The 72,089-nt window shown below is 40.6% G+C and overlaps 2 protein-coding genes and 1 long non-coding RNA gene across 7 annotated transcripts in view; 2 read left to right on the top strand and 1 right to left on the bottom strand.

Annotated features, from left to right (window-relative positions):
* Nucleotides 1-5,094: 5,094 nt before the first annotated feature.
* Nucleotides 5,095-21,843, top strand: LOC123775170 (ras-related protein Rab-33B). The gene is made up of 6 exons (XM_045770115.2): nucleotides 5,095-5,254; nucleotides 7,688-7,827; nucleotides 11,955-12,048; nucleotides 13,024-13,143; nucleotides 15,466-15,615; nucleotides 19,837-21,843. Exons 2-6 carry the CDS (start codon nucleotides 7,703-7,705, stop codon nucleotides 20,047-20,049), a joined length of 702 nt encoding a protein of 233 aa, XP_045626071.1. The 5' UTR covers nucleotides 5,095-5,254; nucleotides 7,688-7,702; the 3' UTR covers nucleotides 20,050-21,843.
* A 7,037-nt stretch (nucleotides 21,844-28,880) lies between these two features.
* dos (daughter of sevenless) lies at nucleotides 28,881-60,144 on the bottom strand. 4 transcript variants are annotated; one of them, XM_069319136.1, is made up of 4 exons: nucleotides 59,926-60,144; nucleotides 53,503-53,628; nucleotides 47,152-48,870; nucleotides 28,881-29,018 (listed from the first exon to the last, which is right to left on the bottom strand). In XM_069319136.1, exons 1-4 carry the CDS (start codon nucleotides 60,001-60,003, stop codon nucleotides 28,983-28,985), a joined length of 1,959 nt encoding a protein of 652 aa, XP_069175237.1. In that variant the 5' UTR covers nucleotides 60,004-60,144; the 3' UTR covers nucleotides 28,881-28,982. The 4 variants fall into 4 exon arrangements, with proteins under 4 accessions (XP_069175237.1, XP_045626073.1, XP_045626074.1 ...); XM_045770117.2 differs by lacking the exon at nucleotides 28,881-29,018 and adding an exon at nucleotides 29,560-41,284; XM_045770118.2 differs by lacking the exon at nucleotides 28,881-29,018 and adding an exon at nucleotides 29,560-41,266.
* Nucleotides 60,145-68,219: 8,075 nt separating this feature from the next.
* Nucleotides 68,220-72,089, top strand: part of LOC123775174 (uncharacterized) — a 32,928-nt gene continuing 29,058 nt past the window's right edge. Inside the window, exon 1 of one of the 2 annotated variants that reach the window (XR_011225993.1) lies at nucleotides 68,220-68,236. This is a non-coding gene — a long non-coding RNA (uncharacterized lncRNA). Of the gene's footprint in view, nucleotides 68,237-68,276; nucleotides 68,317-72,089 lie in introns of those variants that run through there. The other variant, XR_011225994.1, reaches the window with a different exon arrangement.

The following is a 72,089-nucleotide window of genomic DNA, read 5'->3' as shown; positions in this document are numbered from 1 at the left end:
ACGCAACAGTAAAATGTGTACTTGGATGAAAAAACGATTCTTCGCGGCAGGGGATCGTATTCCAGGGACCATAGGATTAAGGACTTGCCCGAAACGCTACGCGTACTAGTGGCTGTACAAGAATGTAACAACTCTTGTATATATCTCAAAAAAAAAAAAAAAACAGCAGATGAATGGCCCAGCCCGTCCGCTGAAGTGTAGGATTACTCTTAGATAGTTATGGACAGATTATTTATATTGTAAATATAATTTCAAAAGGGATTTGAATTCCAGGCTTTTCCAGCGAGAGGTGGAGTACTTATCCACTCTGCCAAGGGATCGCTCATGAACAATATGATCGATGAAGATGAAGATTAAGCCACCCAAGAGGTGGCACGGGCATGAATAGCCCGTAAGTTATGGCCCTTTTGAGCCATTACCAGTATCAAAAGATGATACTGGAGATCTGTGGACATATAGATAGGAGCTGCCTCGTATGGGCCAAAAGGCCTTCTGCAGTTGACTTTGTTCTTATGAGTCCCACGATCAACAGTGGTGCGCTGGCGATAAAATTCCGTAGAAATTGCGTCTTCTTAAAATAGGAACGAACATTCCAAACCACCACAGTATTCTCAGGATGGGACGCCATCATCCCTGAAATACAACTGACTTTCTGATCACCTGTGCACAGACGTCTCCAAAGGAGGAACCACCAGAACAATTCATAAAACCCTCATACAAAGTAAGTAAAATGTGTGGTATCAATGACAGCCAGTCCGAAGGCTGTTAAGTTAGTTTAGTTCATTTATTATGCACCCTATACCCATCATGTGGTGGTAGTGGAAAGGGTTACAGAGGCACATAATGGGCTCAGGGACTGAACCCCACAATTCATTTAGCTAAGCAACTTACAATCTTGATGAGCTAGTTACAAAATTCAGTATAAGTCGTCACATCAACAATGGGTTCGAGATCGACCTCAAGTACAGGTTCTAAATTAAGCAACTGACATATGTCAGTACAACCACGTACAAAACTCAGGCAAATCATAACATAGAACGAAAAGGCAATGTAAAGGATCTGGGTGTACTCATGTCGGAAGACCTTACCTTTAAAGAACACGATAAAGTAGCCGTCACAACTGCAAGAAAAATGACAGGTTGGATAACAAGAACTTTTCACACTAGAGATGCTATACCGATGATGATACTTTTCAAAACGCTTGTGCTCTCTAGAGTGGAGTACTGCTGCACAATGACAGCACCTTTCAAAGCTGGAGAAATTACTGACCTGGAGAGCGTGCAGAGATCCTTTACTGCTAGAATCCACTCAGTAAAACATCTAAACTATTGGGACCGACTAAAGAGCCTAAAACTGTACTCCCTTGAGCGCAGGCGGGAGAGGTACATAATAATTTACACGTGGAAAATATTAGAGGGGCTGGTCCCAAACCTGCACACAGAAATAACATCACATGAGACCAGAAGACATGGCAGGATGTGCAGAATACCTCCGTTAAAGAGCAGAGGTGCAACAGGTACTCTGAGAGAGAACTCTATCAACATCAGAGGCCCGAGACTGTTCAACACGCTTCCACTACACATAAGGGGCATAACTGGCCGACCCCTCACAGTGTTCAAGAGAGAACTATCAACATCAGAGGCCCGAGACTGTTCAACACGCTTCCACTACACATAAGGGGCATAACTGGCCGACCCCTCACAGTGTTCAAGAGAGAACTATCAACATCAGAGGTCCGAGACTGTTCAACACGCTTCCACTACACATAAGGGGCATAACTGGCCGACCCCTCACAGTGTTCAAGAGAGAACTGGATAAGCACCTCCAAAGGATACCTGATCAACCAGGCTGTGACTCGTACGTCAGGCTGCGAGCAGCCGCGTCCAACAGCCTGGTTGATCAGTCCGGCAACCAGGAGGCCTGGTCGACGACCGGGTCGCGGGGACGCTAAGCCCCGGAAGCACCTCAAGGTAACCTCAAGGTATGTGGAGAGCTAGTGTCACAATTGATATGTTTGTCCTGCACACCGCCCCCCATCCAGTGGGCAGCGGTGGATAGGTTACAATCACTCAGTTACTACCTACAGTTAGCAAACTGGGGATATTTGGCTAAAATTTCTGGTAGCAGATCATTTTGAATGAAATATTTACACATTGTTGGAACATTGGTTATAGAATTGTCTCTAAATTCACGTATCTTTACGTTGATCAATGCTTCTCTCTGCCTGACGGAAGCGGAGATCGGCTCATGAACTCTCTTGACGGCGCCTACGACTAGTGGGTGCTTCACTTGGCCTCATGTTCTACCGGTATCACAATCCCGCCGAGCGGACAGCACGCTGGACTTGTGATCCTGAGGTCCTGGGTTCGATCCCAGGCGCCGGCGAGAAACAATGGGCAGAGTTTCTTTCACCCTATGCCCCTGTTACCCAGCAGTAAAATAGGTACCTGGGTACCTAGTCAGCTGTCACGGGCTGCTTTCTGGGGGTGGAGGCCTGGTCGAGGACCGGGCCGCGGGGACACTAAAAAAAAAGCCCCGAAATCATCTCAAGATAACCTCAAGATAGATCCCCTGGGAAAGCGCCTGGGGGACCAGACGACCATCAGGGCTATCTGATGGAGCAGAACCTCCTGATTCTGGGGAGAACCTGGATCTCAGACGCGCTTCAATCGACTGAGCTACGACATGGTCAAAAGAATTGCAACCGGGAAATCAATTTGACCTACCATGGATCCTGCAGTCTCTCCGAGACACAAACCAGTTTTTTTTAGCTTATTGGCAAAGTTCGGATGCATGGGGGAATTGTGTAAAAACCTAGTTTGTGTCTCGAAGAGGCTGCAGGATCCGTGGTAGGTCAAGTTGATTTCCCGATTGCAATTCTTTTGACCATGTTGTAGCTCAGTCGATTAAGGCGCGTCTGGGATCCTCTTGGACGTAGGTTCGAACCCTCGTGGATTTGTTCATTTGATGCATCACGCTATTGTGATTTCTGTGTGTAAGGGTTAGCATGTTTAGGGTTAATAACCCTGTGGGTGAAAAAGCATCTCCTGTTCTCAGTCCTACACTGTGGCTTGTTGAACTTGAAACCGTTGCTACTTGTTTGTATAACATCTGACCTTTTGAAGACATTTTCTGGACCAACATCCTCCAAATTGTTCAGTATTTTACAAATTTCTATGAGATCCGCCCTGTCATGCCTGGATTGTAGTGTTGTTTGCCCTGTGTCCTCAACCGTCCGTGAGTTGACTTAGCTCTGGAATGATTTTTGTTGCCCGGTGTTGCACTTTCTCCAGAGCATCTCTGTCCTTCTGAAAATGAGGTCTCCTCATCTTCATAGTTATTTATTAAGCACTTCATGTACCGATCGTGCGGATGTTAGTGGACTCCATACATATCTCGTGGGTGGTAGTGGACCCCATACCCATCCCGTGGGTGGTAGTGGACCCCATACCCATCCCGTGGGTGGTAGTGGACCCCATACCCATCCCGTGGGTGGTAGTGGACCCCATACCCATCCCGTGGGTGTGGACCCCATACCCATCCCGTGGGTGGTAGTGGACCCCATACCCATCCCGTGGGTGTGGACCCCATATCCATCCCGTGGGTGGTAGTGGACTCCATACATATCTCGTGGGTGGTAGTGGACCCCATATCCATCCCGTGGGTGGTAGTGGACTCCATACATATCTCGTGGGTGGTAGTGGACCCCATACCCATCCCGTGGGTGGTAGTGGACTCCATACCCATCCCGTGGGTGGTAGTGGACCCCATACCCATCCCGTGGGTGGTAGTGGACCCCATACCCATCCCGTGGGTGGTAGTGGACCCCATACCCATCCCGTGGGTGGTAGTGGACCCCATACCCATCCCGTGGGTGGTAGTGGACCCCATACCCATCCCGTGGGTGGTAGTGGACCCCATACCCATCCCGTGGGTGGTAGTGGACCCCATACCCATCCCGTGGGTGGTAGTGGACCCCATACCCATCCCGTGGGTGGTAGTGGACCCCATACCCATCCCGTGGGTGGTAGTGGACCCCATACCCATCCCGTGGGTGGTAGTGGACCCCATACCCATCCCGTGGGTGGTAGTGGACCCCATACCCATCCCGTGGGTGGTAGTGGACCCCATACCCATCCCGTGGGTGGTAGTGGACCCCATACCCATCCCGTGGGTGGTAGTGGACCCCATACCCATCCCGTGGGTGGTAGTGGACTCCATACCCATCCCGTGGGTGGTAGTGGACCCCATACCCATCCCGTGGGTGGTAGTGGACCCCATACCCATCCCGTGGGTGGTAGTGGACCCCATACCCATCCCGTGGGTGGTAGTGGACCCCATACCCATCCCGTGGGTGGTAGTGGACCCCATGCCCATCCCGTGGGTGGTAGTGGACCCCATACCCATCCCGTGGGTAGTGCTCAGTCAGAAAATCGTGAAGTTGCTGTTTAGTCACAGTTGATTTTTTTTTTGTATTGAAGCAGGTATTTCCTCCCCTGATTCCATGTATGACTAATCATCCTGGGAGATGGGAACATTAGATGAACATTAGAATTAGATATAGCTAGCTTTTGATCTATACTGTGTAATCTTGCATATATAATAGGGTGGCAAAACTTGTGTATACCTAAGCTTGTTAATAAAAAAATTAGTAGTAATCGTAAAGATTAATCAGACGCGCATATAAAGGGCTATCAATTAACGACTTTTAATTATAAATGTTTGAACAATATTTAGGAAATTTATATAAAAACTAAACAAATTACACCACATAATTTGACACATAAATGTTTGTTAGTAAGCCAAAAAATAAATAATATATATAAGAAAGAGGGAATTAAGAGTGGAAGTGTTATTGCCTATCTTATTATTATTATAATATGAATTTATATATGAATTATTTTATTGTAATATTTTTTTATGAATTACTATATATGAATGATGAGAAACGCTTTGCGTAATAGTGGCTTTAGGCATTGTATGTACTAGCTCTATCTATAAATCCATCAATCTTTGTAAAATCTCTTGTATGTATGTACAAGAAATAAACATTTATTTATTTATTTATTAGAAGAGGGTTCCGTGGGTGGTTGAATGCGCCTCACACCAGCTGATGGTGAACGTCAACACTGGAGGAGGCGAGGCTGACTGTACCAGGCCAAGGTGCGTCATTATTTCCCTTCTCTCACCACACCTGCAGCCCATACTAGGCATTATACCAGCTGGGTTCATGGACCATTTCGCGTTTTGTCAGGTCAGTGGCCAATGCGATCAATTATATACACTATATATATAAGTTTTGTTATTCTAAGCGTAGTAGTTTTTACTTCTATATACGATTTTCTTGTTCTGGAGGCTCGTCCTTGTCACAGTCTGATTGGAATGTTATAACTCTTTGTGTGTTGTATTGTTGTGACTTATATTTCACACTTTTAAGGCAGTAAGGAAGCACCGTTCTTAAGTCTGTAAAGGGATAGCATCACTAAGAAACTAGACAAGGCAGTGCGGATTGTTTTTTGTGTCCAAAAAGATCCTTGAGTGCAACCTTATTATGGCCGTGTGACGCCATACACCTCAGAGTTTATAGTTTTGTATAATCATACTGGCTTAGCACTTTCTCTTGATAATTATAAAAGACACAACATAAGAATTAAGGAAATGGAAGAAGAACTACTGGCCCATACAAGACAGCTATTTATATTCACCCAAACGCATAAAATAGAACACGAAACAATGGAAATAAATTTGATAAGTTTAGATTTAGCAATCCCCGTGGTGTAATGGTAAGACACTCGTGTGCGATTGCCGCATAACGCGGAGATTGTTTATCACCCACTTCATACACTTCACCTGATCTTTCAGGCATCCCTGTGTACAGGAATCGTAGCAGACGTGTGGAAACAGGCTAACATAGTTCCAATCTACAAAAGTGGCAGCAGGGAAGACCCCCTCAATTATAGACCTGTATCATTGACAAGTGTAATAGTGAAAGTATTGGAAAAACTAATCAAAACTAAATGGGTAGAACACCTAGAGAGAAATGATATAATATCAGACAGACAGTATGGTTTTCGATCTGGAAGATCCTGTGTATCGAATTTACTCAGTTTCTATGATCGAGCCACAGAGATATTACAGGAAAGAGATGGTTGGGTTGACTGCATCTATCTGGACCTAAAAAAGGCTTTCGACAGAGTTCCACATAAGAGGTTGTTCTGGAAACTGGAAAATATTGGAGGGGTGACAGGTAAGCTTCTGCCATGGATGAAAAATTTTCTGACTGATAGAAAAATGAAGGCAGTAATCAGAGGCAATGTATCGGACTGGAGAAATGTCACAAGTGGAGTACCACAGGGTTCAGTTCTTGCACCAGTGATGTTTATTGTCTACATAAATGATATACCAGTTGGTATACAGAATTATATGAACATGTTTGCTGATGATGCTAAGATAATAAGAAGGATAAGAAACTTAGATGATTGTCATGCCCTTCAAGAAGACCTGGACAAAATAAGTACATGGAGCGCCACTTGGCAAATGGAATTTAATGTTAATAAATGCCATGTTATGGAATGTGGAATAGGAGAACATAGACCCCACACAACCTATATATTATGTGAGAAATCTTTAAAGAATTCTGATAAAGAAAGAGATCTAGGGGTGGTTCTAGATAGAAAACTATCACCTGAGGACCACATAAAGAATATTGTGCAAGGAGCCTATGCTATGCTTTCTAACTTCAGAATTGCATTTAAATACATGGATGGCGATATACTAAAGAAATTGTTCATGACTTTTGTTAGGCCAAAGCTAGAATATGCAGCTGTTGTGTGGTGCCCATATCTTAAGAAGCACATCAACAAACTGGAAAAGGTGCAAAGACATGCTAGTAAGTGGCTCCCAGAACTGAAGGGTAAGAGCTACGAGGAGAGGTTAGAAGCATTAAACATGCCAAAACTAGAAGACAGAAGAAAAAGAGGTGATATGATCACTACATACAAAATAGTAACAGGAATTGATAAAATCGACAGGGAAGATTTCCTGAGACCTGGCACTTCAAGAACAAGAGGTCATAGATTTAAACTAGCTAAACACAGATGCCGAGGAAATATAAGAAAATTCACCTTCGCAAATAGAGTGGTAGACGGTTGGAACAAGTTAAGTGAGAAGGTGGTGGAGGCCAAGACCGTCAGTAGTTTCAAAGCGTTATATGACAAAGAGTGCTGGGAAGACGGGACATCACGAGCGTAGCTCTCATCCTGTAACTACACTTAGGTAACTACACTTAGGTAACTACACTTAGGTAACTACCCATTGGGTTATAAACCCATTAAGCCTACCTTCCAAAACCATAAAGGCAAAATGTTGTTACACTTTAAAATCTTGCTGGATAAAATCATCACAAAAAATGGGGATACCTTTGACAAGCTGCTGGCTTTCTATCCTCATCACGGCCACTAAAGAGATGGTGGCCCCTTGGGTAAATTCAGGTAAATTTGATAAATTTGTTTATGGAATACTGTACTTCACAATAAAGACATTTAACTACCCAAAAGAAAAATCTACACTATATTTGATATGTACACATGTACAGTATTTATATAATGTATGCATGTATGTATAGTGTGTATTTATTTAAAATGATTGTATTTGTGAATCATTACTGTAATAATATCTATGTTTGCAGGGATAGAAATATAAAATGAATGGCAGTAGCACACAAACTTTTGCACAGAGCGGTGCGCTATTAAGAGACAGAAGACAGAAAACCTTCAAAATCATCGTCATAGGTGACAGCAGTGTAGGAAAGACATGCCTGACGTTTAGGTAAGTTATTGGCTAGTGCAAAGTTTCACTTAATTAGGAGGGGACAAGATAAAGCAAACCTTAATTATAACTTTTGGAGCTTTATTACATAGAGAAAAGGGTGATGCTCTACTAAATGCAGTGTTTTCTGGGAGGACTTCCTTGATGGCTCCCTATTGCTTATTATCTGGATAGTTCCACACATCTCATATGACAGTAGGGCATTAAAATCATATGACATGACATATGACATAAAATCATATGACAGGACATATGACATAAAATCATATCAGGATATCATATGACAGCAAGGCTGTCATATGTATACTGAAGCATACTGAAAACCAGACCAAAACCAGGTCTTCTCACAGAGGTGGAAGGAGCAGGGCTTACATTACTCACTGAGAAAACAGCCATCAGAAAGATAGAGCAAACAAAACAGACAACAGCAAGGTGAAGCTCAACACCTTGGTAAACAAGGCATTCAATAGTTCAGGTGTTCATCTGCTAGTTACCCATATGACCTCCACCACCAGGAAGGCAGCACTGGGAGCTCCTAGACAAACCAGAGTAACCCATGTCACCTCTCTGATGCTGCAGTGGTCCTCGGTGATTCGAAGGACAGAGAGAACAGTGGTTCTCGTGTTCCCTTTGTCCTTCGGGTCCTGTCTTTTTCCAGATGTGCATTGGTCATCCTTTGGACCATGTCTTGTTGGGGCCATTTGCTTTTGTTTATTCCAGTTCAGGTATTTGCTTCACAAGCATACCTTTCTATGCCTCATTTGTGTGGACTTTGAGTCACTGTTCACCTCAAGCTGCATGGGTTTTAGGTTAACTTCCCTAGGCACTTTCAGGTGTTGCCAGGTAACTCTGTCAGGGCTCCTGTCTTTGGTAGGTTCAGGCATCTGTTTCCAAGAGTGCTGGTCTCCAGTGGATGGTGCCTTGTCCTGGGTAGTGTGTGGTCTGTGACTTGTCTGTGAGTCTCTGGGTTTGAGGGCTGTCAGGGTCTACTTTGTTTCTGGTTTACAGTAATTCACATGCTTGTTTTACAATGTGATGTTTATGCCTTTCACAGCTGCACTTGTCCCTTAAGCTGCATTAGTGTGTGTTCTCAGTAAACAGCTCCTGCTTCTGGTGTCCCTGCTTAGTTTTCACCTAATCCTTGATGTGATTCGGGATGAACTGACCTGCCGAATCCATACTTGCTATGTATACATTTGTGGGATGCATCTTGGTTTTGTTTCATGCTGGCTGCCTTGTGAAATTGTTTAAATTCCTTATAGCTTCGCTCGCTTATGTTTGCCATTGCTTGTGTATTTTGTCCTGGGCCATGCTCTTTTATGCCAGAGTTCCCTATTTTTGTGTATTGTTGTTAATCCACACTATATTTACAGGAATTATAGCATTTCATAAATACTAACACTAACATAGTTTAATTTCAGGTAATATTATTGCAATATTATTTAAAAAAAAAAAAACTTTTGTATTCCCAGGCTGTTGTTGAGGAAGTTGTCAGCCTTTTTCGATATGGTAAGCCTCTATCTTTGTTGTGGTAGCTGTAGGTCTTTATTCTTATGGTGGGCCTCTACACATGTGGTATGAGTAGTGGTGATGTTTGTGGGGTGTTTGCTGTCGATACAAGGTGGCCTCCACTTGCAGATGTTTTCCCACTGCAGTGTCGTAGTGATGGGCTGGTTGTCCCAGAGTTGGTTATGCTTCCTTGGCTGGTGCTTTGAGCCATTTGATTTTTGCCCCCCCCCCCCCCCCCCCCCCAAAAAAAAAGGATGATTCAAAAATGGGTATCCCAGATAGGTGGCTTCTTTGTTATTTGTTCCCTGGCCCAAGTTGTAGTGTGGCTGAGCTGATTCTTCTTCTTCCTCCAAACTGGTTTATGACCCCAGTGGCCTGGTTGGTGGGTTTGGGATTCCATCTCTGGGGGCTACCCTCTTCCTTGCCGGTAGTATAAGCTGGCATTTTCCTATCTGGGGTACGTTGCCTTTGGTTATGTGGGGATGGGTGGAAAGTGTGTGTTCACATAAGGACAGGGACAGAAGGATATCTCCTTCACAGGAGACATCCTTCTCTCAGGCTTCTGGCATGTATCCTGGCCCTGCTCTGAGGTATTTGCTTTTTGGTGGGGCTTCTGGGACCAAGGGTGGGGAAGGGGGGGGGAACCAAGGAAGTGTGGGGAAGGGGGAGTGTTAAACACTATAAAAAAAATAACATTCTGCATGGGGATCGTTTATATCCTCCTTTGATGTTTGAGCTTGTACTTCTGCTATTCCTCTTTGTACTCGCCTATTTGTGCCTGCAGGATCGAGCATCGGTTCATGGATCCTGGTTTTCTTTGTAATTACTTAAGTGTTATTACTAAAGTGTAGTTACAGGATGAAAGCTACGCTCGTGATGTCCTGTCTCCCCAGCACTCTTTGTCATATAACGCTTTGAAATTACTGTACAGTATTGACAGTTTTGGCCTCCACCACCTTCTCACCTAACTTGTTCCAACCGTCTACCACTCTGTTTACAAAAGTTAATTTTCTTATGTTTCTCCGGCAACTTTGTTTCATTAGTTTAAATCTATGTCCTCTGTTCTTGTAGTCCCAGGTCTCGGGAATTCTTCCCTATCAGTTTTATCAATTCCTGTTATGACGTCGTGTCCTTTAATGACGTTCCTGTCATTCCTGATGTCGTGTGACGTCATGCTTGTTTGCACAACAGTCGAGTAGCTCCAGCTCCAGATTCTTGTGCTGTGCCTTGGTTCAGTACTCCTCTTACGGTGGTATGCAAGCTGGGAGTGATATTCTTAGGTACTCGAGCTGCATGTGCTTAGAGTTCCCTTCCCTAAGTGCCCTGTATGCTGTATGTACTGCCCTAGGGGCTTTGGGTTCTCTTAAACAAGTCACCTTGGGTCTACCTCTGTTGGTCTTTTGCTGCTTGGCAATTGACTGCCCCGAGTGTTTTGGGAGGCTTTTGCCTTTGTTTACCTTGGGGTAAGTGTTAGTTTTTACACTGGTAGGGGCACAGGGTACTGCGTAGCTAGTTTTCACCTATAACAGCGGCCGGTTCTGTTCCCTCTAGGTACCCGTGTTTTTCTGCCTTGTTGGTCTTCGTGGTGGGTTGTTCTTTTGATGCAGTCTCCTTCTTCTCGGGTGTTGTTTGGGTCTGCTGCTTCCTGAGGGGTCCTAGGGTTCCTGGAATTTTTGATTGTGTGTCGAGAACGAACCCGACTGTACTATCGGGACTAATTATTTTGTATTATAATAAATACAAAAATATATGGATAACTGCATAACAATTTCATATCATTTCCAAAAACACACAGCAATTGAAAAGTAAATTATAGGGCAATTTCACATTCTTCACCTGTGGTTGTGAAGTACAGTACTGTATTTCAAAACTAATGTGCCATTTTTTCAATGTCCAAATACCTACATAAATAACCCTCTTTAGAAAATATTTCACATATAAACTGCAGCAAAACTAAATGAAAATTTTGCAGCCGTTCACAGAACTTGTTTTAAATTACAAATAAGCTATCAAGTGCAAAGTGAATAATTAATGAGATGGCTAGCATCCCGTCTTGTAACATCACAATTGTCACCGGTCCTAACTTGACCTGTTGCAAATGTGATGTTATTATAATAATAATAATAATAATAATAATAATAATAATAATAATAATAATAATAATAATAGTAATAATAATACAGTAATAATAATAATAATAATTTATTTGCTAGAAGGTACAATGGGTTGGTGTGATTACACAAGATTGGTATTTTTACATTCATGCAAAGCCACTAACATGCATGGCGTTTCGGGCAGCAGATACCACTTGTATGCTCAGAGTAAGAATAAAGCTCTACCAAACATGGGCAAATTGGAGAGCAGGAAATAAGGAAGAAAATGTTGCATTAAGGTATAAATATAATAACAGAAAGCAAATGATACAGGTCCTTTACAACAGCCTGTGGTATTTGGCATGATAATGGAATTGCATGATATTTGCTGCTGTCTATAGTTTTTATATTCAGTGACGAATGGTGGCACTTAAGGGCACTACCCTAGATAATATCGTTTGGTGCTCAACCATTAGGTATGAGAGAAATAATCCCCCTTATCCTCCATAAATCATTTCTCTTCAGATTTTGTGGGGGTCGCTTTCCTGAAAGAACTGAAGCCACAATAGGAGTTGATTTCAGGGAGAAAAAGGTTATAATTGACCATGAAGAGATTGTGGTAAGTACTTGAGGAGCAGATATGGCTCCATTTCATTTCACAAATGATGTAACATCAATTGAATGGTTTTCTGAAAGGTACTGCATATATTTCTATTTCTCTAGGCTAACATTACTGCTTGAACTGCAGATATGAATATAAAGCACAGCATACACCAGGTTTATATTTACATAAAATGTCCTGTGATGAAGACAGGTTTAGCAGTAGAATTCAAGTACTGTAATTGTAAATATAGACATTCTAATTACTACATGTCTGAAGATCAAGAAAGCATTTATGGTATATTGTATCTTAATATGTCATCACATTATCCATGCATTCTTTTATCTGGCCAAATAAACTATGGAAAAGAAAAGATAATTCAGTACAGTACTTTCAAAGTACTGTATTCAGTATGAATAACTGGTGTGAACATCTTGGTTCTTTTAATCTTATTGTGCACACGTTGAAGACAAACTACCATAATTTAATTTGTGCAAGTATTGGTGTAACTGTTCCGTGGCATTGGGTTCAAAATGTGGGCATGTAGGTCTATCATATTTATATTGTTAGCCAGTGTGAGCATAACTGGGCATTCTTTATAAATATTGAGTTTAGATAACAATAAATATACTGTTAATATAGGGTGGAATGAGAGAACACATAAAGACCATATGTTTATTCTAAACAAAAAGCCATATTTACCGGTATAAATGCTAGGTATCAACATATAGTAAAACAAAAAGTAATTGAAAACAAACAACGATCTTGAATGCTAATATGAACCTAACCTAGGTAATAGTTGAATACTACAAATATACAGTACAGTAACATGTACATTTAATGTTTCTTAATGTGGGATAGCAGTCTGTATGTACCTTTATCATTAAAGTAACTTATTATACCTAATCTTCAAAGTATATTTCCAAAGTGTTTATATACATATCCTGTGTACATGAATTTGAACAGATGCTATATCTATGTAATTTTGAACAGTTGCAGCTGTGGGATACTGCTGGACAGGAGAGATTTAGGCGGTCAATGGTTCAACACTACTACCGTAATGTCAACGCTGTTGTCTTTGTATATGATGTCACCAGAATGTCTTCGTTTCAGGTTAGGATTTTATTTAGACTTTTTAGACTTAAATGAATTTTACCATGCGCAGAAATGTTTTAATTTGATTATTTGTAGTTTGTATGTGAACTTTATCTTTGCATACATGCACTGAAGCATTTATGGATAAGATAAAGACTTCGTGTAACACAGTTATTTGCACAGTCGGCTCACGACTAAATGGTTCCTGGTTTAATTTTTAGATAGGGTGAGATATTTTGGTGTGTTACTTTGCACCTGATGCTTCTGTTCATCGAGCCGTAAATAGGTACCTGGGAATCGAGTTGACTGCTGTGAAAGTTGTATCCTGGGTGAGGTCCGTTGTTTGCTAGGAAATATTAATAAGCCTGACACTGACAATGGGAAACACATGTAGACCTATAATGCACTGGAACCTCGATTCAGTGAACTGCATTTTGGTAAATCTCCAGTTGCAATGCAAACCTTCCATGTCAGATTTACCCCCGATTTAATGAATTTAGTAACGTGCAGATTTGCTTAGGATGTTGGGCTAGAATTCAGACTAATGGCAAAGTTGCAATAATTTACAGATTGAAGTTAAATGCTCTCTCTGTGAAATTAGTCCAGTGTGGGAAATATTAAGACTTGAATGGTAAATTTCTAAATGACTTGATATGTTTTTGATGATTTTCATTGATGGATGCAGCATACAAGAAAGAGTTGGATCCTTGGGAAAACTAATGGAGATCTTTAAAAATGTCTGCAGGAGGTTGTGGACTTCCGGTCAACTGCTCCTGCCCTCCTGGTTCCTTTTCTTGGGACAGGGGTAGCTTGGATTCCAATCCTGGTTCCGGCTTTTTTTTGTTCTTTTTTCGGAACGTGTCTTTTTGTTTTCTTGCGGCACACGTCCTGAGTAGTTCTCCTGTATACCTCTGTGACACGTGCCTCGTTCTTCCCTGCTGAGCTGGTTGCGCTGCTCCTTAGGGTTACTGGGTCACTGTTTTTTGCTTCACGTCTAGCGTTTTAGTTCGTGGTGCTCAGCCTCTGCCTGGACCCTGGCTCTTCGGTGTTCGGCCTTGAACCTTCCTTCCACCCAGGGTCCTGGGAGGGGGGGGGGTTTTCCTCCCGGACGAAGTGTTTCTGCTCGTCTGGGTTGGTTCCTTTTTGGCTCGCCAGGATTGGGTTCCTGGCTCCCTGGTGGCCGTTCCTTCTGGTTTTTGCCAGCCTTGTTTGGGGGCTCTGTTTTCCTCGGTGGCGATCCTGAGGGGCTTCCCATGGCTCCAGCCTCTTTTTGTGGATCGGTCCAGCCCTGTACGGGGCTGGTTCGTTCTTCCCCCCGAGTCTTCGCGTCTGGGGTTTTTGTCTCGTGTTCTCGTTGCTTGTGGGGGCGCTGGTGGCTTTGTTGTTGGTCTCCCGCCTGTGTGCTTCGTCTCGGCGGCAGTGTGTGGTTTCCTGGCGGTCCTTCTGGTTTTCCTATCACTGCGAAGTGTTCTTTGTTCTCTGATAGGGTTGTCTTGTCTTTCCCTTCGGGGTTGTTCTGGGACCGTCTTCTGGTGACATGTACTGTTGCCTCGTCTTGGGTGGCACTGGCAGAGCCGCTCCAGCTTGCATTCAGTGTTGCTGTTCCTTCTGCTCCTTTCCGCTTGCTGTCTTGGGCGTTGTTTCGCCTCCGGCTTGACCTTGCACTTCTCATACTGTCCTGGTTGTTGGCCTGGGTGGTCTATTTTCTTCTTCTCCTCGGTTGTCATGATCCTTTCGGTTCTGGTGTATTTTTGTTTTTCAGGTCTCCTTCTGTTGGTGTTGACCTCTAGGGGACAGGTCGGGGAGTTTCCGGCTCTCCTCTGGCACCTGTGTTTTTCTGCCTCGTTGGTCTTCGTGGTGGGTTGTTCTTTTGATGCAGTCTCCTTCTTCTCGGGTGTTGTTTGGGTCTGCTGCTTCCTGAGGGGTCCTTGGGTTGCTGCTTGGTTAGTCAGGCCAGGGTGCTTTATTTTGTTGTTCAGTTGCGGCTCTTCACTGTTCTCTGTGCGTCTTGGCCTCTGGGGCTGTGGATGCGTTTTGGTTTGCCCGGATTCCCTTGCTTCCCTCCTTCCTGTTCTGAGGCTCGGGTCTCCAGGGTCATTGGCAAGGTCCTTTCTTTTAGTCTGTGGTCTTGATTTATGTTAGGGCGCGTGGCATCTGCCTCCCAGATCCTTCCCTCTTTTCCTTATCTGTGGTGAGGTAGCTACAGGGAGCCGATGAGGCTCCCCCCCAGAAAACCAGCGTTGAATGTAATGAAATGCCATTTTCATCCTTAATGATTTATATATTTCAATAAGATAAAAGATACTGCTGAATTCATCCTTAATGATTTATATATTTCAGTCTCTGCCCTCATGGATTGAAGAGTGTAATCAGCACAGCCTGAGTTACAACATACCAAGAATTCTGGTTGGAAACAAGTGTGACTGTAAAGATCAATTTGCTGTTCCAACTAATGTAGCACAGAGGTTTGCTGACCACCACAGTATGCCGGTAAGAATTGGGAGTTATTGAAATATGGCAGATCATGGTAAGTTAGGTGAAAGCTATATATATAATAATGACACCAAAGGTGAGATGATACCTGCTTGATGGGGTTCTGGGAGTTCTTCTATTCCCCAAGCCCGGCCCCAGGCCAAGCTTGACTTGTGAGAGTTTGGTCCACCAGGCTGTTGCTTGGAGTGGCCCGCAGGCCCACATACTCACCACAGCCCAGTTGGTCTGGCACTCCTTGAAAACTATCTAGTTTTCTCTTGAAGGTGTCCATAGTTGTTCCAGCAATATTTCTTATGCTCACTGGGAGGAAGTTGAACAACTGTGGACCTCTGATGTTTATACAGTGTTTTCTAATTGTGCCTATGGCACCCCTGCTCTTCACTGGTTCTATTTTGCATTTTCTTCCATATCGTTCACTCCAGTACACTGTTATTTTACTGTGCAGATTTGGGACCTGGCCCTCCAGTATTTTCCATGTATATATTATTTTGTGTGTGTCACTCCATGGTCACATTTATCAAATGCCTTTGTAAAGTCCATGTTTACCACATCTGCATTCTGTTTTTCTTCTAATACCTCAGTGATTTTGTCATAATGGTCAAGTAGCTGTGAGAGGCATGATCTTCCTGCTCTAAATCCATGTTAGCCTGGGTTGTGGAAGTCATTGGTTTCCATGAAACTAGTGACCTGACTCCTGATCACTCTCAAGTCCTTTTGTTATGTGGGATGTTAGTGCAACTGGTGTATGATACTTTGCCAATGCTTTGCTCCATCCCTTGTGTAGAGGGGCTATGTCTGCTGCTTTAAGCGCATCTGATATCTTCCCCATATCCAAGCTCTTCCTCCACACTATACTGAGTGTCTGTACTACCGGCACCTTGCATTTCTTTAAAAAAATTTAATTCCGTGAGTCTGGCCCCGGGACTGAGTGCATGGGCATGTTGTCAATTTTCCTTTCAAAATCTGCCACGCTTGTGTTGATATCCGTTATATTTACAGGGGTTTGGATATCACGCATAAAGAAGTTGTCCAGATCTTCCACTTTCATGCTGTTTTTTGGAATGCTAAACATGTCCTCATACTGCTTTTTTAGGATTTCCCTAATTTCTTTGTCATCCACCGTGTATGAACCTTCACTGTACGAATAGGTTCAATACTGGCAGTGGTTTTTGCTTTTGATTTTGCATATGTGAAGAAAATTTTGGGTTTTTCTTTATTTCTTGAATTGCTTTCTGTTCTAGTTGCCTTTCTTCAATCTGATATGAATGCTTCAGTCTCTGTTCGAGTTCTTCAATTTCCCTGTTTAAATTATTCCTTCTTTGTATGGAGAGTTGTGTCTGCTTAAGGATTTCCATTATGTCTTCTTTTCTTTTGTAAAGTCGTCTGGGTTGTCTTTCTACAGTGGACCTCTTTCTGGCTTTCCTCAAAGGAACATGTTTCAGACAGACTTCATATGCTTCAGGTTAGTTTTTCTATTGTGTAGGATTTTTATTACTTACAGTTTCCCATGAAATGTTTCCCATGCAACAGATGGAAAAATAGTTTATAAAGTATGGAATATTCAAAACCCTTACAAAAAAATGCACATTTATGTACTGAATAATCTCCTGTACAGTATTCGGATGCGTTGAGCACATGTGGCAAAAAAAGCCACTTTTAAGTTGGCCCAACCATTTTTTCACATACAGATTCTGTGAGCAGTGTCTTCGGCTTTAATTTTAAATATGAAAAAATTACTTTTGACCTTGCCACACACCAGACCACACACACTAGAAGGTGAAGGGACGATGACTTTTCGGTCCATCCTGGACCATTCTCAAGTCGATGGCCAAAATTGCTTCTAGTGTAATTACCAAAGTGTAGTTACAGAATGAGAGCTACACTTGTGGCGTCCCGTCTTCCCAGCACTCTGTCATATAACGCTTTGAAACTACTGACGGTTTTGGCCTCCACCACCTTCTCGCCTAACTTGTTCCTACCGTCTACCACTGTTTTAAAAAATGAATATTCTTATATTTCTTCAGCAGCTTTGTTTAGCTAGTTTAAATCTATGATCTCTTGTTCTTGAAGTTCCAGGTCTCTGGAAATCTTCCCTATCAATTTTATCAATTCCTGTTACTATTTTGTACGTAGTGATCATATCTCTTCTTTTTCTTCTATCTTCTAGTTTTGGCATTTTAATGCCTCTAACCTCTCATCGTAGCTCTTGCCCTTCAGTTCTGGGAGCCACTTAGTAGCATGTGTTTGCACCTTTTCCATTGTGTTCATGTGCTTCTTAAGATATGGGCACCATAAAACCGCTGCATATAATAGCTTTGGCCTAACAAAAGTTGTGAACAATTTCTTTAGTATTTCATCATCCATGTATTTAAAAGCAATTCTCAAGTTAGAAAGGGTGGCATAGGCTCCTCGCAAAACGTTCTTTATGTGGTCCTTGGGTGATAGTTTTTTATCTATTTTTTACCCCTAGATCTCTTTCTTTATCAGAAGTCTTTAAAGATTCTCCACATAATTTATAGGTTGTGTATACTTCATCGTATATTTTGCAAAATATGGCATATATCTCATTCATTTCCTTGCCTAGCACCAAGTCTGTCCAATTATACCCATGAACAAATTTCTAAGTTCCCCATAGCATCCTCTCTTGAAATCGAGTTTAACAACTGTTTCAATTATCCCCATTCTCTACTAGATTATACCGCAAAGTGTATTTAATATCCAAGAGGACGTGATCACTCTTTCCCAAGGAAGGAAGATACTGGATGTCAAATACCTCCTCTTCTTTCCTGGTGAATATTAGATCCAGTACTGATGGAACATCCCCTTCCCTCATTCTTGTGGCAGTGTGGGGGGGGGGGTGTGCACTACCACAGCACCAACTAAATAAATTAAAAAATATATAAATATATATCTACTATAAAAGTACATGTATAAATAAATCTGGTCACCTATCTGTTTATTTAGCTTTAATTTCAACATTTACATGTCACTGAATCTGATATGAAAGTTTTAGCCAAAGAAATTACAATGAGGATATCAGTTTTCTGTTATACTATCAAGATATACAAACTAAATATTTTCATTTTTTTTTTTTGCCAGATTTTACAGTAAGATCAGTTTGAGTGTGGAAACAGTAAAAGAATGTATCAAATCTTTGTGGCAAGCATAATTATATAAGTGATTTCAGAGCAGAAATGTACAAAAGATTTTCTCAACAATTATGGCTTGAACTGTCAATCTTTTTGTAATTGCATTGTTGTCATTACATGCCCAAGGATATTAGGTACTGACTCCCAAGAGTATTTAGGTAATCTAACTAAGCACTGATACATCTTCCAGTTATAAAAAAAAACTGTGCTTTGCCTTCCCTTCATATCTGAACTTTAAAAAATCTCGCTTGTCATCTTGATATACAATTTGCCTTTCAAGAAACTTAATACACTTTGTAGTAATCTGGTTTGCACTGCTCCTGCTTCCAGTGTTGTAGGTGTTTATTCAGATTCCTGGTGTTCTCCTCTCTAGTACCTTGGTAAAACTGACCCCCCCCCCCCTCCAAAAAAAAAAAGTGCTAAACATACTGACAAACAATTGTCACATCACAGTCATGGAATAGCTTGACTATATTTCAAAATAATCTTTCTTGCTGTTGACTTGAATTTCTCGGTACACACTTGAAGGCTTTAATCATCTTAGCAAGCATCATCTGATTTGGCTCTGTGCTCTCTTATCTTTTCTCTTCCTATCTGTTTTGGATATCTCATTTCTCCTTGTTTCTGGTTGTCTTTGCATAGGGAGCTGCCTCATACGGATCAATAGAACTCTGGCAGTTATGTTTGCCCAGTTTCTTGTTTTACTTTACTTGTTCCTTACCTCAGCTTCCCTCTTGCCTTATAATGGCTACCTCTCCCGCTCTTGCTCAGTTACCAACTTGATAAAGGATCAAGATGGATCAAAATGTTCTTTCATTCCATGTGTGGAGATTGGGTTATTTGTGTTCAGGCTCGTTATTGTAACATTCTCTGCATTTGTTGCCCTCTTATATATTTTCCTTTACAAGCATCTTAATTGTTGGTTTCTTGATAACACTAAATAATATTAATAATATTAATTTCCAGTATTTATAAATTGGGACTAATTCTTTTTTTAGTTACTGAAACTGAACCATGTATATAAGAGGGTTATGGGCACGAGTTAATTTTTTTATTTTAATATTTTCAGCTTTTTGAAACGTCGGCTAAGGATGACAGCGACTGTTATCATATAGATGCCATCTTCATGACACTTGCTCACAAACTGAAAGCTTCCAAACCAATGATGCCCATCAGTCCCACTCAGTTCCCTGTGGAAGACATCCACAGAGCACAAGTTACGTCTATTGGTAGAGAGCGTAATGGTGTTGCAGTTAATGATTCTAGTTCATGCTTTTGTTGATATACTGCATATTACTCTTAATTATTTGAACTTGGTTCACTCATCAGAAGTGTTAATACTTTTGTTTAAGTAGAAATTTGTACTCTTCCCATGTTACTCAGTACTAAACATGGATAATTTTTTTTTATGATGAATTGGCTCATGGACAGTTGAAGTACAATTATATGTAATTAAATTTATACACCAGTTTTGTTGTGTGTAATGTTCCGTGATCTAAAGATGATACTTTATGTAACAATGTTTTATTCACTAGGATCATCAGATTCTAACTCGGGCCAGAAAAATTAGATCCTAGGGAATGAAATGTTATTGCCCATGATTGTGTGAATTGCATGTTATTTGTATGGGTTTTGTCTAGGTTACATACAGTGAGTTCCTGCTTATTTGCTTTGGGTATTGGTAGTCATAGGACCATTTTAAGTTAATGGTAAGATGGGGCTGTAAGGGTAAGAGCTTAAATAGGATTTTAAAAGTCATAATGTGTGTGTGTTTTTGTACTTGACATTTTCTTGTTTCTCGTTACAAGGAAATAGCAAATGTTAATTTTGTGATAAACTAACAAATGTCATTACTAAGTAATGACTGGCAAGATGATGGAAAAAAAAAAAGTGTAGCACAGTGAATCTTTATTGATCAGTGTTTAGGCAATGAATTTGTTTGAGTCGTCAATGAATTCTCTTGAATCATTGGGAAGTAAATGCTTGCATTAAGTTTCTATACTTGCCTATTTAGAATCAATCTACCAAAAAAAACTTGTTTTAATTACAGTACCAGATTAGCCCAGTGGATATTGTCAGAAGTAAAAAATTTGTATCTCATATTGGTTGACTTAATGGTAATTTTTTTTTTAATTTCCAGATGGATAAGTATATAGGCTTATTACATAATAAAGACCAGATATGTGGCTAGTGTTTCCCCAATTATTGTAATAAGAGGGTTACACAAGGCATATCGTCATTGCCAGGACTAGAATAGTATTACACATTTTATTAAGGCTATATTATTTTTGGTAACTTATAATTGGTAAAATGACATCTGCCAACGCCTTAATTCAAACAGTTTACTTGCTGTGATTGCCAGTCCTCACACAGATTCCGTAAAGTGTGGATTTATCATTTTTACATTTAGTATTTGACTGGCGTTTTATAGTCCATCATTACACGATAGCTTTAAAGCCCGAATCTGAGGAAGTGTCTCTTATCATTCCCATATTTTTATATACCGGTAATGAATTTTATGTTTGTACATATTGTCCTCTCTTCCATATATAATTGTAATATATTCTGCATTGTGTGAACAATGTACATTTACTTTGTAGATTGTAATTGATATATTACTTGCATGAGTTTATAACAAATGTGTTCGAGGTGTCCTGTAAAAAGTTGAAGTACCGTACCTATAACAGCTGCGGACGCAAGTACAGAATCTAAACTTATGGCTTAAATAATCTTGTACCAAGAATTTCGTAAAGAACCCCAAGAAAGAAGTTGACAAACACAAATGTCCAAGAAAAGATGTATATATTAGGGCTGGGACAAGTTAGATCTAACTTGTCCCAGCCCTAATATACATCTTTTCTTGGACATTTGTTAGTCAACTACTTTCTTGGTACAACAAGATTATTTAGGCCATAAATTCAGATTAACTGTGGACTCAAGTCCACAGCTGTTATAGGTATGGTACTTCAACTTTTTACAAGACGGATTCACTTAATGTCACCACCTTGAACATATGTTAGAAATTCTTGCAACTTAAGAGACGGGGAAGTAATGAAAATAAAGAATTTAAATAAGATTTTATTGAACGTTAACTTATTACTAACTTCCTTAGTACCTGGTGCTTAATTTACTCTTGTGTGCCAACGTTTATTTGTTATTGTAGTCAACTCTTGCTGCAATGTGTGAAGTCTTTCAACTCTTTACATCATATGAGTGAAATCAAACACTGACTGTTCATCATCTTTAACAGATGTAAGCCAGTTAACCAACATAGCTGGACACCCAGCAAGGCTTAACAATCTTGCAGATGCTGCAGCTAAACAAACAGCTGAACCTGCATGTCCCAGAAGCCAATTCCCTACTTAGGGTAGAAATCAGTCATTCATCGACTGATTTCTACCCAAAGTAGGGACATGCAGGTACAGCTTTTTTTTTTTTTTTTTAGCTGCAAGATCATTATCCAACATAGCTGGATACCCAGCAAGGCTTAACTGCCTTACATCTGCTAAAGATGAGGAACAGTGTTTGATTTCAATCACATGAGTTGAAAGACTCTTCACACATTGCAGTGAGAGTTAACTACAATAACAAATAAACGTTGGCACACAAAGAGCAGAAAAACTTGCATAAAGCTCTGCTGTGAAAAATGCTCATCTATGGGGATGAGTAGCACAAAAAATGTCAACAGCAGATATTGATATGTGAACCATAGTAATTTGTGAATTGCAGTGAACATGTTCAAGGCATTTCATACTATACAGGGTATAAGTAAGTGTGTATCAAAAGAAAGCACCAAGCCGGGAAGGCTATGGAGCACCATCAAATGTGCAGAATAATCATAGGGCACTAAATATCACTAAGGATGCCAATATGAGAACACAAACACATAAGGGGAACAATATCAAAGGTATCTGATTCACTAAGAAGTCCATCGAGGAACAGTTGGGAAGCAAGACATGTCTGGAAGTCCGGTCATTCAACAAGGATATGCATGACCGTAAGAGGAACAATGCAGTTTGGAAAATAAGGAGCAGGGTGGCACTCCAATAAGTACCCATGAGTTAAGCATGTATGGTCAATATGCAACCTCGCCAGAGCCATTTCCCACAGACTGTTATGGTGGTAGGAGGAAGACCATGGGGACACACTGCCCGTAAGAGCACACAGTTTGTTACCAGTAACAGAAGACCAATAGCTCTGCCAATGGGCAAGGACGGAGGAATGAATAACTAGGGTAAAAGTCTGAATAAGGAATACCTTTATGGGAGATGCGACAAGTGTGGATAACTTCCTTAGCGGCAATATCCGCACGCTGATTTAAAGAGACACCAATATGGCTGGGAACCCAGCAAAACTTCACGGTCTTAAATCTACTGGAGATAAGAAACAGCCAATATTGAATCTCGACTACCACCAGATGGACTGGATTAAAGGACTCCAGAGCCATGAGGGCACTGCAAGAGTCAACTACAACAAAGTACGATTGACAGTGAGAAAGCAGTTGAAGAAGAGCATAGAGAACAGCATAAAGTTCTGCCGTGAAGATGCTAGTCTCCAGAGGCAGGTGACACATATAGGTGTGGCCAGGAAAAACAACAGAGTATTGTACACTGTCTGCAGACTCGAACCCATCAGTGAAGACTGAAATGGAGCGGGAGTGTGAAGAAAAGTGTTCTAGGAAAAGGTGCTTCAGAACTAGGTGTAAAAGCCTTAATTACATGGAGGTCAGGGTTTTACAAAATTTAGGAAGGGGGACTCTCCATGGGGGCAAGGATGGAACAACGCGAGGAGAAATATTGGTAAGACGAGTTGAAAGAGAATTTTGTAGGCGAAACAACCGGACAGAAAGAGGGAGGTGGTGAAGGGGAACAGGGACCACAGGAGGGGCAAAATTCAAAGCACGACATAGGCGAGAGTGAGGATGTTGTAAAGACCATGCAAGGTAGTGATCACAGCGGTCCTGGAGAGACAGGACGCCGGTTTCAACATACAGGCTAAGGGTAGGAGTCGAACGAAAGGCACCAGAGCTGAGGTGTAACCCAGTATGGTTCAGAGCATCAAGACGGTGAAGAGTAGAAGGAGAAGCAGACAAGTAAGCAGGGCAACCATAATCGAGTTTAGACAGTATGAGAGAGGAATGTACAGAAAGGAGCGTGCGCCTATCCGCTCCCCAAGAAGTATGGAACAAGACCCCCAAGTAGGTTAAGGGCCTTAGAGCATTCAACTCCGAGGCAAGTGATATGGGGTGACCAAGACAAACGAGTGTCAAAGATTAACCCCAAAAGCTTAACGGAATCTTTGTACATAATTGTTTAGGTTATGGAGGGGGAGCATACGTCAGCATGAGCTCCGCGAAAAACAATATATATCTAGGGATATTTCAGCAATACAGGAACTAAATATAGTCAGATATCTCAAAGTGTGTCTCAACATATTAAACAATAAACATTAGTCATTGCCATCCGATTTTTGTGTTTTAAGGAAATAACAAGTGAATTTTATGTGGAGTCAACCTCGTGGTGCCAGAGCTCATCCCATAGACCCACGTCCCGTGTGCCCATTGTGTGTGCGTGCTTACTAGCAATTGGTTTCCAACAAGTGTAATAGGGGAATGTGGATTTAAACATTAGTAAGAAAGTGAATACCATTGCAAGTCGGAAATAAAGACAGAAAATCCCTTACGTTATAGGGCAACTGCCCTATAACAATCAGCACTGGTCAGAACAAACTCAATATGTCCAAGCATAATGAGCTTGCCAAAAAAGTCTCCCAGTCTAACTACTGTATCCCTAATAGAGTAACCTCATTCATCTTTGCCAACATACAAGGACTAAAAACAAGAACAAGCAACAGAGTACAGGTTCATAAATGGCCTCCTCACGGAGTCAAATGCAGTATTTGGAGCTTTCACAGAAACCCATGCAGGGGAATTGTTGGACAGTGAGATCTGGATTCCAGGATATAACCTATACAGGTGTGATAAGATAATTAGGTCACATGGAGGAGTGGGTCTGTATATTAGGGAAAGACCTTGTATCCTCAGAGCTCCTTAACATTACAAATGAGGTGGTAGAGGTACTGGGAGTAAAAATAGAGAAACTTAGTGATTATTCTAATATACAAACCACCAGATGCAATGGCCGAGGAATTCAGAGAACAGATAAACAAAATAGAGAATAGCCTTGATAATTTGGAGAACCCAATACCTGATATTATCTTCCTAGGTGACTTCAACTTGCCTCGTCTCAGATGGAGAATAGCAAACAATATACAGTACCAGGAAATTTATCGGGATCTAACCAACCACAGATTAGAGAACTACTTAGATTCTGTGACAAATTTTCACTCAACCAGCAGATATCAGAGCCAACGAGAAATGAAAATACAATACTGTAAGTATTCTAGATCTGGTCTTTACGAACAATGAAGACATTATCAGGGACATTATGATATCAGATACCACATACTCAGATCACAAGCTCATTGAAGTGCAAACGACCATCAATATTCAGAATAGACCTAAAACGTTGGTCAAGCGAGAGGGGCTATTCAGTAAATCCAATTTTAATAATAAAAGGATAGACTGGGAGAAAATAAACAGGAAACTTACAAACATTCCATGGGAAACTGTTCTAAGTAATACAAGTCTTACAGAAGGAATTGAAAAACTGACTTCGGAAGCGTATCAAGTCTGTCTGAAACATGTTCCTTTGAGGAAAGCCGGAAAGAGATCCAACATAGAAAGAGAATGCAGATGACACTATAAAAGAAAGAAAAAATAACGGAAATGCTTAAGCAGACACGACTTTCCTGTCAAAGAAAGAATAATTTAAATGATGAGATTGAAGAAATCGAACAGAAATTGAAACACTCATATCAAACTGAAGAAAGGCAGTTAGAACAAAAAGCAATTCAGGAAATAAAGAAAAATCCAAAATACTTCTTCACATATGCAAAATCAAAAGCAAAAACCACTGCCAGTATTGGACCTATTCGTACAAGTGAAGGTTCATACACGGAGGATGACAAAGAAATTAGTGAAATCCTAAAAAAGCAGTACGAGGACATGTTTAGCACGCCAATAAACAACTTGAAAGTGGAAGATCCAGACAATTTCTTTATGCGGGATATACAAACCCCTGTAAATATAAGTGATATCAACACGAGCGTACTAGACTTTGAAAGAGAAATTGAAAACATGCCAATGCACTCGGCTCCAGGTCCAGATTCGTGGAATTCGATGTTTATAAAGAAATGCAAAGTGTCAGTAGCACACGCACACTATACAGTGTGGAGGAAGAGCTTGGACACGAGGGAGATACTAGATGTACTTAAAGTAGCAGACATAGCCCCTCTACATAAGGGAGTCATATCAGATCTCTGCTTGTGACCCACCTGAGCTGTGTTCCAATCTTCAGCCGCCCTCGAGTAAGTGGATGTGGAAATGCTTGACGAATCTTAGCCTAGTACTTTCGTGATCTCTTATTTAGATATACAACAAAGAGTTCTTACATTCTTGTAAAGCCACTAGCATGCATAGCGTTTCGGGAAGGTCCTTAATCCTAATTGTTCCCGGAATACGACCCGCCAAATCGTTTAACAACCAGGTACCCAATCACTGCTGGCTGAACAGAGGCTACAGTTAAGGATTGGTGCCCAGTCAATCTTTCCCGACCAGGCTACGAACCCAGGCAAAAGCACTCACAAAGCACTGGCGAGTGCTTTACCACTGCTCCATGGAGACTGCTTAACTGCTTATTGCGGGGAAATTATTAAATACAGGGACTGCTTAATTTACAGGGTGTAGGCAGTTTTCTTCATGCAAGAGACAATTGAAAAGATGCACATGGGAGCAACAGATGAAAAAGCTCAGAAACAGCACGTCCCTTTGAACAGCTGTCATCTGGTGATGGATAGTGTTAGGATTGCTTGTTTAGGAGTTATCAGCTTTGTTTTGATAGTTCAGCACTTTCTAAAATATTTCTTGGCAAGAATTCCAAGAACCACAAGAACCTTGGCAATAAGGTTCTTGTGGTTTCCTTTCATTGCATTTAGGCTGATTGGCTTTAGTATTGGTTTTATCTGCGATCCCCATCTGCTTCCTGCATTTTATATAGGAGGCAACAAGAGAAAAGCAAAGGGACTCTTGTCCCCATTAGGTAACAAGTCTTAAAAGATACTTGGCACTGACAAACCTGATCAGTAACAACCAGTGCACAAACTCAGAATCTACAGAGGAAAAGCATAGATAGCTAAACTTTAAGAAATAGAACACACTACACATCTCATCATGCATAGCTGCAAATTACCAGATTTTGTTTCTGACAAACCCTCCAGATCTGAATTTGACAATCAAAATAACTTTATCATTAACAGTATCCAAACTTACTTTATCTAAATTGTAAATATTTTCCAACTAACAAAAAGGAAGACCAACTGCCATAAAATACAAAATACTTAGTGCATTTTATGTAATGGTGAACATTAAAGCTAACAAGCATATTTTTGGTTTTTAATTTATTAACCGGTTATATACTTAAATTAACACCTTACATTAAAATAAGAGACTAATCCTTTAACCGATATAGTTTATTTTCTTGGAGGCATGAAGCTCGATAGAAATTTCAGGCCCTCATTTATATCACTGTCAATGTCAGCATTGGCATGAACTTGAACTCGAACCTTCACGTTGTCTCGTTTAATTGTCCAACTTATTCTTCCTTACCCTTTCTTGAAATACAGTTTTGTCTTCATGTAAACCATAACACTGAAATTAGGTACAGTGTTATGTTATTGCACATAACAAATATTATTAAGTGGAAAATACATACAATCAATTGTAGGAGCTAGCAAGGATATATATTGAAAATTAGTACTTATTGTCCTTGACAAGATTACAAAGTCATCAATAATAGATTCAAACAATAAATATGTAGGGGGGGAAAAAAAAGCCCTGCAAGAAGCAAAAAGTGTTTAAAAAAAAAAAAGTTGAAATTTTGGAATTGGTTCTGTCAATTTGCCTAAAAGACAAATTAAATGTCCTATATAATATTGTATTACTATTTGCAAAGCAAAGCATTTATTTAAATTTAAAATTTTATTACTGTCAAGATTTCAACGTTTAACGGATCGAAATAAAAATTTAAATTATGTTTTGCATCAATGTAGAGTATACTAAAGCTCAGCCATACAGCATTCTTCCTAGTCATTTATGTAGCAAAGCTGCTTTTAATGTGGTGTTTATTATAGAGTTCCTTAACCAGATGGTATTCAAAAGCTTTACCTGGTTGATGGGGTTCTGGGAGTTCTTCTACTCCCCAAGCCCGGCCCGAGGCCAGGCTTGACTTGAGAGTTTGGTCCACTAGGCTGTTGGTTGGAGCGGCCCGCAGGCCCACATACCCACCACAGCCCGGTTGGTCTGGCACTCCTTGGAGGAAACAATCTAGTTTCCTCTTGAAGATGTCCACTGTTGTTCCGGCAATATTTCTTATGCTCACTGGGAGGGTGTTGAACAACCGCGGACCTCTGATGTTTATACAGTGTTCTCTGATTGTGCCTATGGCATCTCTGCTCTTCACTGGTTCTATTCTGCATTTTCTTCCATATTGTTCACTCCAGTACGTTGTTATTTTACTGTGTAGATTTGGGACCCTCATGCCCAATAGAGTGTATTGCTTAGCATGTAGGAGTCAGTGTGTTTATGAGTCAGCTTGTCTCAACATCCTGAGATGCCACCCACCACAGGTCAAGTAAACAATTTGATATTACGACAACCCTGGTGAGAATATCTATACTGTATACTGTACTGTAGTACTGTATATCGGGAACAGCCTCCCGCTGCTACCCCTAGGGTCACTTATCTCCCTAAATATTAGATTCAAAGTTAGGAAGCATAATCCCTCAGCAATTTCACCTATAGGTTCAACTTTCAAGTCTATTTACTCTTTAGTGCAGAATCCTTTTTTCTATGATTCTTCACTTACCTACAACCTTGAGATCTATTTAGCATTTGCAGTAACTTGCCTGATATTATTTTCAAGAATTTGTGCTATGGTTATTCATTCAAAATGTATAGTACAGAACTAATCATTTTAAGGAAAAAGATAAAAGGACTGAATTATCAATAGTTTATTTTGTCAGGCATCTTCATATAGTAAAATAAGCCTGGGACAGATGACATCCCTAGAAACATCATGTGGATTGTTGCACAGGAAATTATAGGCCTCGAGTCAGGTCACTAATGAACAGCCCCTGTTAAAAAGGGGCACCCCGATTAAAAATAATAATAAAAATAAAGGGGCCTAATTAAATACCCCCACCCCCCCACCCCTCATCTTACAAGGCTCCATCACCCTAATCATTATTTCCTTCATACCTAGTACTGTATAATGTAATTCACCTTTAGAACTAATTTGTGCACATTTATCTGTAAACATGGCAGCTTTTATCACCCTTAAAGGCACTATTAACAATATACAGGCCACCCAATTTTGTTTTAGTAAATATCAAAAGAATTTAATTACGAATCAAAAGAATCTAGCCCGAGCATCAAATTTAATTTTGTTTACTACAGGTTATGAACCTGAAATATTGAGGAGATTAAGGTATGTTATGCCTTAGGATGTTGTTAATACTGTACATAGTATTACATAGCATTTACCACTCATTTTACATGTCCATGTATATATTTCCTAAACAAACTTGATCAAACAATTCCCCACACACCTCTCAAGCATATCGTTAGAACTACTTGATGAACAGGTGTTCATTTCGTTAGGTCAAGAACAGTCAATTAAAAGTTGGGTTTTAATTATTAACAAAGCATTCTCATACAAAAAACTCGTCAATTCACATCTTATCATATTTCGGGTGATACATTAATAATGATTACTGTTAGCACCATTCTATTGTAACCAAAACCTCTTCACTGTGGAACTTATTGAGACACTCCCCACATAAAAAAAATCAAAGAATTCAATACAATTCTGTTAAAAACATACTATACTGTACTTGGTTATACACATTGTGCCATTTTGTAACGCCCATTTTAAATACACTTTTATACTTTCTGAATATTGACAATTCATAAGCATAACTACTCTGGTAGATATATGTAATATATATTATAACCAGCACATTTATTGATTCATAATCACATTAGGGACTCAAGCACTCACACAAGACTAAGGTCAAACTAAGCTATCTTCACCATAATATTAATAAAAGGGATATTCAGTCATCACTAAGCTCTGTAACATATATTTTGTTCAACTTAACTATTGAGCAAGAATGATATCTAATAACTAAACTGGTTACCAATGCACTACTGGCTTTCAGCCCCCCCCCCCCGATTACTCACCTGAACGTACGAACGAACGTATGTACATGCGCACACACAGCTCGCTCTCTCTTACACATTTCCCCACCCTCCCCATACACGCTCACTCGAGTACACACGTACACACAAAAATTGCACTATTTAAACCTTAAATGGTTCCAATCATTATCTGCAATTTTTTGGTGAAAATGTTTTTGTGCACACCATGATGTAGTATTTGTAATTAGTCAAGTTATTTAAGAATTAATCTTACTTTCTAACCTGCCAGCCAGTAGACAAAAACAACATTTTCCTAAAAAAGTGCTTATCGCAGTTCCCCTGTATTGAGTATTTTAAGCATATCATTGTAAGCTCTACCACATGGTTAAATACACTGGTGATGAAGTACATAGCATTTGCATTTACCTAAACCAGAGTTTACCTTATAAGAGTCAAACGGTTTCTTATGTTCTGGAGGACATGGACCACATTTGGCTTAAATACACAACTGTAGTGAATGTCAGAAACTTGCCCTACTGACTAATTCCCATTACTGGTTTACATTCAAGTGGGTCATTCAATGTGCCTTAGTATTAAGGAAGGTACAGGTGGTTCACCTTAAGACCTAACTAAATTTAAGTTCATTTTTCCTTAAAAATACAACCTGCATTATGTGACAAATAAACCTGTAACTGCTGTACCTCTTAAACTGGGATCACTGTATTGATGTGATTACTACACTATTTGTAAAATTTGTGAAATGATTTTTTTAACAATTCAGTAATCCAATTGTCCTGGAAACTACCATCTATGTTTAAAACTGTAAAAGGCACATCCTAAAACATTCACATCACCGAAGTGCAATGAAAGAGGCAAACCTCCACGTGACCATAAATATGCACCAACAAATTCAGGACCGAGTGCACCTTACACTTAATTGTAAAGCTGAAAACTCCAATGCATAAACACATGCAAGTGGGAAGGGTTCACATCAACTGGACTGCCAAGTGAAAAATTTTAAATGATGTAACTATTTGACTGTTGCCTCTATATTCTCTCTACAAATATTCTTTGAAGCACCAATTAATCTTATTATTTTCCTAGTTATTTCACGCAGGTTAAAATTTATTACTAAAAGAGAAGAAAACATTGAATGAACAATTTTATTTACATAAGAATGACTTTTCCTGCAATTTTTTGCCACCCCCCATCAAAATACGGTAAGATATTCCAAATGCAACACGTTAAGGTAATACAGATAGGATGCACTTTACACGTGCATCTCCACACCATTTACTATACAGTATAATCATCGGCACCTACACCTTCAAAAATTTACTTATTGGTTTTTTACCCGTTAATGATTTTTGCTACAGTACAGTAACTTGCTCATTTATTTCTTGTAAAGCTCATTTCTGTTGTAACTATTTTCTGGAAATTTATTCTTGCAAGTCCTTTCCTCATTAAATGGTTAAAATAGTTTATCGGCCCCCTACATTTCTTTATATATGTAATGTACGCCAGGATGGTTAAAATTAACTTGTGGTATGCATGAATTTTGGTCTGCTACTGTATCCACAACCAAACTGGGTCTGCTTGTTGCAGCCAGTAGGCACACATTAGTAACCTTTATCCAATAATGGGTTAATGTTATCAGTGTTGGTACAATATCACAAGGTTGTGCCTGCGGCTGTAATTGCAACTAAATTTCTTCCACTTGTATACCTACAACCAAATTTGGACCACTTTGTAGCCACAACCAAATCAAATGATTCTGTATTTCTTTCTATGGTCACACTATCACAATAATAATGTTGCTAAATTACAAAATAGCCCTAAAATAAAACCTACCTTAAACCAAAAACTCTAAAACTTCTCGCTCTCAAGGACCTAGTCAATCCTGGGAACAATTTCTAGTGATAATGATTTTCAGACACTCGAGGTTATAATTGACCTTTAAATGAATTCAATAACTGACAAGCCGCTGAAAATTAAGCATTTGTATGAAGCCCTTTGTATGAAGCACTTTACAAGGCTTATGCCAAATTTTAACCCATCATGGCTCCTTTACCAAACACTATAATTTGAGATACTGTATAAACATACAATTAATATCCATGTATACCTTGTTACAAAAATGTTTACTAGCTTTGAATACGAGCAAATACCTACAAAGCAGTGAGACACATCCAGAGAAGGCATCAAGTTCATGAAAATGAACCGCATTATGTAAACGCAGTCCATTATAAGGCAAAGAGTTCCTGAATATTGCAGGAGAAGAAAGCCACTGGTATTAAGAATAAACAACATATGTACACTATTATACTAGAGAAATGACCCTGCTACCCCCCCCCCCCAACAAACACAAGGCAGTTTCACCATAATTCATCACAGACCAAAAGGTATGGTGTTCCAGACAACTGTTTATATATACACTATTATGGTTACCCTTTTATCCTGTAGAGTACCTTTCATATATGGAATATCATGGTCTCCAATATATCAACAGCAAGAAAATGAGCAATACATTCAAGTATAATAATTAGGTCTTCATAAAGAACATAAATAAAAGCACATTGTAAACTTACAAATCATGTATTATTAAAACACACACACACACACACACACACACTCCTGCATTCATATAAACACACATACATATAGACACAAACACTGCATACACACACACGGTGCAAGCTTGAGAGAGCATACAAGTGGTTATACCATATCCAAAAGAATTGGGCTCGAGAGAAAACAGATATTTCGCTTTTGTGAACACCGTGGCTACAACTCTACAAAAAGACTTCTACTTACCCTAATGGTGATTTTTCATTAGCTGCTAAAATATTAGGGGTCACTGGAGCCTAAGGGTTGAACTTTGTATGCGAAGCAGTCACTACCCACAGGATATGAACGTGGAGATGTAATCACAATTGAAATTATGGCAATGCATTGTAAAACCTGTATGGATGCGAGAGTTATAGAGATACTGTATAAACGCATCTCCTGAAAGAGATAATGTCTACCAAACAGATGAAAAGCACAAAAAATGAATATAAGAGAGAAAGAGAGGGGGAGAGATTCATGGATTGAACTACTGTATTTCATTTCTAAAGAGCATAATAAATAGTGAACCGGTGACCTTTAACCTAATCTGCTCTAGACCTAACACATGTAATTAGGCCTAATTTAGTACACATTATACTAGGGCTGGGAAAATCAGGTTTGTTATTTTCTTTCCCAGGGTCCCATAAGTAATAGTACAAAATGTGACCTTTTTTGGGGGGGGAGGGGATGCAACAGTGCACATTTTGTACTTACAGCCATAGTAGCCAAAGGTACTATCATTTGGATGGCAGGACGATGGACGTAACATCTGTGAATACGATACAAGAACCCGCCACTAAATGGGACTGGACCGGCTTCTAACCTTTTAAGGTTTCTATTCTGCCAAGAAGAGGGTCTGTGTGGTGGTAGGGAGGGGTACCCCACGCCCCTCTTCCCCACCATGTTTGGGGAGGGGACCCCATCCGGACCACCAGAGACAATACTTGCCTGGTGGGGGAATGGGGTCGCGTGTGTAGTATGGAGAGAGGGGGGTCGCGTGTGTAGTATGGAGAGAGGGGGCCCCCCTGTGTGGTGTGTGTGTGTTGAGATGGGGGGGGGTGCCCTCTGTGGTGTGTGTGGAGATGGGGGGGGCTCTCCCTGTGCGGTATGTGTGGAGAGGGGAGGGAGCCCCCCTATGTGGTGTGTGTGGAGAGGGGGCTGTTAATTGGAGGGAATGGGGGGGGGGGGGAAAGGGTGTTAGCAGGGTTAGCAAGCAATTATCAAAAGATGCAAAGCCTGGAAAGGTATTCAGCACTGACTATGGGACAGAGCAAAGTGTCTTTGATACCATTCCAGAGGCCCATACGAGAGCCAAAAGGCAGTTAGTGACGCCAAAGGTATCATGAGTCGCACAAGATTTGACCCAGGGACATACGACTTGAAAGAACACTGGGGAAGTCAAGCTTACAACCATCAGAAAATCAAAACATTCTACCAGGCAAATGATTATTCACAGAACAATGTAGTTCTGACACTAAGGTAGAGGTCTCTGTTCTAGCACCTGTCCTGAAATTAGCCAGACACTTTACACTTTTTATACTGGTGAAAGGATGAGGGCCAAGTAACAAGTAACAACAAATTATGTACCATTAAGTCTCAACAATCCCTATGATTGTTGACATTTTAACAGTACATAATTTGTCATGTGTAGTTGCTAACACGCATCTTTCCATTGGTTGAAAATGGCATTGCGAATGACAGAAATCTAAGGAAGGAATTAGTTTCCGAGAGAGGGGACATATGCAAGATTTTGATCGGCATCACCAATATCAGTGGGTACCTAGCAAAACTCATCTCTTACACTTGCTAAAGATGAGAAACACTGAATTCTCATCCCAACAGAATGTGAAGGGTTAAAATGATTCCACAGCCACTAGAGCATGGCAAGAATCAACAACAAAAAAGATATTTGACTTGCTGAAAGTAACCGAGTTTTTTTCAGTAAAAAATCCGAAAAATCTCAAATACGTGGTGCATTCATTATCAAGTGCAGACAGCGTTGGGGAAGAGCGTAATTTGAGAAGTACGTGCCATATAAACCCCAGGAGACAACATGGCTTTTAATAAGATAAGTGGTGGTGGTGCATTCAGTGCACAATAGACAGACGGCACCTAAGATAGAAGGGTTTCAAAAATCCTCCCCCCCTAAGAGTTTCATATTATGAAATATAACTTTTTTTTACTTGAAAGAAGGCCTAAGGGTGGACGGTAGATGATATGTTTTACCAGTAAATATTACAGCGTAAGTTTTTCTAGCAGAGAAGTAATTATCAAAAGAAGGCACCAAGCCGGGAAGACCAGTTCACATCGACTCTGGTGTAGGATATTCAAAAACTTCTTTTAGAGAATTTAAGCAGTGTTTAGGAGGACAAGACAACAAATACAGTCAGTTGCAAGCTGAAGCCAAGGTCGAACACCAGTATTTTGGAAAATAAGACCCAATAATGATGAATAAAGCAGTTGACGACAAAGGCAAGAATAAATCCCAGTTGGGAGAAAGGGGGGTTAAATCCATCATAAGCAAAGCTGAAGTGTGAAGTCTTTAAACACTGCCTTGGGAAACTCACTCATATTTGCAATAAGTAGGAAAGTGCAGTCCCAAGAAGTACTTTAATGGGATAAACCTGAGAGAAATTTGAAGGAAGTGTGTCACATTGTCCATGGTCAATAAGAATTTAACTGGGTGAAAATTAAATATTTTCTTGGTAAAGTTGCACACTTTCTCTAGTTCGATGTAAACTGCTACTATCATTCTGCACAAAGAAAAAGCATTTTGAATATAGATCTCCATTACGTTACAATATCAGTAGTGCCACATTACACAATATGAATTTGAGGGAGGGGTAATGGGTCCTGTAGCACAGTACAGGGGTACCTCGGCTTACAAACCGTCTCCATTCCTGGAGACGGTTTGTAACCCGAAAATTCGTAAACTGAAGCAAATTTCCCCATAAGAAATAATGAGAAATGAATTAATCCGTTCCAAAAAAAATTAACTTCAAAGTAAATTTTATACCTAATTTACCCAAATCTTAAGTGCAAATGTATGTATGAGTTATTACTTACCTTTACTGATGACTCCTGTTGGTGTATGGAAGACTGTGAGGAGGGGAAGGAGAAGGTGTTACTGTTTGGAAGGGGAGTCCCCTTCCATTATAACATCAGGCAGCAATGACTTCTCTGGGGTACACACACTGGCACCTTTTGCCTGCATACTACTAGGACCTGCTTCTGACTTGCTGCTTGATTTTCTCACTAGAAATCATTCCATTGAAGATTGTTTTTCCCTTCTTTGTAACACTTGTCTATAGTGAGACATCACATTGTCATTAATAAGATCAATGCAACGGCCTGCTACACCTTTATCTTGGCGATTCTTTTCAGCAACACTTTGCAGTTCTTCCCATACTGCACACATTTTCTTAATTAACGACGAAAGGACATCCTCTACTGCCTCCTCCTCCCCTGAAGATTTGTTGTACTGTCTATCTCGTTCAACAACATGTGTACCACTTTCATGTTTACGAATGATCTCTTGTTTTCCTCTATGGTCACTCACATGTGTTTTCTTGCCTTGAACCTTACCACTGGCTTTCTTGGGACCCTTGGCGAGATATATAATAACTTATATAATATAATAGATATAACTGTAAATCCTTGCAAAAAATTCAGGTGTGATGGTCACTTGGCGGGAGGCACTGGTAAACTGAGGCGCGATTGCCGTGCCACCACACGCTAGGTTGGCCATACGCGTATCAACAAAGTCGTATCCTGAGGTAAAGTTCGTAACACGACTCAAATTTTCCGAAGAAATTGGGCTCGTAACCAGAAAAGTTCGTAAAGAAGGGGATTTGTAAACCGAGGTACATACCACTGTAGTTTAAAATCAACACCCACAAATGGGGGATCCTTGGTTCCTTCTCAAGGGAGGAAAGAAATGGTTGGGCATGTGTTCCCTTTCACCTGATGCCTCTGTTCACCTAGCAGTAAATATGTACCCAGGAGTTAGGTAGCTTGTGGGTTGCATCCTGAGGAATGTCAATAGTTCCACCTAGGGAAAGACCTTGATACAAGCACGGGTATCCTGTCTCCGACAACTGGAATTGTAATGGGGCAGAAGGTACGTGGTTGTGCATGAACCACCAAGAATAATCCCGAAATTCATTTAAGCATTAAAACATCTCATATTGACAAGTACCTACACGCTCACACACACGCAGGGCTTCCCAGCCGAGTGGACAGTGATCAAGTGCCATAGTCCTAAGGACCCTGGTTAGATAGATTCCCAGCCAGAGCAAGAACAAAGGAGAAAATTTCTTTCATCTCATGCACTGTTCACCTAGCAGTAAATAGGTACCTGGGAGTTAAGACAGCTGCTATGGGCTACATCCTGGGTGTTTGTGTGTGTTAGAGAGAAATATATGTAACAGACATAAAGGAAAATAGGCCAGAAGTCGGTATATTACACTACTGACGGTTAAGAAAGATGGGGGTTCAAGAAGTAGTAGCTTGATCCTGCAGACACAAATAGTAAATGCATGTATGCATGTGCAAACACCCCCCCCCAAACACACATGCACACACCATCAACACAGATGCACATGCACGCGCGCACACACGGCATAAGAATGCACATAAACACACACATTTACACACTAAAAACATGGTATATAAAAAAGCTGCAGAAAAATATTCGATAGGTGCAATTCCTATGTAATACAGCATTTACAGCAATAAACCAAGACAATTTTAAAAAATATAAAAGGGATGAACGCTCTACCAAAGATCCAAGGCGATTCAGAAAAAATGTACATTTTTTTAACACATCACCTCTAACGGCTTTATGTCATCATGATATTCATGCAGCCACACCTCCAGCTTACTTCATGAACACAAAACCCATTCCCAGTTTAAAGTACAGTACAAGTCATCAAGGCTACATAATATGATTAGTATCTAAAATAACCAACTTTATTCCCTGGGTATCCTGGAAAAGATCAAGGATTATATTCACACTTTGTTTACAACCACCAGGCTGTCTGACGGACTTTATACATGTCATTAGCTTCAAATCATTCAGCTCGGTTGCTCCGGTAGCCTCTAGTAACAAATATCCACTAGTTCAATAACGTTGAGCATTAAGCTTGAAAAACACAGCATAAGTCAGCATTAAGAGCTTTATCACTCTGATGTTACCTTGCACGAAACAAAAATAAACAAGAAATATTAACGTTTGAAGCAATTTACGTTCTCCATTGATATCGGCTATTAACCTTTATGCCTCGCAGAATGGCGACTATCGGCGCAAACTGATATGCTTAGAAATTACAGTGCTGTCAAGAGTAATTATTATACACAATTAGCTGATGTATCCTTTGCAATCTAAGTTTTGCTCATCATTGATATAGTGGACACAATGGAAAGACAGCAGGACAAGAAAAAGAAGGAAAACAACATTTCCTCCAAATGTTTCCTTAAAGCTGACACACATTTCCAACACAATTCATTCACAAAACCAATTGTTGGGGAAAAAAATTATATACAATCCAAAAACATTCACAAATGATGACTAACAAAATGCATACTTTGAACCATTTCCTAGTGTCATTGATGATTTTTTATATAAATTAAAAGCATCACTAAATATAAATGAATCAAGGTTATCAAGCATAACATGGTGCTCAACATTTGAGCTTCCTGAACAAAGTGAAGTTTTACCAATTCCTGTGCTTCTAGATAACCAAATGGTACTATTGTATTTAAGTTGATAATAGCAAGTATATTACCACAAACTTCTACTTTTTTAGAGAAAACAAACAATGGTTACAGCAAACATCACAATGTACTACAGATGAGGTTACAAAATATTACATCACATCTGCTTACAAATTAACCTTGTCAGAATGGTTTCTTAAAATACATAAGTTACAAAACTTGGTCCTCTGTGTTAAAACTTTAGAATAATCATAAAAAAAAACAACTGCTTTTGGTGGCAAAGAAAACCAATGAAAGAACAACAGTTTTTAAAGTGACTCATTACACGGCTAAGAAAATTTGTTGAAAGCCAGCCAAATGTAATTTGAATGTGGAATACATGATAGTAGCCCCTGCGCCCACCATTTGTTTTAGATAATTATGTAATGAACGTCACCCAAATGTAATTACTTGACAAGAGCTGTGCATGTGGTGTCTTCCCAGTCCTCTTTGTCATGTCATGCTTTGAAACTACACACATACACACACACATGCGTACATGTTTGTGTGTGTGCGCGCATGAATATATTTATGTATGTAAGTGCATGTGTAAAATAGGATATGTGGGTCATATAACATGCCGAACAAAAATGAAAAAAGCAATAAGGTAGGAAAACCAAAAAAAGGATTATAAGCTAGGTACTGTATATTAAACTAAGGCCAGCTATACTGTATATATGGAGCCATTATCTTTTATGTCACATGTTTCACTTTTAATGTCAACATTTAAATGTCGGTGAATAGTGTTAAATTTTAGAGAAAAAAAAACAGAACCACAGTTTTTGGCATGCTTAACCAGGTATATAGTAACAAATATTGGGATAAATATTACACATGAAGACTAAACCACACACCAGAAGGTGAGATGACGTTTCGTTCCGTCCTGGAACATTATCAAGTCGATTGCTATTGAAGCGAGCATTAAGTAATGCAAGAGAGGTGAGGAGGAGAAATTCCTAGAGGAAGGCAAGAGCAAGGCAAAAGGTACAGATGGGATGGGTGTAATAATCAGATGTAAGAAGGAATCAGATGTAAGAAGGGGGTAATAATGGGTATACTGTAAGTGGAAATGTAAGAATATGAGGAAAAATAAAATACAAAAAAAGATAAAGGGGGGAGGGGGTAAGCTTATGTTAGATCACGTTTGTTAGAAAGGTTAAAGCATTTGAGTATGTACTTTGAAAGGGAAGTCAACAGCAACAAAGCCAGGACTAAGGTTCATGTTGAGCATGTTGTGCATCAGAGCCGAGTCAACAAGATGGCGTCTGTGAAGAGTAGAGGCATGAAAGTTTATTTTAGAAGATAAATCAATAGGGTGATTAGAGTCCCTAATATGACAGACGAGAGCATTGTTTGTGTCTGCAAACTTGAGACTTCTTTTGTGTGCCTCAAGTCTGTCATTAAGTGTACGGCCAGTTCCCCCAAAGTATTGGAGAGGACAAGACGAACAAGAAACAGAGCAGACGCCAGCATTAGAAGCAGGAGCAGCAGTGTGAACCAGATTACTACGAAGAGTGTTAGTTTGTCGAAGGGCAAGCTCTATGTCAAGAGGACAAAGGATATTAATTAGATTTTTGAGTTCAGATATGAATGGAAGGCAGAGCACAGTGGTACTAATGCTGGAAACAGGTTTGGGATGAAAGAAATTTGATTTAACTTGAGAATAGGCACAGTTGATAAAAATGTAAGGGGTAACCAAGGCAAGAGAAATTTCAGAATCAAGAAACTGAGGGTCAATGATGCGTAGAGGACGGAGGAAGAGAGAGACGAGAACACTGTTCTTAACAGAAGGAGGATGGTAAGAAAAGAAGTGAATGTACATACCACTATGTATGGATTTGCGGTAGACAGAGAAAGAGAGCCTGGACACAGAGCCATAAACATGAACATCAAGAAAAGGAAGGAGGAAATTAGATCCCCCATTCAACTTGGAAATGGATAGGAGCCAGATGGTTAAGAGAGAGGAGAGGAAAGGCTGGAAAGAGAAAGGCTCGTCATCATCTCATCTTCTGGTGTATGGTTCAGTCTTCATATCTTCAGCCATGTTATTGTGACTCGTCGTCTGCAAATATTACACATTTATTACCGCCCATCTTAAGCCTCACTGTTAGTCCTTCCTTTAGTTTCTTCCCACTTTTAAAAACAGTTTCTATTTGCAAGCAAGAAAAATCAGCTCTTCCATCTCCTAAGCAAACATATTTATGTAATATTCAAATTTGTGTTGCTTTTGTTGGTTATCGTACACCATGATTGGATACAGATGTACCATACAAGTTCAAGTATGCCCTTGAGTATGTTACAAAGTTTGCGTGTTTACCCGAAGATCACCCACGTATCCAATCATGGAAATGAACTTTCATCAAAACATTATCCAAATTTGGATAAATCATCCACACGTTCATTAAGAGTATGCTATTTATGGGTCTCAATATTTTCTTATAATAATTATATATATGTATATATATAAGTATAAACAATATATATATAAACAAACAAATATCCTGTACACTTCACTGACTTGTTTCCTTTACAATAGACTCTTCAAGCTTATTTACAAGTCTGTAAATCACAACTATCCCACTACGTTGTATAGTTTTTCTTTCCACTATTGGTTTTTCCTGTACGTGTCTTCTACATTTATTCTCATCTTGTTAAATGCATCTGTCTTCACAAAGTCAACTTTCTTGTACACAACTGAAGGAGCCGAAGCCCCTACAGAACATTTACTTGATGCCCCTTTCAAAGATTTGGGGCTATGTCCAGCCTCAGGGTCAAGATCCAGATCCAAGTACTGAATTTCATGTTGTGGTCTACACGCATTCTGTAACGGAAAGAATATCTGAAAGAGATGGGCATACGAATTAGTTCAACCCAGAAATGCAAACCAGGTTTGGCACAAGAGAAAAACCAATTAAAAGAACCACTTAAAGCAAAATAACTTCAAGTAGTACAGTGAGTAGTGCTGACAGAATTATCCATCCGAGGTCTCATCAAAGCTACTAAGAGCCAAAGCTCTATGCAGCCCACTCATGGTGATACACAAGTTGCTTGAATGGGAGCTATCAACAAGCTGGAAGACTGCCATGCAGTGCCAATAAACAAAAGGGAAAACAGACAGGTGTTAAATTACAAGCCATCTCTTACACATACATACCAAGCAAGGTGATGGAAAAAGTCTTATGAGAGTAGAACATCTGCCAGAAAGAACCCTTATAAACCAATGGGCTCAAAAACAACATCCTACCTCAAGTAATTATCAAAAAGGCATCAAGTCATCATGCATCACAAATCTGACAGAATTCTATGGTACAGAAGGTGCTACAGTACAGAACATGATTCAAGGCCAGGTTGGGAGAAGAATCGGGCACAGCAAAAAAAATGGGCCCAGTCAGACTGGTAAGGAAAATACAAGAGAGCACGGAAACCCTCTGAAGGAAAAAGCCACAGACTCATTAGGGTGAGTGGGCTGGCTGGGTGGCTAGTTAACTGGCAGACGGACAGGCAAGATGGCTGGCTTGCTGGCTGATCGATGAATGAATGGCTGGCCCGCTGGCAGACAGACAGGCAGGAGAGGGGGTGGGCAGGTGGACTGGCTGGTTAGTGGGCAGGCATTGGAAGGATTGGTTGCTGACTGGCAGTGTGAATGGATTGGTGGCAAACTGGTGGGTGGTTGGGCAGGAGGTGAGGCGAGGTGAGACAAGGTCAAGTCAGGTCAGGTCAGGCCGATTCAGGTCAAGTCAAGTCAGGTCAGGCTGGCGGACTATCACAGACTGGCTGTGGTCATACCACATCCCCTCAGCTCCCCCCCATCCCTGCTACATCCTATCCCCATCCCCACACCGCACCCTCCCAGAAATATCCCCCACAGCTCCAGCCACCTATAGATAGTCGGTTCGGTATTAATACGACTACCTTCCTACCAGATGGTGGCCTTGGAGGCAGACTCCAGGGCTCAGACTGACTGCTCAGACTTGTATACATGAAGGTACATTGGGTTTGTGAGAGTACATAGCGTTGGTGTTCTGTAAACAACATCAGACTCATGTTGTTTACAAACTGTGACTGGTTGCTACCACAATTGTGAATGCCTGCCTGACTTTGACTTGTGACTGGATGCTTGACTGACTGACTTGACCATGGCTGCCGCTGACTGGTCGCGACTGTGACTAGCTCTGACTACATGCTGCATAACAGAAGCAGTGAAATCTGTGAAGGGAAATTGTAACTGCTGGCTTAGCAAGGGCAAGGTTGTCACAACAAACACAATACTGTACTGGCCTCCAAAATAACTCGTACCGGACTTTGTAAATTCTGTTAAAGTGCCAGATTTTCGAAAAGCTGATTTTAATGGCCTAAGAATTTTGGGGGGGTGAAATAGATTGGAAAGTTCTGGGCATGGGGGTAGATCGATCTTGGAGCGCGACGTGAACCCAGCGATGGGTGATGTAAACAGGGATTTCAAATTGGAATCAAAATATAACTTTTTAATAATATTCTAAGCAAAGCACAGAAATGTAGTATACCATACAAATTTAACAGATTGAATAATAATGACCCAAAATGGATAAAGGATCTGAAGAACCTTATAGGTAGAAAGAGAGCTTGGTACAAAAGGATTAGGAATCCTAGCCGGGACCGGCTCCCAACCAGTCCACGTGTCTGCTTGCCAGGGATTTGGTTCTTCCCAATTTGCTGGGTTTGGGTTCTTGGTAACTAGAGGAAGTCTCATCTGGTTCCCTCTCAGGTTCGGACTTGGCTGGGTCTTGTGTGGGATTCTCTGAAAGTTTCCTTTTCTCTCCCTTCGGCGGCGTGGCTGCTGCTGCGGTCCCACCTTCGGCCGTTTCTGGGGGCCCCCGGGTCACTCGTCGGTTGCTCGAGCAGCTGTGTAGTCAGGGGCAGTGGGGTCCATCCTTCTGTCAGGCTCACAGCACAGTGTGGCTGTTGCTTCGAAGAGTTTGTGTTGCCAGCGGATCGACGATTCAGCTCCATTCGGACAGCGCCCGGTGGTTCATTGCCTGAACCGAGGGAGTTTGATGCGGTTTTTGGGGTTGGTCACCTCGGGTGACTCGTCTGCCGAGTTCTCAGGGTTTTGCTCTCTTGGCAGTTCACTGAATGGACGGTCGATGCCAACTCATTCAGTTGGCTATGCAGGACATACTGGCAGCCAGAGGTGGACCTGTTCACACCCGCATGGTCAAGGCATCTCCCGGTATATATGGCACCCTTCCCCGACTGCGAGGCCTTCGGGGTCGATGCCTTTTAGCAGGCCTGGGTGAGGTGGGGTTACATATACCTCTTATCTCTGGTTCCGCTGTTGCTTTGGGTCCTGGTTCGTTTGCAGACTTACCAGGGGAGAGTAGTTCTGTTGGCCCCTTGGTGACCGGACCAGCCTTTGCTTCTGGCGCCGCTTGCTTGGTCTCCGAACTCGGGGACTTTTCTGCGGCTCCGCCTCTTTCAGCAGAACGGTTAGGTTGCGCGGACGAGCAGCGCAGCAGTGGAGTGTGACGTTTGCGTGTTTCCTTGGGATTGGAGGGAGTTCTGCCGCTCTTTTCAGATTTTAGTTGTACTTTTCTTACCATGTGGGGTTTGTTTTGTTATGCCTACCTTTCTGGGTGCTTGACCCCAATCAACGGCAGATAAGGAAAACCCCCAAACACAGGGAGGGAGGTTTTCCAGGGCCATTGTTCTCTGAAATCTCTCTGAGGGGGCCAGGTTCTGGCCCATGGTCTTTGGTAGGCTGAACTCCATAGACTAATGCTCCAGTCTAATATATCACACATTAGCTTGAGAGCTCCAGGGAGCCGAAGGGGTTCTCCACAGAAATTGTAGTCGAGAGGAACCGCTAAATTATAGCCCCGTATCATTAACAATTGTGGTAGTCAAAACACTAGAAACATTAGTTAAAGCCAAATGGACTGAACACCTAGAGAGTAATGACATAATAATGGACAAAAAGTATAGTTTTCAAAAAGGAAGATCCTGTGTAACAAATGTATTTAGTTTTTATGATAGAGCCACAGATATAATACAGGAGAGAGATGGTTGGATTGACTGTGTCTATCTAGACCTAGAAAAAGGTTTTTGACAGAGTCCTACAAAAGAGGCTGTTTTGGAAACTGGAACATGCTGGATGAGTGACAGGGAGACTTATGACATGGATGAAAAACTTTTTAACTGACAGGCAGATGAGGGCAGTAATCAGAGACAATGTATCTGACTGGAGGAATGTTACTAGCGGAGTACCACAGGGTTCAGTTCTTACACCAGTAATGTTCATCATCTACATAAATGATCTACCAGAAGGAATACAGAATTATTTGAACATGCTTGCAGATGATGCTAAAATACTGTGGAAGATTGGAGCACAGATGATTGTAATGCCATTCAAATTGATCTAGATAAAATAAGTGCTTAGAGCATAAAGTGCCAAATGGAATTCAATGTGGATAAATGCCTTGTTATGGAATGTGGATTCAGAGAAAATAGACCACACAAAACTTACAATTATGTAGAATGGATTTACAGAATTCTAATAAAGAACGAGACCTAGGGATGGTTTTGAATAATAAGCTGTCGCCAGAAGAACACAAAGAACATTGTGAGAGGAGCGTATGCGACGCTTTCCAACTTCAGACTTGCTTTAAATTATATGAATGGTGAAATACTAAAGAAACTGTTCATGACTTTTATGAGATCAAAACTGGAATATGCAGTTGTAGTATGGTGCCAAAATCTCAAGACGCACATAAAGAAACTAGAAAAGGTGCAGCAGGATGCCACAAAATGGCTTTCGGAACTGAAAAACAAGAATTACGAGGAGAGACTATAGATTAAACATGCCTAAACTAGAAAAGAAAAGAAAAAAAGAGGTGATATGATCACCACATACAAAATTCTAACAGCAATCTACCAAATTGACAAGGAGGAATTCCTGAAACAAGCAACACCATGAACACAAGGACATGGTTTCAAGCTAAGGAAACAGAGGTGCAGAAAAAACCTTAAAAAGTTTTCTTTTGCAAACAGAGTGGTAGATAGTTGTAACAAGCTAAGTGAGAAGGTGGTGGAACCCAAAACCGTCAGTAGTTTCAAAGCGGTATACTATAAAGAGTACTGGGAAGATGGGATACCACGAGCATAGCTCTCATCCTGTAACTACACTTAGGTAATTACACACACATACATGTCTTTGGTTGATAATACTATTACCGATAGACGAGAGAATGTCATATTCTAGCTCACTGCATGCAATTTTTATAGATAATATTATGATATATATTATAGCCTAATGTAACCTTGATTTTGGCATAAATAGAACACAAATGCTTAAATATGGTAAATTCTGTGTGATGTTACTCCAATTGATGTTTCATGCGGTACCATTAGCTGCCAAGTTCTGATCCTTTATCTGTAGATATGACACCTTACTTCCTCCTGGGAGCTCCTCATCAGAGGGCACCACAGCAGAAGCTCCTCGTGGAAGCTGTTATCACTACACAACCTTTTCACTATGAACTTCTCTAATCTCTCCTTTTCCCTTGCCTTTCTTTCAATATACCAATACCTTTATTTCACCCTTGTACACCCTCATTAACCGATTCTTTGGCACTCTACTAACGTGTGCATATCACTTCAGTGTACCGTGCTTTTACCCTTTCCACAATTTCACATATGATTCCCTCACACTACATCTTGTACTCCCGCATTACATGACCCATCCCAAATATTGTACTTACACCAGTTGCTTTCCTCAATTACAGCAGTTAGTTTTCGCTGCTTGTCCTCTTGTAGTATAATGTTTATCAGTACTGTACTTTCTTACTTCTCACAACATTCCTTCATTATACTATTCACTTCCTTTACCACTCTTCTACTCATTTCCTCTCATTTTACTACAATATTCCCATTTTCCATCCAACACTTCCCGTATGAACATAAAACTTTTTACTTCTAACAGTATCTTCCTCCTCTATAGAAACCCCTAAAATCCACAACATTCGCTTCCTCCTCCCCCTCTAAAACACAACCTTCTTCCTACGCTGACCAAACTTTCTTCTCTAGCACACACTATTCAACTCATTTACAATCTTTTGCAATTCTAACTCCCATAGAAAAACCTTGCATCATGTGCACACCTCAATAACAATTTGTCTGTCACAGTCCACACCAACTCGTGATGTTCTTAATTTTATAGTTGAATTCTCTACACAGGAAGCAATAGGTAAAACACTTAAATTAAACACTTGTACAGAGTTCTTCACCAAATATTTCAAGGATTACTCTTTGGTCTTAACACTTCAAAGGGTACAAATTGGCCAGGGCTCAATTCAACACAAGTACTATATGTTATGTTAGAAAAGACAATAAAATAAGACAAAAGATGCCTTTTCAACTTTCTCTTTGAATTACAACATTTTATCCCAAAGATGAAGTAAATTAAAAAAATTAAATTATAAGCATATACAGGTACCATGTAAACAAAATGATAAACAGTTGGAAAGTGGATTTTTTCTTTTGGTTGGGGGAGGGGAGACAATAGAGCAATACAACATGCAAGGGTAAATTTAGGCCACAAGTCAGTTTGGTTTATTAAGCTAGCTGTTTAGGTGACAATATAATTACTATGGCATGGCAGGGAAAATGAAATAATTACCATGAACGTTTATCTCTTAGATAATAATTTGAATGACATGTTTCATCACTAACCTGTTCATCTGCATTTGTAGAGTTGCGTCTACTTCCAGAGTTGGATGTATGATCTGCTTCATCACCACTCTCATTGCCACTACGACCATTGCGCAGTGTAGGTGGAGTTGGAGAGGGTGCACCTCGTTTGCGCTGATCATGCTTTTTAAGGCGAATTGGGGCTGGATCTAGTACAAACATATTTTTGGGAACAGACTCTGAAGGGTTCTTTGTTGGTTTAAGATTTCTATCAACCACAGGTGGAGCTGATGAAGGTGGAGCTGGTGAACCCCCAACAGCACCCAACACCTCTTGTGGACCACCAGATGGTGGCGGAGATAACTCGGAGCAGCTCATATTCCCTCCATCAGAAGTCTTTTTGGGCTTAAGTCCCCGATCAACTGCAGGAGGATAGATTGGACTTTTGTTTGTTTGTGGAATATTTGAATACAGACTTGCAGGTGATATCCTAGGGTCAAGTTCTCCTTGTTTATCATGTATATCATGCACCCGCACATCATAAGAAAATATTTGGCTTTGCGAGGGAGTTTGAACAAAGTTATTGCAGCAATGTCTTTGAATGGTCCTTTCAGCTGCCTGGGGACTCACAGATTCAGAATACTGCTGTGATCTAACCAGAACATGAACGTCTTCATTTATATCACGAGGCGTTGACGGAGGTATGGAGCAAGTACCAGATGCTGGAGAAGGTTCAGGGTCAGATGTCCCAGTATTAGCCTCATGAACAGAGAAAGTACCCCCTATTCCATTTCTAATTTTCTCATTCGAACTGTTTTTTCTCACTAGTGAAGTTCTTGTGATTGTGTCCAAGTTTTGATATATCTGTTGGGGAATTTCAGCAAGATGAGGTGGTTTGGGAGGTCTAGGTGGAGCTGCTTGTACCTGCTGATGGTCGTCATCTGATATACTAAGACTGCGAATATCATTTGGTAAAGTGGCAACGTTACCCAGCCCTGGCGACAACCCACTCTTACTTCCCAGGCCATCCCACTGCCCATCTTTACAAAATGTGTCCCTGGGTCTTGTTCCATCACTGAAAAATTTGGCTTCCACCTTAAGTGGAGTACCATCCCAGTCATCTCCACTGAAAACACTGCTGCATTCTGTTCCTAATGGCGACTGGACACTTAATGCGTCTTCAGACGCTCCAGATGGCCGTAGCTGTCTGTGGCTGTCATACGACTCTCGTGGTATGGCTCCCGTATTTACTGTGGGGGCAGGGGGTGCCTGTGTTAATGGAGGTTGACTATCATGGTACATTACTGGTGCCGGAGGAGCAATTTCATTGGGTATACTTGAGCGATGATTTTCTAAGGACCCTGGTAGTGGGATATCATTAAATGGGAAACAGGAATTTGTATTTGGGGTTCTTTTTCCAGTAAAACATGTACTAATGGGAATATATGGTCCAGACGTAGATGAACTAGGAGATGATGGTGACTGGGGAGGAGAATCTAGGACTTGATGGTCTAGAGGCAAGCTATGAAGTGGAGCTGGAGGTGTGGCCGATGGTGTTGTTGGTATGTGGTTAATGGGTAACGGGTACTCGTCTTCTTGGGTGTAGATCTTGAGACCGCACACATGGCATACACAGTCAACCCATCGATTCATCTCCTGTTCTGTCTCTGCACATAGGTAATAAACCCTCTTGGGAGTCTTAATATCGAACATGTACTTGTACTCCGACTTTCGATTTGCAAAAGTTATGCCTGCATCAACCTGTTGGAAAATAATCAGTTTCAAATTTTGGTGAAAGAAAGAAATGTTTGCTTATCCATTTAACTACCAACTGTACTCTACTCAGACCACCACATTATTTGGTTAACTATTTCCAACTCTGCATTCAAAATACAAGTACAGTACAGTAGATTCTATCACCACCATGTACATGCCATTTAAGAAACTTTGCTAATATTTTTGTCTCAACCTTTCATTCTTAACGTTACAACATGCAAATTTGATCATTAAGCCATACACAATTCCAACCCCCCACACCCCCATGATCATGGAAATCTTATTAGAATATTTTGCAAGAAAGCGTCGCGCCACACCAAGGTGCGCCTGGCATTCCATGGAAGCGCACAGTAATACTGAAAAGTGTATACTCTTTTCAACCTTGTCATCTCAATTCTCGTCCTAGGTTTTTCAATTTGGTATCAATGTGTTCGCAATAGAATTCTCTATAGGATTAAAGGCATATAAAATCCAAAAGCCCGGCATACCATCCACAACAAACAGAGAAAGTGAGAGCATGTTACCCGGGAGCACACAAGAGTAATAAAATGTGTACACTCTTTTCACTTTGGTTACCTCAATTCTCGTCCTGGGTTTTTTGTTTTAGTATCAATGTGTTTGCAATAGAATTCCCTACAGGAGTATATGCATATAATCTCAAAAACAGTGGCGCGCTCCACCCACAGACAAGATGAAAACGGGCCGTGGTTACCCGCAAGTGAGTGCCAAGCCACCCCAAGGTGTGCCTGGCATTTCAATACAGTGCGCGGTAATACTGAAAAGTGTATACTCTTTTCAACCTTGTCATCTCAATTCTCGTCCTAGGTTTTTCAATTTGAGTGTCACAGGAGTGACAAGAACAGTGATCGGGTTTGATATATAAGGCCTACAATATAATGTGTACACCTACATAACATGTAAACCTGTCCCTGAAATAGCTCAAAGGAAGTCTTGCAACCCACTCCTGTGCTGCTATTCTGTCTGAAAAACGTCATCCAGAAATAGCATCAAACATTACTGGGAAGGAGAAAATTGTAATTTGACAATCTTAGGCTAATGGTACATAATAACCTCATCACTATAATAAGCAATTAAAACTGATAGCAGAATTATTTTACAGATGGTGTTTAACTCCATTACATCCATGTAGATGAATTATAATTTTATTTTCATAATTTATATCAAAATCAGGGTGATAATACCAAATTAATATAGGACAATAACTGCATTGGCCCAAGGATCAACATGCTGTATGTCAATAACTACTCCTTAAGGGGTTAAAGCTCTTCACTCTTCAAAAGTCTGAAAAGCAAGATAACGCCATCATTCATCATACTGGTGGTCCGGGAACACATCCCCTATTTATAACATTAGAGTATACCTATGGGAAATTTCTTTCCGTGTTATGAATGCCTTTTAAGGACTGTTCTTTTTCAAGTTGGGGGCTCCCTGTACTGTATGTAGTCCTACAAGTTACTTATCGCTTATATTTTTTCTTTTAAAACTTCAATTTAGGTGAAGCAGCAGAGCTACTCATTCCCTCCTATAAAACCTTTCCTTACCTTATAATAATAATGTTTATTCGGGTAAAAGTACATACATTTAAAATGAGTTACAACAGAATATTGGATTTCTAGATAAGAGATAATACACATTATGCCTAAAGCCACAAATATTCACAGCATTTTGGGCAAAGCTTATTATTAAACCTTATTATCTGGCTTCTTAAGAAGATAGTGTTCCACAGTAACACTCGTCAGGATCCTCTTGTGATATTGCAATATGTGGCTGTCATTCCTCCATCAAAATTATTCTACTTCACTGGCTACTTCACTTGACCAAACAATAGGAATTTCAGTCAATTCATTCCTGTCATCCCATAACCCTTCCCCCATTTGAGTCCCTCTGGCTCTGGCAGATTGTAGAAAACAGATTTTTCCCTCTTCAATTCATGCCTTATGTATTTTACAACATGCTTGGCTATTACAGCCTCTAACAATACTAATTTTGCAGTTTGTGAATGATTTCATGGTTATGTTCTCCACTGATTTGCCACCTTTTCTACTCGCCTGACACTCCTGCCATTTTCATCGTTTCCTTTCTCTACTTTTCTGTGTTTCCATGTTCATCCTCTCTAATGGGTTCCATTTTCATGTTGTCTATGATCTCCAGTCACCTTGTCCTCCCTTCTTCACATTTCTCCCAGAATCCTATTCAGCTCAGTAGTCTGCAGTATTCCTATTGCTTCAGTCTCTCATTCTCCACAAACTTGCTCCATTTTTTCCCAGTCCATCTTTACTCATCTACTGAACTTTTTCTATAGTACAATACTAGAATTTCTGTTCCTCTTCTCTCCAACCGACCGACTTCCAGTGTTTACTGAATATGATCCTATAGCCAGGTTTACATCTGTTGGAAAACAAATATAGTCTTGTCCAGACTATTTCTGATCCGCATCCTCCTCAATTGCATGCATCCTCTCCCTCCTCCTGTCAATTCTTGTCTGTGCTAGGGGGACAGCAATCAATGCACAAGATATAAATTTAGAATATAATACGTGATTTGAGTACATGTGTTTAGAAAAACATTTCCAATTCATGTAATACTTAATACTGTACTCTAACCTTTAAAACTTGTCCCTGATGAGGGATAACTAGAAAAGACAAGGACCAGATATTGTCACAAATGAAATCACTGTCATCCAAAATCTAGACCTCCTTATAATGGATTCCTCTAAACAATGGACAGATTCTGTCCTTTTATCTTATTTTTTCTTTATAGAAAAAAACAGCGCTGAATGTAATGAAACTAACCATTTGTTAGTTTCGAGGACCCGGCTCGAATGCCTCCACCGCAACCCCGGAAGGGGACTCTCGAGACCGCCCGAGTCTCAACACCAACTAGATGCTGCCCCGACTGAAACCCTCAGACGTTTCGAAGCCGGAAGCAAAGGGGAAGGAACCAGATGCACAACAGAAGGGAAAGGACTACGAGAGGCAGACAGAACCAAAGTTGAAGCAACTCCCACCCCAAAGTCTGGGTCCCTATAACCAAAACAGGGTAGTCTCGGGGCATCCGGGAAAGCAACCAACCAAGCTCGTTGCAGCAACCACAACCTAGCATGCAATGCAGCAGCCGCCTGCACCCTCATATCATGAACAGTAGCTTGGGTGAACTGGAGCACGAACAAGCAACAAACGTCGCACAACTCCGGGTAAAAAAAATCACCGACCCAACAGGCAGCATGGCGGAGGCACAACAAGCTCGCACAAAGCGAGAGGGAAACTCAAGGGTCACATCCATCGAACCACATAGCCCCCGCGGAGTTTCCCAGGGCCCTTAGCCTTGGTTACACGCTAAGGGAAGCCCAGGCAGGATACTGCGAACCGGCGCCCAAGTCTACCAAACAAACTGCTAAAAGCTGAACCCCCGGGATGTGTCCACTCACGGGGGGCCTAGCAGGGGATACCACTAGACACACAAATATAGAGATATACTCCAACAACAGCTAGGGGAAAAAAACGAAGGCAGACCCCCCCCCCCCTTCCCCACCAGGCAGAAACAAAAACAAAAGAAAAACCCCACAAGAGGACAACGTACCCAGGCGGAACAGAGCCGGCCGTAATTAAGTGGTGATAACTAGCTTAGCAGTACCCCGCGCCCCTACCAGTGACAAAAACTACCCCTACCCAGAGACAAACAAGGGCAATAAAACCCAAGCTGACCCCAAGGGCGGCCAAGTACCGAGCAGTAAAAGGCACAGCAGAGTGTCTCCTTCCACAAGGTGACTTGTGGAAGGAGACCCCCTAAGCACCGAGGGCAGTACTTACCGGGCACCTAGGGAAGGGAACCCTAGGCGCATGCAGGTCGAGTACCTTGGAATATTACTTCTGGCTCACACACCACCTGTAGAGATAGCCCATGTCACAAGACACAGAACTGAGACAAGCAGGAGCCAGAGGCACAAGACTACTCCAGTATCGCATCAGCCAAGAACCTTCCTCTCCTGGGGAGGGGGGGGGGGGGAGGGTGCAGACAGTGGCACGGCAATATGATGGCATCATGCTCATTTGCCAATTATCGTTTGGGGAGTTCTGTCCACTCCACAAGCCAGGCCAGGTTCTGACTTGTGGTCCCCGGTAGGCAAGAACTCCATACACATTGACTGATGCCAGAAAGTTATACATATCCATTCAGCTTGGATAGCGCCGGGAAGCCGATGGGGCTCCCCCTAGAAAATGCTAATTTCAAAAGGGGCCCTATAATGAATTCAGGGCACTTTTGTAAAAGCTTAAATAAGAAATTAAATTAGGTTGTGGTTCCAAATGTTTTTAAATATAAAAGGCTTTTGAGAAGACTATCCAGCTGGAGAAATTTGTGTTATTCAAATCAAATTTTTCTAATAAAAGTTTTGTAGCACACAAAAAGATTGGGAACCATGGTCAAAAGTCAGCTCTACTTCCTCAAACTACCCAACTGCATCCAAACAGGAAAACACAACCAAGAAAGTTATGGTCCTTTCTCTGAATACCAAATTTCTAACATTATTTTGTTTTATAAATAATGTTCCTCCTTACATAGCCTTTAACCATTCATTTTTTTTGGCCCATTACTCACCTGGTCACACTGGTCAAGATCGATTTTACCCTTCAGCTTTCGTCGAGTGCGGTCTGTGTAGTACTCCAAGAAGTACTGCCCTGGTAATTCCCCAGATCGTAGTACAAACCACCGCATGCGCCATTTCTGTAAATACAGTATACTGTAGTACAGTATTAAAATTAATTAAAAACTTGACATATGTAGACAGTTAAAATGCATTAAAATAAAAATCCTCTAAATACAAATTATTTTTTAACTATTATAAATGAGCAATCGATATAACTTTTACATGATCAATACCAAAAGTTTAATTACATTTCAAGCCGTATGAAATAAATTTAAGTTTTGGCCACAATCATCATTTGTCAGGAATTTCCAGAGCTCTAATTCAAGGCAAATAATTGCCCTACATTGCAGAACAAAGGAAAAAAATTATTTTACAATTTTAATACTGAATAAAAGTTACTGAAATAACATGTGAATGCAATTACCATCCCTTGATGTGCACTGCACATTGTGGTAGAGCAGGGAAGGTGGTATTTGAATAAAACTGCATCAACTTTATGTACCAATAGGTTAATGAACAGAAATTATGACACTGTCAACCGACGTAGAAAAGTGCAACTGAAATCTCAAAGGTGTAAGGATAATATGCGAAAGGGTATCTGGTTTGTACCTGGAGTGGGTTCTGGGAGAACTTCTACTTCCCAAACCTGGCCTGAGATTGGGGCCAATGGATGTGGACTTGCACTGCAAGCCCGATAATATGCGAAAGGGTATCTGGTTTGTACCTGGAGTGGGTTCTGGGAGAACTTCTACTTCCTAAACCTGGCCTGAGATTGGGGCCAATGGATGTGGACTTGCACTGCAAGCCCACATATCCACTGCAACCTGGTCTGGCACGTCTTACACGAAACTTGTCAAATGGCATCTCAAAACCTTTACTGGCTCTGTTCTGCAATTCCTACCATATTGTTTGCTCCAGTATGTTGTTATTTTACTGTGTATATCTGGAACCTGGCCTCCCAGCATTTTACATGTACTGTATACCTTATGTGATACCTCTCTCATATGTCCCAAATATAAACAATAAAATAATTTACTAGAAAGATTTGGTAGAAAATGCAGAATAGACTCAGTGAAGAATAGAGGTTCCATAGGCACAATTAGAAAACACTGTGTGAACATCAGAGGCCCACAGCTTTTTAACTTCCACTCACCAAATATAAGAAATATTGCAGGAACAAGTAGAAGTTTTCGAGGGAGATCTGGCACTTTCAAAGAAACTTGCCCAGATCAGCCGATTGTAAAGGAATGTAGACCTGTGGGCTTTTCTAATCAGCACCCTTTAAGATCAAATTAGGCCAAAACAATCTTGACTCCAGGCAGAGATTGGGGAGTAGAAATCTTAAATCGATTAAAGGATGACTACAGGTATATGCAGTTGTTTTTCTGGATATAAATAGTCAAGGCCATATTAATGAAGTAACTCATTTATAGCGTCACTGTTTTGCACAATTGTGATGACCATGTAACTTTCATGATTCACCTCATTGGCGAGTTGTACCCAAGCAGGTAGCTCCGAATCATTCTTCCGGGTGGTAGGCCAATTACAGCAGTTCAGTGAGGACGAGTTACCTATCACAACAATATATGGCACAAATACAAATAAGCTATTAAACTGTTTTGATAGTTTTTTTTTGTGCTACCTCGTGTCTACTACCTTGTGTAGCTTCCGGGGATCAGCAGCCCTGCGGCCCAATCTCTGCCCGGTTGGTCGTCTGGTCAACCAGGCTGTTGGACGCAGCTGCTCGCAGCCTGACGTATGAATCACAGCCTGGTTGATCAGGTATTCTTTGGAGGCGTTTGTAGTTCTCTCTCGAACACCGTGAGAGGTCGGCCCTTTATGCTTCTTACGTGTAGCGGGAGAGAGTTGAAAAATCTTGGGTCCTTCATGTTGACAAGAATACTGTCGTACTGAATACCAAACTCTCACAAGTCAAGCCTGGCCTCAGGCCGGGCTTGGGGAGTAGAACTCCCAGAACCCCATCAACCATCAACCAGGTAACTGTACAGTACTGTACTCCCTCAGCGTACATATTGCGCCTCTGCTTTTCAATGGGGGTATTTTGCACATACTGCCATGCCTACTGGTTTCCATGTAATATTTCTATGTTCAGATTTGAACTAATCCCTCTAATCTCTTCCACGTGTATATTATTATGTATCTCTCTTGCCTGCGCTCTAGAGAATACCGATTTGGAACTTCTAATAGGTCCCAATAATCAAGATGACAGTGAATTCTAGCTGTAAAGGATCTTTGCAGGTTCTCTAGGTCAGCAATTTCTCCAGCTCTGATGGTGCTGTTAGAGCGCAACAATATTCCACCTTGGAGAGCACTAGTGTCTTGAAAAGTATCATTGGTATGGCATTCCTGGTTGCGAAGCTCCTTGTTAGCCAACCTGTCTTTTTTTTTGTAGTTGTGACAGCTACACTATGGTGTTCTGTAAAGGTAAGGTCTTCTGACATGATTACCCCTAGATCCTTCACATTGCTTTTTCATTCTGTGATTTGATGATTTTTGTGATTTGATGTCATTTTATATATGGTTTCTGTTTTTAAATTTAAAATTTTGTTTCCACAGCGCAGAAGCTGGAACTTATTTTCATTAATCATCATATTATCTGTGGTCCATTGAAAGACCCAGTTTATATCTGATTGGAGGTTTGCCGTGTAATCGGCAAACCATAATCTGTTCAGGAACTGAACCACATAGTTCGTTTAGCTAAGTAAGCGACAATCTTTAAAAGCTAGTTACACAATTGTAAATGTTACTTACACATTTGCGAGCCATTGTCTACCATATTTAATAAATCCTTAGAGTCAGGCAGAGTGCCAGAGTCATGGAAGGTTGCTAATGTGGTACCAATTTTTAAGAAAGGAGATAGATCACTTGCGTCAAACTATAGGCCAATTAGCCTAACGTCTATTGTGAGAAAGTTACTTGAATCGATAATTGCAAATACCATTCGTCTTCATCTTGAAAAACATAAATTAACAAATAATTTCCAACATTGTTTTACAAGTGGCCGTTCATGTTTAACAAATTTGCTATCATTTTACTCCAGCATAGTTCAGGCAGTTGATAATGGTAAAGTTTGTGATGATGTGTACCGTGACTTTAGCAAAGCTTTTGATACTGCGCCACATGACAGACTGATTAAAAAGATAAGAGGCTCATGGTATTGGGGGTCCTATATTAAGTTGGATTAGGGCATGGCTATACCAAAGGAAACATAGTAAGTATAAATGGGGGTAAAGTCAGTGGGAAAATGTTGTAAGTGGAGTGCCTCACGGCTCTGTCCTGGGACCTCTGTTATTCATAATATATATAAATGAATAAATGATTTAAATTCAGGTTCGAGAAGCAATATTTGAAAATTTGCTGATACAAAAATCAAGAGAGAAATAAGCACGGAAAAGGAAAATTTTTCACTTCAAGACGATCTAAACAGTTTTGAAATGGTCAAAAGATTGGCAGATGCTGTTTAATGCTGACAAATTTAAGGTTTTGAAGTTAGGTAATGATGATAAGAGTTACAAGATACGAGCTAGATGGTGTTGAGATTGTGATGTCGGATTGTGAAAGGGATCCGGGAGTTATGATTAGTAAGAATTTAAAACCAAAAAAACAATGCATAAATGTTCGTAACAAGGCAAATATGACACGGGGATTTATTAATTGACATGTTAGTAATAAGACACCTGGTGTTTGTCTTCAGCTATATCTTGCTCTGGTTAGGCCCTATTTAGATTATGCAGTCAAGTTTTGGTCGCCGTACTATAGAATGGATATAAAACCACTAGAACGCTTCCAGCATAGGATGACAAAGTTTATCCCCCAAATTAGATATGTCATATGAAGAAAGATTGCCAAAGCTTAAATTACATTCTCTAGAAAGGCAAAGAATTAGGGGTGACATAATAGAGGTGTATAAGTGGATGAACGGGCATAACAAAAGGGATATTAACACTTTCGCCACTCAATGGCGCACAAGCGCGTCACTAAGTTTTGTGCGGGTTCCGCAAAGCTGACTCTGACGGGAGTCACGAGAATAAACATTTGTATAAATTCCAATTTTAATCCGATCTACTTGGGGATAGTTTAGAAATGTTCGCCATAAAATTTACGTTTTCTCTAATAGCCGAAGAGCTTATTTGGGAGAACGGCATGGCAGTGAATCATCGTGGTAAAACAATTGTATTATTGACGTGACGAGTATGATTGACGTAGCTTTTATATTTGTTGCCGGTCAAACGCATCCTTATGTGACGTTTTATACTTATGTTCTAGAACATTCTATTGCGAACACACTGGTACAAAAATGAAATGCGTACATCGAAAATTAACGTCAGGACAGTCAAAAGAGTATACACTTTTAAATGTTGCCGCTTGATCGCCGAAACGCTAATTTCAGTTGGGCAAAGTTTTTTTTTTTTCAAACGCCGTTTCGTGAAAGTGTTAAGAAGCACATCAACAAACTGGAAAAGGTGCAAAGACATGCCACTAAGTGGCTCCCAAAACTGAGGGACAAGAGCTATGAGGAAAGGTTAGAGGCATTAAATATGCCAAAACTAGAAAATAGAAGAAAAAGAGGCAATATTATCACTATGTACAAGATTCTAACAGGAGTTGATAAAATTGATAGGGAAAACTTCCCAAGATCTGGAACTTCAAGAACAAGAGGTCATATTTAAACTAACTAAACAAAGATGCCAAAGAAATTAAGAAAATTCACTTTTGTAAACAGAGTGGTAGATGGTTGGAACATGGTAGGTGAGAAGGTGGTGGAGGCTAAAACCGTCTGTACTTTTAAAGCATTATACGACAGTGCTGGGAAGATGGGACACCACGAGCGTAGCTCTCATTCTGTAACTACACTTAGGTAATCACACACACTCAGACTGCCTAATCCCCCAATAAAAATAAATTATTATTATTATTATTATTATTATCTCCTATACTCAGGTTCTCTTGATGGTTGTCCATCATATGACTGGTTGAAATTAAAATTTTGTAAAGTGTAATTCACTCATTGAGCATACAAAATATTAGGGTACAATTTGTAACTCATTTAACACAGGTCTGATCACATCTAGCACAACATTAGGAAAGAAAATTTGTGCATTGGGAAAGTCACCGAGCATGTTTGAAACAAAAATCTATGGTTATTTTCATTTGGGTTTTACAAAATATACCAATTGAAAATTTGGAGATAAATAGCCAAAGGGACAAATTTCTGGAAATTTCGATCAGGTCCAGAATGATATAAACCAAATTTGACGGTGCACTTATACTGTTTATGTATATACACACACAGTCACCTCATGGCCAGAGAAAAATTTGTTACCAAGCATACTGCACCATTGGCCTTTTTTATCTACCAATCTCTGAATATAGCCTTTCATCAATTTATAATGGATTTTTATTGGGGGGAGAGGGAGGGGGGGGGGAGGAATCTGAATATAGGGAATGCGTGTTTTTAAATTAAAAGTAATTCTAATATAGCACTGAACACCCCAAAGTAACATACAGTAGCATGAATATTTGTTCAACGACCAAATGTTATTCTGGACTTTCCATATATATTTTAAGGTTCTAAGCACACACACACAGGCCAACTTATCACACAAAAATTTATTCTATGATAATGCATGTATAGAACAAGTGACAAAATATCCGTCATATCCATCCATATCCCAATGTAACCTTGCGATCACATCAAGCTTATATATACACAGTATCTTATAGCCATCTTTTCTCAATACATTAAATGGTAAAAAAAAAGTTATAACACAGTTATAACACTATAACACAGTTATAACACTATAACACAGTTATAACACTATAACACAGTTATAACACTATAACACAGTTATAACACTATAACACAGTTATAACACTATAACACAGTTATAACACTATAACACAGTTATAACACTATAACACAGTTATAACACTATAACACAGTTATAGCTCCCCCAACAACAACAACAACACACACACCAAGGCCACAACCCCTAAACAAGTCACTAAATCTCCCTGGAGGCCTCTCCTCCCCCCCCCTCTCTCTCAACCACGCCAAAAACACAATTATTACTTTTTTTTAGTTTAGTTCAATTATTATGCACCCCATACCCATCATGTGGGCGGTAGCGGAAAGGATTACAGAGGCACATAATGGGCCTCAGGGACTGAACCCCACAATTTATTTAACTAAGCAAGTTACAAATCTTGATGAGCTAGTTACATGCTTGGTGACAAGAATGGAAGCATTAAACCCCACTACAACCCCCAACCCCCACCCCAATGTGATGGTTGGTATACAGTAGGCCTGTAAACCTACACACACACCCCGAGTCAACCTTCAAGAGACTCACCGCCCTCCACAGCCTCTTCGGGGGCGGTGACTTCTTGAGCATTCCCTCGTGAACTATCTCCATATTGCCATCAACCATCTCCGCCGGCCGCTGACGTGAAGAAACATATTCCCCCGCCGTCAAATAGGGCTCCTACACACACTATCACACACCATCCCCGCACTCAGTTTACACAAGACGATGACTACTACCGCCAGCCGCCGCCCTCATTGGTCGCCATAAACCTACCCGGCTTGCAAGCCCTCCGCCCATTGGTCCAACCCTACACTTTTACCAATAAGAAACTTCTATGGATATAAATAAATAAATATATAAATAAATAAATACATAAATAAATACATAAATAAATATATAAATAAATATATATATATATATATATATATATATATATATAAATATATATATATATATATATATATATAAATATATATATATATATATATATATATATATATATATATATATATATATATATATATATATATATATATATATATATATATATATAGGAAGGGAGTACCACCTCTAGCTGGAAGAAGGGGGACCCATAGCCTCGGAGGAAACCACGCATAACGCATTAGAGGGAATGTTTAGATCCCCTCCAATACAGTTTCTGTGTGCTTTTCTCCTACCACCCCCTTCCTTAAATATTTTTTGTGCTTTATTATGCATTTGATGGTTACAAGATATACATGGGTTGATACAAAAATAATAATGCAAAAAGGTGCTTAAAGGTTATGGATCTCTTGAAAAACACAACAATGGGAAACATTGATGAATGTCACAGACGGGTTCGATCATTGTTGCAAGTCAAACACTTCTTCGAATTCCTCTGAAGTTGGACTAGTGCCCAAGACGCAACAGGCATTTCCCCTCTGAATCGCAACACTGAGGCGCTGGAACAAGAAACTTTTTGCTCTCTGGTCTTTTGTAGCGCTGATCAATTTGTCCCCCAATTCCTTCAGGAACTTCAATGCACATTTTCCCCACGAACCGAGGGTCTCAGAGCCGATCGGAACAAAGCTGTAGCAGTGTGCTAGACCTCTGTATTTAATAATTTTCTGCGATTCCCTGAAAGAAGCGGCACCACCGCTTTCACGTGTGCTGTAGTGGAGGTAGGTACTGGCCAGTGTGGCTGCGCACGTGTAGTCCCATACCACTTGCTTACCATCCTTCCAAGGTAGCAAGGTGACCCCATCAGGGCGCTTCTGAGGGTCGTTAGGTCTGGATAAGTGTGGTTCTCTTTGTGCCGGGCAGCGGGCTGTATATATATATATATATATATATATATATATATATATATATATATATATATATATATATATATATTATTAAAATAAAAATATATATATTTATAAAAATATATATATTTTATTACCAACGTACCTGTGGACGAGACAATCGGAATGATAGCCGACAGAGTGTATCGTGATCCAGCCTGTACTCCTCTTGACATGCCAGAAAGTATTCTGAGGAAACTACTCCAAGCTTGTACTAAAGAGGCACCCTTCTTGAGCCCGGATGGGCACATGTATAAGCAAGTAGATGGGGTCGCCATGGGTTCTCCCCTAGGTGTCCTGTTTGCAAACTTCTACATGGGTACCATCGAGCAAAAAGTCTTAGTCGACATGAACTTGAAACCGGCCATATACTGCAGGTATGTTGACGACATTTTTACACAGGTACCTGATGTCAGACATCTGCAGAAGCTGAAGGAGGCATTTGAGCAGAGTTCCGTGCTGCGTTTCACTTACGAGACGGAAAAGGATGGGAAGCTGCCTTTTCTAGATGTAACAGTCATGGAAAAGGGCGGAGGTTTCCACACTGCAGTCTACACTAAGGAAACAAACATAGGAATGTGCCTAAATGCCAACAGCGACTGCCCTGACAGGTACAAGAGGAGTGTTGTTAACGCATATGTCGACCGTGCTCTCAGCCACAGCTCAGAATGGAAGCAAGTCGACGAAGAACTCTGTAGGGTAAGGCAGGTCCTAGTCAATAACGGCTTCTCCAATGGTTTCATCGAAGACATCATAAGATGGAAAGTGAAAAGCCATGCAACCTCTGAAGAGACAACTAACACAACACCTATACCCCCTATTAGACTATTTTACAGGAACTTCTTTTCCACAGCTCATAAAACGGAGGAAAGGGTCCTGAAAGATATTGTTAATAGAAACGTTATCCCTACAGACAAAAATCAGAGGATACAACTGACGATTTACTATAAAACCAGAAAAACGGCCAGCCTACTCATGAGAAACTCTCCAGACACAAAACAGAACGCTTTAAAAGAGACTAATGTCGTCTATGCCTTCAAATGCCCACTTGGGGACTGTAAACTCCAAAAAACCCAGTATATAGGCAAGACAACAACATCTCTTTCTAGGCGTTTAACGATGCATAAGCAACAGGGCTCCATTAAGGAACATATAATCTCTTCCCATAACCAAACCATCGCCAGAGAAATCCTAGTAAACAACACAGAAATCATTGATAGATACAGCGATAGCAGGCGGCTTGACGTTTGCGAGGCACTACACATCAAGAAGTCAACACCAGCAATCAACAGCCAATTATTGCACAACTATATTCTACCCACCTCAAGACTCCGCTCCAATATAGAAGCATCAAGAAATATGGACCAATAGGCTTTCTACAAACACTTCTATTCAATACCCATTGTTTCTGTTCTGTCTTGTGTTGATACTTTTAATACCCTATTAATATCCCCTCCTGTTCTGTCTTGTGTTAATGCCACATCACCCTTCCCACCTCACTCAAATGTAGATATAAAATCAGAGATACGTTCTAATCAGTTATATATATATATATATATATATATATATATATATATATATATATATATATATATATATATATATATGTCGTACCTAGTAGCCAGAACGCACTTCTCAGCCTACTATGCAAGGCCCGATTTGCCTAATAAGCCAAGTTTTCATGAATTAATGTCTTTTCGACTACCTAACCTACCTAACCTAACCTAACCTAACTTTTTCAGCTACCTAACCTAACCTAACCTATAAAGATAGGTTAGGTTAGGTTAGGTAGGGTTGGTTAGGTTCGGTCATATATCTACGTTAATTTTAACTCCAATAAAAAAAAATTGACCTCATACATAACGAAATGGGAAGCCAGGAGCAACGCAACTGGTATCTACAGGACGTCTTAATCCTCTTGACCATCACGACCGGACAATAAGGAAGTGATAGCCGAAGCTATTTGAACCACTTCCCCGCCGGCACTCGGATGGTAATCTTGGGCATAGCATTTTATCAAATCACCTCATTCTTTGGGGCACACGTGAGGAACACAAATGCGAACAAGCCTGAATGGTCCCCAGGATTATATGCGACTGAAAACTCACACCCCAGAAGTGACTCGAACCCATACTGCCAGGAGCAACGCAACTGGTATCTATAGGACGCCTTAATCCGCTTGACCATCATGACCAGACAATAAGGAAGTGATAGCCGAAGCTATTTGAACCACTTCCCCGCCGGCAATCGGATGGTAATCTCGGATGGTAAGAGGGAGAGAGAGAACACTCCAGACCGGCAGAGACACAGAACAAGAGAGAGAGTCAGGTAAAACACAACGAGACGGACAGAAAGGAAGGGGGAGCAAGGCCCAGAGGGAGAACAGACAGGCACAAGGCACAATCTTGTGTCTGTGTTGTGTTCCTCACACTGCCAAGCCTGAGCGAGAGGCAGTGCGAGGAACAACAGACAGCGGCAGACAAATAAACACCCGCAAAGGTTAAAGGGGACAGATAGGTTCAGTGCAAGACGACTCATAGACGTGTTATCAGCACATATCCGTTACCACGTCACCACACGCAGGGGGATGTATGCACACTTAGTCACAGGCTTCTCTCTCTCTCTCTCTCTCTCTCTCTCTCTCTCTCTCTCTCTCTCTCTCTCTCTCTCTCTCTCTCTCTCTCTCTCTCTCTCTCTCTCTCTCTCTCTCTCTCTCTCTCTCTCTCTCCATCATATATTTTGCATTTCCAGGTAAAGCTAAAATTTTAAATTTTGCCCCGAGGGGCGAGTTTATTGGGCAGCGCCACTCATCCTGTGATGAGTGGACACACCGCCATAGTAGCATGTACAACACTCACGAATAGGAAGAAAACCCGCTGGGTTGTTCATCCTGTCACTTGTACCCGGACACAGCTGGGACTTGCTTAACTGTCTCAAGTGAACAGCTTATCAAACAAAAAGATTAACATTCGTCAACCCTTAAAAGCTTACGTTATCTTGCGGGTGCAAAATCGGGGAATCTTTTAAGAACAGTATCAATATTTAACAAATAGTGTTTTCCTAACTCAAACAATGTGGGGTTTATTATTCTACACATATTCCTAATGACTCTTAGATGTTCACATTCTCTCAGGTAGTGGTCAAGGCGGTGTCCATCACTCTCACCACAGATTCTGCAACTTCTCTGCTGAACTGTTGTTTCCTTCCCGAATCTCCATGGATATTTGTATCCAAAACGGATTCTTGCTATTATTGATTCTCTACCAACCACTTGGATTGGACGGTAGAGCAACGGTCTCGCTTCATGCAGGTCGGCGTTCAATCCCCGAACGTTCAAGTGGTTGGACACCATTCCTCCCCCCCCCTGTCCCATCGTAAATCCTTATTCTGATCCCTTCCAAGTGCATTTAGTCGTAATTGCTTAGCCCTTTGCATTCATAGCTCCCTCCCGTGGCCACCTTCTCTTCGTCCAAAATGTTTGGGATTGCCAGCTGCAACCACATTGTACCAGCAAACAGATTCACACACACACATACACACACACACACACACACACACACACACACACACACACACACACACACACACACACACACACACACACACACACACACACACACACACACACACACACACACACACACATATATATATATATATATATATATATATATATATATATATATATATATATATATATATATATATATATATACATATATATATATATATATATATATATATATATATATATATATATATATATATATATATATATATATATATTATACAGGAGTTCTTACATTCTTGTAAAGCCACTAGCACGCATAGCGTTTCTATTGAACTATGGCAGGTCCTTAATCCTAATTTTCCCTGGAATACGACCCGCCAAATCGTTTAACAACCAGGTACCCATTCACTACTGGGTGAACAGTGTACAGTTAAAGATTGGCGCCCAGTCAATCCACCCCGGCCAGGATACGAACCCAGACCAAATCGCTGGCGAAGCGTGGGACGAGTGTTTTACCTCAGCTTTACGCGGGGACTGCTTGTAACATTTATAATTTTAAGACTAGTAGGCTGGCATAAAAAAAAAAGAGATGCATCTCACTTCGCCGTGGTCACTGTTAAATAGTGTTAGGTAGTCACTGCTCTTACAGTCCACCTCCTCCTCTTTCCATACTCCACCTCTATTCCATTTTCCCGATCCTCCTCCTTCCCGCCAATGATGGGTGGGAAGGAGGGGGTGGGGCTCGTTCCGCCCCTCCCGTCCCCCCTCTCCCTATCGACACATACGCCTGCTCCACAAGCAGTTGCCACACCCCTCTGAGTACAGATGACCTTTGTGTTAGCACCCAGCCAGCAACGTTACATTCGTCTCGTGCACACAACAACTTACAACTTAAACTACAGAAGAGAATAGACCAAATATAGGGACTATATTTGGTAGCGTTGCTCCAAGCTACTTTTCTTCGTCAATCTGCTGCTTGTCGAAAGTACCAATTTGAAGCCAGACAACTTCATATGTAACACAAATAGGAAGTAACGATTTCAAGGTCAACGAGCCACAATGTATGACTGAGAACATGAGCTGTTTTTTTCACTCACAGGGTTATAAACCCATAGAACTACCTATACCCGTCGAAGCCGTTAACGACAAATTAATTCTGAATTTTAACAAACCAGCTTGATAAAATCATCTAGACAAATGGTGGGGGGGGGGGGCTTTAACAAGCCGTCGGCTTCCTGTTCTCGTCGAGGCCAGTAGAGAAATAGTGGCCCTCAGGTAAATTCAGGTAGTGATCAACCACCAGTTAGTTTGTTTAGTTCATTTATTATGCACCCCATACCCATCATGTGGGCGGTAGTGGAAAGGGTTACAGAGGCACATAATGGGCTCAGGGACTGAACCCCACAATTCATTTAGCTAAGCAAGTTACAATCTTGATGAGCTAGTTACAAAATTCAGTATAAGTCGTCACATCAACAATGGGTTCGAGATCGACCTCAAGTACAGGTTCTAAATTAAGCAACTGACATATGTGGAGAGCTAGTGTCAAAATTGACATGTTTGTCCTGCACACCGCCCCCCATCCAGTGGGCAGCGGTGGATAGGTTACAATCACTCAGTTACTACCTACAGTTAGCAAACTGAGGATATTTGGCTAAAATTTCTGGTAGCAGATCATTTTGAATGAAATATTTACACATCGTTGGATCATTGGTTATAGAATTGTTTCTGAATTCATGTATCTTTTCGCACTCCATCACATAGTGACGGAGGGTGTGCGAATAATTTTATTGACAGTTTACATTTGGTCAGGTCTACATCGGCAGATAATGAGAATTCCCAGAGATACTTGTAATCGAGTCTAAGCCGAGCAGTAGTAACATCTAGGAGTGACCTCCTAGAGGAGTGACCTCCTAGAGGAGTGACCTCCTAGAGGAGTGACCTCGACCCCGTCGAGGTCACTATATCATGTGGGTTCGACGGGGACCGGAAGCCGGTGACTTGTCAAAGGTCCCACCTTCCCCTATTATAACTGGGGGATTTTTGTTCCAGCTGGATTTTGAACTATGGCATTGTCTTGGCATTTACGACTTCAGTGATATAGCCGATTCCATGGGTTTCTTACCCTCTTTGTGGAGTTCATGTTGGTCATTTGCAAGACCTCAATATCTTATTACCGCCTCCCTCAGATCTTTATGTCATCTGCAACTTTGGTAGTGTGAATAGTATAGTTGTCATCAAGCTGTGGTTGAAGCCTATAACCAAAGGACTTGCCCTAAAATGGAACCTTGTGGTTCTCTACTTAGGAACTCATCAAAAAGCAAAAGTCCTTCTTCACTCCGTCTGGATATAATGCATAACGTATAGTAGGTATATTGTATTTGTACATCGTATTGATATACTGTATGTGTATTTTATATTGGTATATTGTAGGTGAAATCACGATCTATGTTAGGGTCAGGAATCAAGTATATTTGTATCGTATATGCCTTGTAACATATGCACCGGACGCGAGACCTACATAAACACGCCCGCTCACTAGGCTACGAGTGCCTAACGCCCTCATTGAGAGAAGAATACCGTACTGCGTATATTTTGATGTACACAACGGAACATAACCAATGTACATATGTATTATACATAAACATCAGTATTAGTAATGGTAGTATTAATATGTAGTGGTAGTAATAGAATTAGCAGTAGTAGCTATTTCAGTGAAAACATTAGTAGTAGGGGTAGCAACAAGGGGCAGGACTGGTGTGTGGCTGTATAGCAGGGGAAGAGTGAGAGATAGGGGGAAGGCGAGGAACAAAAACTGGAAGCGAAAAGGAAAAAAAAGGTAAAAGGGGGAAAAGAGAGGGGAGAAAAATAAAGGACATACAGAAGAGGAAGAAATTAAAATTGGATGGAAAAGGGAAATGAAAGAGAGAGGGGAGGAAGAGAAGGGAATTATCAAGAGAAAGCGTCAAACCATTACGACTATACAGTACTTGAAAGGGACCAGGATAAGGATTTAGGATGGGACGGAGAAGGAAGGAATGGTGCCCATCCACTTTGGACGGTCGGGGATTGAACGCCGACCTGCATGAAGCGAGACCGTCGCTCAACTGTCCAGCCCAAGTGTTGGGCAAAGGAATATATATATATATATATATATATATATATATATATATATATATATATATATATATATATATATAGAGAGAGAGAGAGAGAGAGAGAGAGAGAGAGAGAGAGAGAGAGAGAGAGAGAGAGAGGGAGAGGGAGAGGAGAGAGGAGAGGGAGAGAGAGAGAGAGAGAGAGAGAGAGAGAGAGAGAGAGAGAGAGAGAGAGAGAGAGAGAGAGAGAGAGAGAGAGAGAGAGAGAGAGAGAGCAGTGAGAGGTGCACAATACGGTACTGCTTCTGTAAGAGTTAAAAATACTCTTTGGCATGGGATACGCTCTGTTGTTGTTGGTTATTTAAAGAGATCGCGAACACAGACACATACTTGTGGGGTTAACAGGCGCCCAACTCCCTCAGGTATTTCTTGCTTCTAGGGCTGAGTCCTCTTGGTATGTTGGTGGTGGTGATGGTTGTGTGGTTGTGGTACCTACCTATCAGTGAGTTTCAACTCTTTATGCCTCCCCTACTATATTACACGTGTTGTACCTGTTGCGATATAGAGTAACTATTCTGACGTTCGAATTCCTTGTTGTACCTGGCCTTAAAGCTGTGGATGGAGGTGGCTTCCACAATTTCTTCCTTAAAAGTACATTCCACTTTCTGGAATGTAAGGAGTATTTCCCTACACTGTTTCGACTAATTTGCGTTTAAAGTTTCCACTCCCTTTCTCTCACTTTAAAGAAGCTGCCCTCGTCCATCTTGTCAATTACTTAGTATCTTGTATGTTGCGATCATGTTACCTCTGTTTCTTCCTTCCTCTAGGCTAATAAGGTATAGTTCCTTTAACCCATCCTCATAGCATAGTCCTCTTATCTCTGGCACTAATGCATGATAGAATTAATGAGTTAGCTAAAACATCTGCTCTTAAAGAGGAACTTGATTACCATCTTGGGTTGTCTGTGAGCTTGAGCAGCCTGAGGGCAGCAATATACTGAGAACTGCAAATTTAGTAGCCACGGGACAGTGAAATTCACACTGGTTATTCCATCTATCATCACACTATCATGCAAGAAAAGACCCACATCTACGGGTCATCTAGTAACGCCAGCAGACTTCCATACGGATACTGTTACTAGGCTTAGGCTCGGCTATGAATGGCGAAGAGGCATCCGGTGAAAAGATATTTCATTAGACGTGTTCGCCCTGCCCGAAAATCGAACCCTGGACCATTTGGTTGTGAGCCAGCTGTGCTTTATTGCATATTCAATAATTTTTTTGCATATTTACCTTAGGGCCACCAACACTTTACTGGCCTCGATGAGGACAGGAAGCCGGTGGCTTGTCAAAGATCCCACCCCCCCCATATGTCCTAATGATTTTTTCAAGCTGGATTTTAGAGCTCAGTTGAGTTTTGGCATTTATGGCTTCGGCGGGTAAGGCCGTTCCATGGGGTTTATAACGCGCGTGGGTGAGGAAGCATCTCCTGTTTTCATAATATATCATAATATAATATTCTGGTATATTTATTTATTTATGTTATGACATAATAAAATAATAAACCTGAATATTATAATATTCGAACCCCAGTTGGAAACAGACCCAACTATAGGATGGGTTAACCCAAGTATCGCGCTTCCAAAAGGGTCGCCCAAGTTGGAAAAGACGAACGCTGAAAGAATATTGTTGAAAACATCTTGATAACTGATTAAACCAAAATTATTTATTAGTCAGAAGAAAGACAGAAACGCGATCTATATGAAAAACCTCTACCAGACAAATATTTTAAGTAAAACCGAAGATATTTGTAGTTGTATAAAAGTGGCAGTTTTCATCGCTCGTCAAACTCGAAAACCGCAGCATTCATCTCAGAACCATGCCTATTTCACGCAGATTCCTTAATAAACGTAAGAGTTTTATATGTCACAAGAAAGACAGATATATAAGCTTCGTTCTAAATACCTTACCATGGGCATATTTAAATTTAAAGCGAAGATACGTGTACTTTTATAATAGCCGAGCTCCGACTCCGGACAGATCGATCGACGGAGCAACTCTCTCTCAGAACAATGCTTATTTCACGTAAATTTGTAAATAATCGTAAATTTTTTATATGCCTCAAGAAAGATAGGAATATAAGGCTCATTTTAAACACTTTATCATAGACATAATTAAAGTTCTAATGAAGATTCATGTATTTTAATAATCGCCGAGCTCCGACCCCCGCATAGACTGAGCGACAGAGCAACTCTCAGAAGAATGTTTATTTTACGTAAATTCGTGAATAGACACAAATGTTTTACACGTCTTAAGAAAGATAGAAATATAAGCTTTATTTTAAATACATTACATTAGACATATTTAAAGCTCAAGTGAAGATATATATGTTTTTATAGTGGCGTTCAGTAGCTTTTCGGTCATGGAGTGCAGACGCCTACGCACTTGCCAATATGTTGTGTAATTAACAAAGATACGCTAATAAAGCCTAAAATATTACATGCCTCCAGAAAGACAGAGCTATAATCGTTATTGTGAGTGCATCAAAGGAAATATATCATGTTGGAGACCAATGATATAGCAATTTTAATTTAAGTTTCGAGTCCCGCCCGGTCGAGAGAGATGGGGCGACTCTCGCCCCCATCTATTGGAGATTCTGTCCACTAAAGACCCAAAGCTACTCAAACCTTCCTAGCATTACGTAAGCAATGAAGTAATATGGTATATTTACTCACTATAATGTGGATGCTGGATGCAGAAAATTAGAAAACATAATTTTACTCTGAAAAAATATCATTTCATAACAAAATAAGATGTAAATATGTAATATCAAAGGAAGTCGATGGTCCAAGCAACAATATCGTGGAGCGACTTATCCAAGATATATTGCTCTCTGGAAAGTGTTTGCTGGCATATCAACCTTCTGTACACAGTGATCCAGTCGTCGAACTTCTCTGCTCAAATTATCGCAAATTTAATTTATGATGTTAACAAGTAGAATGCGTATTTTTAATCAAATCTAACGATATTAACAAGTAGAATGCGCATTTTTAATCATAACTAGCCAGAAAACGTTAAAGATTATTTAAAAATACATGGTTGGAAGTTAAATCAACTCCATAGAACAATATTTTTGTTAAAGATACTAATCGTTATTTGTTGGTATGCGTTCGCTACTTAAACTATCATGTACTGTATTTATGTAAAATCTCCCTGTTTCTTCGGACATGGAACACGGAACCTTACACGCTCTCTGATTTACTGTTTAATAGAGATTCACAAATAAGCTTATGATTGTATACGTTATCAAAAAGGCAGTGACAAAGTCAATTTTGCATTTTAATCACAGAGATTAGATCTTAGTGAGATAGGAAAGATATTCATATTTTAAAGAAGGATTTTTGAACCATCGCTCTCCCTATCGATAGAAACTAAATTTTTTTTTGTTATTATTAACAAGCTTAGGTATACACAGTAATGTGCTGCTACCCTATTCTATATGAAAGATTACACAGTGTATATCAAAAACTAGCTATAAGTTCATTAAATATTCCCATCTCACAGGATGGTTAGTTATACATGGAATCAGGGGATAAAATACCAGCCTCAATAAAAAAAAATCAACTGTGACTAACAAGAACACCACTTACGGGCTATTCATGCCCGTGCTACCTTTTGGGTGGCTTAATCCTCATCAATCAATCACAAGAAACAAGGGATACATCTCCCGTCACGCAGGGTCCAGTCGCACCTCCATAGATCTCCAGTATCATCTATTCTCCAGTATCATCCAGTCAAGGGTGCCGAGTCTATCCTGTCTGTGGGTGCAGTTTATAGAATTCCTAACACTGATGTGTCCGAATTCAACTCAAACCTTAGAAATCTAATACTTGATAACAGACTGAACAAAAACCACCTAATTATCGCAGGGGACTTTAATATTGACCTCTGCGAGCCAGAACACCCTACTGCTGTTAACTTCCGCAACTGTATGAATTCCTGCTTCCTCATACCCTTAATCACTAGACCTACTAGAATCACTGATAGCACTGCCACGACTCTAGATCACATCTGGACAAATATAACCTCTCCGCTTACTTCAGGTATAATCACCGATAGCACTACAGACCATTACCCCACATTTCTCTTAACTAACATTAGCAAACCACCTCTAGAAACAAGGGAGTTAAGCTTTAGGCTGCACAATGAAACTGCTATAAACAATTTTATAACTGCTGCTGGTAATGTCAACTGGGAGTCCGAGTTAGGTAACATA

This window comes from Procambarus clarkii, chromosome 92, assembly GCF_040958095.1.
Source record: "Procambarus clarkii isolate CNS0578487 chromosome 92, FALCON_Pclarkii_2.0, whole genome shotgun sequence".
In the NCBI taxonomy this organism is placed as follows: Eukaryota; Metazoa; Arthropoda; class Malacostraca; order Decapoda; family Cambaridae; genus Procambarus; species Procambarus clarkii.
Note: the sequence above shows the minus strand (reverse complement) of the source record. Positions and strands in the feature narration are given on the sequence as shown.

Excerpts from the sequence above, each read along its gene's own strand:
- LOC123775170 (XM_045770115.2), top strand. The coding sequence starts at position 7,703 with ATGAATGGCAGTAGCACACAAACTTTTGCACAGAGCGGTGCGCTATTA. Across the intron at positions 7,828-11,954 it reads AAGACATGCCTGACGTTTAG|ATTTTGTGGGGGTCGCTTTC; the intron begins GTAAGTTATTGG and ends ATTTCTCTTCAG. Across the intron at positions 12,049-13,023 it reads TTGACCATGAAGAGATTGTG|TTGCAGCTGTGGGATACTGC; the intron begins GTAAGTACTTGA and ends AATTTTGAACAG.
- dos (XM_045770117.2), bottom strand. The coding sequence starts at position 60,003 with ATGGTTGATGGCAATATGGAGATAGTTCACGAGGGAATGCTCAAGAAG. Across the intron at positions 48,871-53,502 it reads ATCTTGACCAGTGTGACCAG|GTTGATGCAGGCATAACTTT; the intron begins GTGAGTAATGGG and ends ATTTTCCAACAG. Across the intron at positions 41,285-47,151 it reads CTACAAATGCAGATGAACAG|ATATTCTTTCCGTTACAGAA; the intron begins GTTAGTGATGAA and ends CATCTCTTTCAG.